Source organism: Microtus pennsylvanicus, chromosome Y (assembly GCF_037038515.1).
Source record: "Microtus pennsylvanicus isolate mMicPen1 chromosome Y, mMicPen1.hap1, whole genome shotgun sequence".
Lineage (NCBI taxonomy): Eukaryota > Metazoa > Chordata > Mammalia > Rodentia > Cricetidae > Microtus > Microtus pennsylvanicus.
Window position 1 is genome coordinate 29,244,953 of NC_134602.1, and position 72,089 is coordinate 29,317,041.

Here is a 72,089-nt window from a genome sequence, read left to right on the forward strand (position 1 = left end):
CTGTAGGCTGAGGATGGAAACACCAACAAAACAGAGGAACTTTGGGTGACTGTCCAGGCAGCGAGATGTCTCTGTCATTTCTAGAGTTTGAAAATGGCTTACTTTTTGTTTGCTTAGGTAATACTGTATTATTCTGGAGTCTCTGATGGAGTTGAAGGATAGATAGTTATAGTTTTCCATTGTTATGATAAAAGATAAAATAGATATAAATATTGTAACTGTAATTCTTGCTTGATAACTGTTTTGTTATATGTAATTTAGCTATGTTAAAGTTAAAGATTCCGTTCTTGTTTAAACAGAAATAGGAGTAATGATGGAGTATAGGTCATTGGTTAATTAGATAAAGAAACTGTTTGGACTGAAAGGTTAGAACATAGTTGGGTGGAATAAACAAAAGTTAATGCTGGGAGGAATAGGAATCGAGCTTAGAGATGCCATGCACCTCTCCCTTGGGCAGAAATGGTAGCTCTGCACTCTGAGGCATATGGCAATACAGCCAGCCACCAGGTCAGACATGCTAAATCTTTCCTTCTATGCGCACCTCGTGCTGCAACATACATTATTAGACATGGGTTAAGAGGCTGAAAATAATGGGGCAGGCAGTGTTGAAATGAATAGTTTTGTGTTGTTATTTCGGAGCATAACCTTACAAGGCGGCCCCATGGGGATGCAGCCTTGCTGCTCAAATTTCTACAAACAAGGGGGAAATGAAAGAAGGGAAGAAAGAAGAGAGAGAGACAAGGAAGAATTGATAAATTCAATTATTCATTTGAAAATTTGTGAACCAAGGAATGAGGGGACCTAGTTGGAAAAAATGTGCTGCATTCCCTCAGAGAGTCAGGTCAAATTAAGGATTGACAAGTTTTTCCACTAAGGAGGAGGCTTATTCCATTTTACCTTCTTTGTGCTCCAGGCCCACCCTCAAGAGTGATGATGAGGACAGGGAGAAGAAGAGGAGAGGGTGTACCAGAATTCCCTGGTACAATTTCTCACCCAAATTGTAGCCAAATCACCTGACCTGGGACAGCTGATCTACATGCTGGACCCTAACTCCCAGTTTGACAACTCTAACATTTTAACCAAGTTTGTGAAGATGAAGGAACCAAAAATAGCCCAGTTACAGGACGGCAGGTTCCTTACAGGATGGGAGTCACACATCAGTACCATACTGGTATTTGGCGGTTGATGGGTGTGTGGGGTCTTTGCCAGACTCCACCTAGCATCATGGATTCCCTACTTTACTGATATTATGGAGTTCGGTGCATTCATCATATGTGTGCATGTCACACACTAGTGGGCATCATATGTACATGTTTATCCTGTGTGTGGGTGAGTGTGATCATGAGTTTTATATCCCAAGTACTACAGAACATGATCAATGAAAGGGAACACTGTTTTCCAGATATGGCAGGGCAATTATTTAAATGAACTGACAAGGGTTGGATGGCATGGATAAGACCTATGAGAGTTCAAGGCATACCGTATCCAGGCATGACAAAGTAGGTGGCAGACAGAATTCTGGCAAAACTAAGTAGGTAGCTTGATGTCCAACTTACTGGAGAAGAGCAACTGAGCGGAGACACTTTTCACTAAGCAACATGCTCTAGTGGATATCAAACATCATTTGACTTACAGCCAGTACGAATTAAACCATTCATCAAATGAAACCTAATTTTCTCTGATTTTGAGTATACATTTGTGTCCCATCCTGATTAATCTACTCTTTATCCTCTTAAGTAAGTCCCAATACCTCACGCTGATATTGGTCACATCTTTCCATTTGACATGGTTTTCCCTCAAGCTTCATACCGCCCCGAGATCATACAACTTTTTGTCCCCTCTCCACTGCTTCCTTGACAGCCATCTTGTCCTTTACCACACCACGCATCCCCAGTCCTTTACTCTCCAAGGGGAAAAGACCATAAATCCTGCTTTGTTTTGAGGCATGTATTTCTGTGATGCCCCATCCACCAAACACAATCCATCATTGACCAAATAACACAACATGTTAACAAATTTTTATTCTTTGAGAAAGAATAATCCATTGGAAAAGATACCAGGATTCATAGAAGACCTGAGGTATCTCTGAAAAAACACATTCCCAAAGAGAGCATTAAGTCTGCCCCTCAAAATTTGAGAATTTCACTTTAACAGATCTTCACCAAATCATAGACATAGATATGGAAGTCATTATCAAACTTGATGAAATACACAGAAGGTTTGTTGGGAACTTGGCAAATCATTTTACCTATCTCTTGGGTTCCATCTTTTTTGTTGTACTGCACTCTTTTGCCCTGCAAGGAATCCCTGCCTAATTCCAAAGTCACCTCTACTGGAGGACATTCAGGCGTGATGTGGAGGTTGCCTTCAATGGAATCATCATGATGGTGGTAAAGGTACAGGACCGGATCATTCTCGTTGACAATGTAGAAACAGGTCATTATGGTCTGCACCTCATCTGGGACCAGGCCACTCCACTCTTCCTTAGAGCCTGGCATGATGTGGAGGTTGCCTTCCAGGTAGTCATCCAGGAGGTGGTAAATGTACAAGACCGGATCTTTCTTGTAGGTAATATAAAACCAGGTCTTCATGATTGGCACCTCTCCTAGGACCATCCCGTTCCAGTCATTCTTAGAGCCATTTGTGCCCATGAATGTATGTTTCACTGCTCTGCCAACTATGGTGTTTGAGAGATGAGTGTCTGTCACCTGAGGAAATGGCACATTATTAGGCAGGATCTTCAGGTTTAAAATCCTTTCATCACTATGAAGCTCCAAGCCATAGACACAATCAATCCCATCATATTTCAACCAATAGAGAGAGGGATATGTTGGCAGTTGATCTAGAATGATGGCTTTCCAAGGGGTGACTGGTTCATTGGCTTCCTTCCAGCCATGAGAAATTCTGTGGCCAACAATATTCTCCAGGGCCTCAAAAGGCTTACTAAGTTTTTGCTTCTGGAGCGATGGCCCATTCTTCTTCTGGACATTTGGCATGCCACTCATATTAAGAGGCATCTTCATCATGGCGGGAGACTTTCTGAGATAGGCCACAGCACTCCTGTTCCACTGTCTCTTGGCTCTGTTTCTGTGCTTGGGCTTCATAGCTGCCAATCTCTGCATAGGAAGAACTCTTCAGTTTAAATCAGACACAAAGTGGTTTCCTCCACCATAAGTGCCTGCAAGGATAAGAAGGTGAGGATGTGAGGTCAAGGCTCTTTTTAGGAATAACTTTGGAGCAGGTGAAAAAGGCAGGGCTGAATAGATTTGGATACCTAAATGGAATATGTTCTTAAGAAATTAATAGGAAAAGTATCAAACTCTTGTCTACAGCTCAGTATATGTGTATCAGAGACATATTCCTGCTGCAAAATGCCATTGACCTCTACTGAGAAACCTACTTCCTGACTTACTATATCAATGAGAGAGGAAGCTATGGCTATACCTAAAGTGAGAAAGAAATATCTGAACAGATGGCAAAGAATTCAAAGAACAGCCACTCCTCTCCTTACCACTCAAGCTACTGGTTAGTTGGCTGATCTATAACCACCTGCCCAAGGTCATGGCACTCCAGTCACTGGCTCTCTCTATTGTGTCTCCTGATCCAGATCCAGGTTGATTACATAAAGATATTCTGTATCTTCATTAGAGAAGTGAGTACTGTGAGTCAAACTGCCAAAAGAAAGAAACATTAATCTGTGTAACAGCACCTATTAGAAATAATTATCTTTTAAAACACATATGGACAAAGAGGATCTTTGCCATTTAAGTGGACTGAGGAATTGGACATTTTTAGCAAAGATAGAGTGGGGAGAATACCTGACATTAACCGTCCCCCAGCTATCAAATATAGGAGCTGTTAACGACATAAATTTTGGACCCAGAGCAGATTTGAAAGAAACCTTTCTTTGACTACAGAGGTCCTAGTTGCTTCCTAAACATATTTACCAAAAGAAAATATCTTGGCTCTCTAGATTCCAACTTCTGGAAATTCTGTTGAACAGTTATGGAGCCAAAGAGCTGAACTGACCTCCTCAGCCACCGTGAAGATAGTAAGCCCACCTTCACAGAAGATTAGTGCTTCATGTGGAACAGAGTTGCCACCCCCAAACAAAGCTTTGTTACATCATCAAGGCTCTACTTATGTCATAAAACTCCTCCTAGCCTGGTTTCTTCCCTACTAACCCCCAGAAATATCCAGCATACAGGTCCTAAAATGCTGCTCATACAGCCCCATGAAGACCCAAAATAAATACCCCAATCTTCTTCCCAATTACTTGAGTCATATTTTCCAAGTAACTCAACCCCTTTATGTGTTTTTTTTTTCTGTAAAATAATTTTTGGTCTGAGTCAACAACTCACATGAATGTTTTTTTTTCCTAGCTCCAATGTCCTCATTGGTTATTTTCTATTGATATTTGCATTACTTCATAATAATAATTATCAAACTTTCCACTTCTCTTCCTCCTCCCACATTCTTCTTGCTCCGCAAATAAACCTCTCCACTCAAACACCAGTCCAAATAGAGGGCAGGGTACTTTGAGCTGTGGGAAGTCCAAGCCCACCCTTCATCCATCCAGATTTAGCAAGGTATGCATCCACAAAAATTATGATCACAAAAAGCCAGTGTATGATATGCAGACAATTGCAAGTGCCATTATCTTTGGCTTCTCCGTCTGCCCCAATTGTCAGCCACATTCAGAGCTTCCAGTTTGATCCCATGTTCTTTCATTCCCAGGTCACTGGATTAGTTGAAATCCCCTTAGTTCAGGCACAGTGTCTCATAGTGTGGACCAAGCCCTTATATTCCTGACATCCTTGCTCTTTTTCTCCATCCATCTGCTCTTCCACTGGAGCTTTGAAGCTCCATCTAGTTTTCTGATTTTGACCCTGACTTGATCTCCATCATTTGCCAAACAAAAGTTCCATGGTGGTTTTCAAGATAGTCAGTCATCAGTCTGACTATGGGACAAGGCACACATAGTTCCTTGGGACATGTCACAGTGCGGTAAACTTCTCCCCCATGCTTAAGTACCTAGAGAGGGTCACCCTATAGCCTTCTGAGAACCACTCGAGAGATATCGATCTTGACATCCCCAGAATGGCCCCATAAATTGAGATATCATCAGTGTATGTGCATTAACTTGTGTGTGTTTGTGTGTGTGTATTTAAATCACAATAACAAATGGATTGTAATATTGAAGTTTCTTCTCATCTTGAGAAGAATATTTGCTACAGAAACACTCTCACAGTAATAGTGAGAGTGTAAACAATCTAAGAAAGGAGAAATAACTGGAGGAATCCCCCAGGAGTTAGGCTCAGTGTCCCAGGAATTACGCCCAAGGAAAGTCAATGAACTCAGTGATGGAAGATAAAACCCAGCCTAAATAAAACCCTAAATCATTTAGGTGGAACATGAGATACTCTTACAACAGTTACAAGAGGTCTAAAATGCCTGGACTGGAACATAAGGGGAACACAATGACGTGGACCTGAGAGTGCATGGCAAAACTGATTGGATCTGGCAAAAATTATGTAAGCATACCAAGGAAACCACCAGTGGGACAAAACCCTAAGAAATCTGTATGACAACATATCATGTTGAACATAATGAGATTTATAGACAAAGGAAAGATCTCAATTATGTCACTGTCACACAGGTGATGATGAACCAGTTCCATCGTAGAGTGACTCCCTGCTGTGTTTAAGATAACCTGTCAATTCTGTCTAGTCAGTTACAAGGAAATTTGCATTAATTGCACAGATTAACTATCAGCATCATTTACTGCACAATCAAAGGCAAGGCAAAGAAATCATAGACATGTTGTTGAATGCTGATGATGTTATTGGGAGTTTTGATGGGTTTTTTTCTTAAAGGGAAATCATCGGTGACTCTCATGCATGAAGCAGATCCTTTCTCTGTGATGTTTCCTGAATAGCCACTGAGATACCAGCCCATTGAGTTGTGGTCTCTCTCTCTTTTAAAAAGCAACTTCTACCTTCAGCTTGATCTCTTGCTTGAGCTTCCCTTCCGGCTACGAGGCTCCTTTTCTGATCCTGCAGAGGGCTTTTGTAAGGGATTGTGATCTCTAAGTTTTTCCCCTTTCAAGAACGAATCATTCTATTAATCACAATTCTAAACTGCTGTGGGAGTTTGTTTGTGACTTATGCCTTCACATGTGATACAAGGGACCTGTGTGTATAGGGTCTTCTCTCTGTTCATGTGGGGAAGGCATGGCAGCAGGAGTAGATGGCTGCTCATTCTCTGTAAGGAAATCAGTAAACAGTGGGCACCAAGTACAAGGATGTCCTGAAATATTAAGTCTTGTCCTTTCAAGGCCCCAAAGCCTCCAGCTAGGTTCAGGGTCACGACAATCTCCAAAACCCACCAAGCATGAAGTATTCAAACCAGAACCTGTGTGTACCATATCACATAAATTCATCGTGAGTACACCAATCTGTTTTTTTTCAATTCTAAATTATTTTGTCCCATCAGAACGATCTATATTACCAATAAACCATATTTGCTGCATCTTTGGTGTCCTAGAATTTATTTAAATTGTTGCTGGGACAGTTTTACAAACCTTCCTGTGCTGTTATGAGACCTTAAGGGGACAGCACTTATTTCAGAAATCTAAGGCAGTTGGGTTCAATCCTATGGTTAGCTGTTAGCTAGACACTGGAAGGATGGATTTGACTAAGAAAGGGAGACAGCATACATGGAGGCAGGTAACCTTTCCTTTGCAAAATGACCCATTTTGAGGCCTTACTTCAGGCTCTTCTCTTCTCCTAATCTTGGTTTTTTTTATTAGTTTAGGAGAAGAATTAAAACTCCATTTACATTATCTGTGAACCCGAATGAGTTAAGTATATGTGAACAACTTGATGTCTGCCTGTCTGTCAACAGGGCCAGAGTTCAGGGGCATCTGATGCATAGCACAGGAATGTCAGCCATCAATCTCTGGTCCACCTAACTCTACAGCATTAGAGTTGTCATGGTTGCTCATCTGATCTTCCTCATATGATCTCCATCCACAGAGATGTCATAAAAATCCTCCCCTGAGAGTGCAAGTTCTTTACAAATGAAAGATTATACAACAGAAGACACATGGAAGATTTATATGGGCAAGCTGTTGAAAAGATAAAGTGACAGAAGAAGTTTATTGATTAATTAAAGAAAGAATCCGCTTCAGCTGACAGGTTAGAACATAGGTAGGTGGAGTAAACAAAATAGAATGCCAGGAGGAAGTGGTAGTGAGCTCAGAGAAGCCATGCTCCCCTCTCCCCGGCAGATGCCATAGCTCTGCTCTCTGAGGCAGATGTCGATGCAGCCAGCCACCATGTCAGACATGCTGAATTTTTCCTGGTAAGTGCACCTCATTATACTACACTGATTTTTAGAAATGGGTTAAAATGCTGAATCTAATGGGCCAGCAGTGTTTAAAAGAATACAGTTTTTGTGTATTTATTTCAGGCATAACCTTCATGCGGCCATTGTGCTGGGGACACAGCCTCGCTGCTCAAATAACTACAGAATGGCTTGCAGCCTTGTGGACAACTGAATCCACGGAAAGCCTGAGAATGCTTGGGAAAGTGTAAAGCATGTTTTCTTGGTAGCAGCGATTTCTCGGTCTGCTCTGCTTGCTAGAAGAAAGCAAGGGCTCTCATCTAAAAGAGGCTTGCTGACTCAGCTTCAGCTGCAAAACCCTGCAGCCCTTAAGAGGTCCTGCCACAAAACAGTTAAATGTTGTTGATAAAAGCCAACTGAATGCTTGTATGTTTTCAGCAGTAGCAGGAAAAAAAACTGTGTTGCTTTAAAATGCCGGCTGTCTGGGCCTTCTTGCCTGAGAAAACTCTGACTGTTTGAGGAAGGAGGGCTAGCTAGAGAAAGAGGGCTTGAGTGTTGTCTGTTGCAGCCTCTTTGATGGCAAGGACCTTGAAACACTGTCGACTTGTGGCACTGAATGCGGCTCTGTTCGGTACCTCAGCCACAAGGTTGGAATGGCAGAAAGCTAAGGAATGGGCTACATCTGGCCAGCAAAGCCACGGCTTTAGTCCTACTGAGATTGCTTGGTAAATGAAAGACTCATGTGGTCAGAAAAACAGAGAGAGAAATAGAGTAAAGAGAGATTCAAAGACAAAGAAAATTTTTAAATGATTTACAGTGTGTTAAAAATATGTGCAGGCTAAAATTTGAAGTTCTTAAAGTTAAAAAAAGGAAGAGAGTTGTTGAGTGTGGTAGTACACACCTGTAAACCCAACACATGGGAGGCAGTGGGAGATTGACCTCTGTACCTTCAAGGTGAGGTAGCACACGCCTTTAATCCCAGTGCCTTGAAGGCAGAGACAAACAGATCTTTGTGAGTTCAATGTGTAGTAGCATACACCTTTAATCCCAATGCCTGAAAGGCAGAGAGAGGCAGATCTCTGAGACTTCAAGGACAGACATGTATACAGAGTTATTCCAGGTCAAAGATACAGAGAACCTGTCTCAAAAGGCAAAAAATAAAAAGGAAAAATAAACAAAATAGAGGTTAAATTGAAGTGCACAAAGATGGAAAATTCACAGCGAATTTTGATATTGTATGCTATTATGCTCTTTTTGAATCATTTGAATTTTGAGGCAGTAGCAATAGCTGCTAAAAGATGTTTCTTTATAAAAGCTGCTGAAATAATCCAACATAGATATTTTGAAAATGCCTTGACTTTGAAATTTGGATCTAAGGGCATGATGCTTTGGAAAGGAGTTTCTATTTTGTTTTCACAGAGGGTGATAGTCTGTGGATGCCTCTATCCTAATATGGTAGGATGGACCACGCCCTACTTAAAGGTTGCTGTGAACACCTTTAAAAAATTGCTTCCCTCAACTGCCAACTGAGATAAATCAATAATGATGCCACCATTCAGCAGGAAGCATTTTGGAGAGAAGAAACTGCACCCACGTTCCCAAATATGGCTTATAAACGTTCTTTTACATTTAAAGTGGGATGTGATATAGATATGAATATTTGCATTAGTATAGATTTTGTTTTACTGATAGAGATTTTAGGTCAATTTTGTTATATGTATATGCATTTTTGATCTTCATTAAGGTATTGTGATTGTGTAGTTCATTTAAAAATATAATGTATATAGGTTATTAATGGATAATCATTAATCATAGTCAAGTTTGTAGTCATGTTAGTTAGATTTTCTAGCTACATAGATATATATATTTCAGTTAGATAGGCATTATTCATATCTCTCTAGACTACAAAATAGGCTATTTAATGTTTTAGTACCTTAGGGTTTTTCATGACAGTGAGACACTCTTCACTGGGCAGCACATATCTACTTCAGGAAGAAGATGGGCATCACAGAGGATCCTTATGGAGTTTGATAGCCATTTGGGGAAGAAACTGCTCTTGCCTGGATTGTTGCATAAACTGTACACAGAAAACACTCAGAGAGAGGACTACTGAACTTGCCTAAAGGTGAGATGATCTTTTCGTGTTCCTGATTCAGGAAAGGGTCAGCAAAACATTCTTCCAGACAAGCAGATAGAGACTGCCTTTGAAATTTCCTGCTTCATGGAAATGTCTGCTGGAAACTATGGGCCTGTAGGCTGAGGATGGAAACACCAACGGTACAGAGGAACTTTGGGTGACTGTCCAGGCAGCGAGATGTCTCTGTCATTTCTAGAGTTTGAAAATGGCTTACTTTTTGTTTGCTTAGGTAATACTGTATTATTCTGGAGTCTCTGATGGAGTTGAAGAATAGATAGATAGTTATAGTTTTCCATTGTTATGATAAAAGATAAAATAGATATAAATATTGTAAATGTCATTCTTGCTTGAGAACTGTTTTATTATATGTAATTTTGCTATGTTAAAGTTGAAGATTCCGTTCTTGTTTAAACAGAAATAGGAGTAATGATGGAGTATAGGTCATTGGTTAATTAAATAAAGAAAATGTTTGGCCTGAAAGGTTAGAACATAGGTGGATGGAATAAACATAAGAGAATGCTGGGAGGAATAGGAATTGAGCTTAAAGATGCCATGCACCTCTTCCATGGGCAGAAATGGTAGCTCTGCACTCTGAGGCAGATGGCGATACAGCCAGCCACCAGGTCAGACATGCTAAATCTTTCCTTCTAAGCGCACCTCGTGCTGCAACATACATTATTAGACATGGGTTAAGAGGCTGAAAATAATGGGGCAGGCAGTGTTGAAATGAATAGTTTTGTGTTGTTATTTCAGAGCATAACCTTACAAGGCGGCCCCATGGGGATGCAGCCCTGCTGCTCAAATTTCTACAATCAAGGGGAAAATGGAAGAAGGGAAGAAAGAAGAGAGAGAGACAAGGAAGAATGGATGAATTCAATCATTCATTGGAAAAATGAGTGAACCAGTGAATGAGGAGACCTAGTAGGAAAAAATGTGCTGCATTCCCTCAGAGAGTCAGGTCAAATTAAGGATTGACAAGGTTTTCCACTAAGGAGGAGGCTTATTCCATTTTACCTTCTTTGTGCTCCAGGCCCACCCACAAGAGTGATGATGAGGACAGGGAGAACAAGAGGAGAGGGTGTGCCAGAATTCCCTGGTACAATTTCTCACCCAAATTGTAGCCAAATCACCTGACCTGGGACAGCTGATCTCCATGCTGGACCCTAACTCCCAGTTTGAAAACTCTAACATTTTAACCAAGTTTGTGAAGATGAAGGAACCAAAAATAGCCCAGTTACAGGATGGCAGGTTCCTTACAGGATGGGAGTCACACATCAGTACCATACTGGTATTTGGCGGTTTGATGGGTGTGTGGGGTCTTTGCCAGACTCCACCTAGCATCATGGATTCCCTACTTTACTGATATTATGGAGTTCGGTGCATTCATCATATGTGTGCATGTCACACACTAGTGGGCATCATATGTACATGTTTATCCTGTGTGTGTGTGAGTGTGTTCATGAGTTTTATAGCCCAAGTGAAGGGGTTAAATCAGCTCCCTTTAGAGGGTGGGGTTTGCCTCAGGCGAATCCCTGCCAATAAAGGGTGCGCGGAGAGGCGGCTCGCCCCTTTTTTGTTCCTCGCTACCTGTGCTACGCTAGAACTTTGGTTCAGTAAGTTTAACAATAAACTGGTAAATATTCTTTGATATCTGCATTGCCTTTATTTTGCGCGGGAACATCTGGCGCCTGCCCCGTGGGGCTTTGCCGAGAACCGGCCCCGAATCGGAGTGTCTTGCACCCCCGGTCGCTGCGGCGGTCTCTCTGGGCGTGCGCGGAAGAAGTTGAGATTCTGAGCAGTCTCTCTGGGCGCGCACTGAAACAGCTGAGATTCTGAGCGACTCGATTTTCCCTGCTGCTTGTTAGAGTATCAAGCAGTGAGTTTGATATCGACAGAGCCTTTTTACCAGCGCCTAAGCCTCTGTTCCATGCCGCCCCGGCCAGATTTCTCATGCCCGCCCGCCGGCGCACGCGCTGCCTGTGTCTGCTGCTCCCCCTCCCACCGCCGCCAGCGCTCAGGTCACGTGACAGCGGCCTGAGAGCCCCGGCAAAAAATACTTATCAGCCTGGTGTCTGTTTCAATTTTGTTTTTGAGTCGTTTTATTTCAGATTTAGGACACGTGGATTCAACTGGACTCTTTCGCCACCACTGGCAGGAACCAGTTATTACAGGTAAGAGAACTTTTTCTTTTCTAAATAATGTCTGAGAACGTGACCGCAGCCTATTTCAATAGTTCTTTTGAGTGCACCATTTGGGAGATCTTACAAGAGGTGTCTACCACACCACATATATGGATATTCCTGGGATTCTTAATTTTCCTTAGCACTATTTGGTTTGATAATAGGAAAATGATCAAATCTCTTAAGGCAGAGGTTGAACATTTGAAAACTATTGAGAGCGACAACAATCTTCTCAAGAATCAGTTTGAAGTTCTCCAGGAAGAAAACAAATCTTTGTTTAACATGACTCGGTTAACTGAGCAAAATCTAGAAAAAGTACAGGTTGATGTTAAGGAGAAATTCATTACTATGGAAGAAGGAACAGCTGAATTAGATCGTAAGTTTCAGCAGTCCCTTTCTGATGTTAAGGAGAAATTCATTACTACGGAAGAAGGAACAGCTGAATTAGATCGTAAGTTTCAGCAGTCCCTTTCTGATGTTAAGGAGAAATTCATTACTATGGAAGAAGGAACAGCTGAATTAGATCGTAAGTTTCAGCAGTCCCTTTCTGTAGGAACTGAAACGTTAACTGAGAGAATCAAAACTGCTGAATGTGACAATCGAATTTTGTCTAAAGCTTATGACAGATTGGCGGAAAGATTGTCAATACAAGAAGGCACGGTTTATGCCATAAAAATTATGTCCAAAGATGACAAGTTATCTCTACTGGACAAATTTCATACTCTAGAATCCTCAATGAAGGCTTTAGAACATAATTCTGGGCAGGAGATTCAGACATTACAAAAAGCAATGGTGAATAGAATTGAAAAGATTGAGGAATTTCTAAATTCTGATGAAGAAGAGCAAAGGGTAGAAAGGCAAATTTTAACTACATCTGTGGATAAATCCCTCCGGGAAAATTTTCACAAAGCTCTACCTACAGCTCTACATGCCTTTCCTGTAATAACAACAGAAAAGGTGGTTGGTTCCAGAAACCCTAGGGCCATCAAGGAAGATACATGGGAGCCTGTCCGTATGAATGATCTCAAAGAAATTAAACAGGCCATCATGTCTTTTGGGATGCACTCACTTTTGTTAAAGAGATGCTAAAATCTTGGGCCACAACAAGCAAAGCAACCCCCTTGGACTGGCTCCAGCTGAGCTCCGCGGTCCTTGAGAGTGGACCGCAATTAAAATGGAAATGCTTATTCAGGCAAGAGGCTAGACTTTTAGAACAGCAGGAAAAGGCGAAGGGAATTGACGTTTCCCTAGATAAAATTCTAGGTGAAGGGCTCTTTTCAGACCCTCAGGAACAAGCTAATTTGGATGAAAACATACTCTCCATGTATACAGCAGCCTTAAGGGCTTGGGACAGAGTACAAGACCCAGGACAGAGAATGGAATCATTTGTCACAGTTAAACAGGGTCAGAGAGAACCCTTTAGTGACTTTTTACAAAGATTAACTAAGGCTGTACAAATGGGGATACCTGACCCAGAAGCAAGACGTATAATAATTGAGTCTTTGGCTTACGAAAATGCTAATGTGGAATGCAAAAGGATCTTGAGGCCTTTAATGTTCAGATCAGCGTCCTTGGAAGAATGGGTCTTGCATACACTAGATGTTGACACATTTGACTATGGCACTGAAGCATGGGTAGAAGAAGCAATTTCCAATGGTAAAAGGAGACACCAGAATACCAAATGTTTTAATTGTGGCAAAATGGGTCATATGAAAAGGAATTGTAAACAACGGGTTTTCAGAAATAATAATAATGCGTCTTCTAGAAATAACAGGAATAGAAGGAATCAGCCTTCAGGTTTATGTAGAAGATGTGGGAAGGGCAGACACTGGACGAATGAATGCAGGTCTACAAGAGATAGACAAGGCAACCTGATACAGACGGTAAACGTGAGAGGGGGGGCCTCTCAGGCCCCCATGGCAAACATGGTTCGGACATTCCCAGTTTCTGCAGAGAACATGCCTCGTCAGGACAATTAGAAAGCCACATGCCTACTGTTACAAGCAATAGTAATCAGAAAGATGAGTTTATGTGTGTTTTGGCAAACTTCTATAAATGATCAAAGACCTAAGCTGAGAGTGTGTGTAAATGGCATTTTTATTACTGGCCTACTGGACACAGGTGCTGATGTAAGTATCATTACCCCAGAATCTTGGCATCCATATTGGCCTCTTCAGAATGTAAATGTTCAGCTCCTGGGAATTGGAACCCTATCTCGAGTAAGGCAGAGCACGAGATGGGTTGAATGTATAGGGCCTGAGGGACAAATAGGAAAATTAAGGCCTTATGTAGCCAATATTGCAATGAATTTATGGGGTCGTGACCTATTACAACAATGGAATACTCAAATTAACATTCCTGCTACTTCTAGAGCCCATATTTCTGAAAGGAATATTAAAAGTTATTACAAAAGGACAAAACCGGCCATTAGGGCTGTGCAGGAACAAGCAATTGATGTCCCTTCAGAAATACCAACAGCCTTGCCTCTAAAATGGTTGACTGAGAAACCAATATGGACAAAGCAATGGCCTTTAGCTGAGGAAAAGCTACAGGCTTTAGAACAGCTGGTACAAGAGCAACTAGATGCTGGACATATAGAAGAATCTACCAGCCCTTGGAATTCTCCTGTATTTGTGGTTAAGAAAAAATCAGGTAAATGGAGAATGGTGACAGATCTCAGGGCCATCAACAAGGTTATTCAACCTATGTGCCCTCTGCAATCTGGAATTCCGTTGCCCTCTTTATTACCAAAAGGATGGCCTCTCATAGTTATTGATTTAAAGGATTGTTTTTTCACTATACCTTTGCAAAAAGAAGATAGAGAAAAATTTGCCTTCACAGTGCCTACTTATAACAATTCTCAACCTTCGAGGAGGTACCACTGGACCGTCCTCCCCCAGGGTATGTTAAATAGCCCCTCCCTGTGCCAATATTTTGTGAACCAACCATTGCAAATAATACGCAAGAAATTTCCCAAATCTATTGTATACCATTACATGGACGACATATTGTTATCTGATTCAAACATAGATACCTTGAACAGACTGTTTGAAGAAATACAGATACTGTTACCTAAATGGGGATTGCAAATTGCTCCTGAAAAGATTCAGAAGGGAGATTCTGTTAATTATTTAGGTTATAGAATAGGTTTGCAAAAAATTAAGACACAGAAGGCACAAATTTGGAGAGATCGCTTACGGACTCTTAATGACTTTCAAAGACTGTTAGGAGACATTTCCAGTTTACGACCAACTATTGGGATAACACCTGATCTAATAATTCATTTGAACAAGACCTTGGATGGTGATAAAGATTTAAACAGTCCCACAGAATTAACAGCTGAAGCAGAAAAGGAACTGACAAAATAAAGGCAATGCAGATATCAAAGAATATTTACCAGTTTATTGTTAAACTTACTGAACCAAAGTTCCAGCGTAGCACAGGTAGCGAGGAACAAAAAAGGGGCGAGCCGCCTCTCTGCGCACCCTTTATTGGCAGGGATTCGCCTGAGGCAAACCCCGCCCTCTAAAGGGAGCTGATTTAACCCCTTCATCTCCCCCTTTTGTCTAAATAAGACACAACTAAACCAAATATAACTATAACAATAATAACAAATGATAAATATAACAAACAATATTGAGAGCAAAAGTTTTGCTAAAGAGTAACTACAATTAAATAATCTTCAACTCCATCAAAGATCTGAGAAGGGAGTAAATATTACTTAACAAAAAAGAGATATCCAAAATGTGCAACAAATGACAGAGACAACTGACTGCCTGGGCAATCACCCAAAATCTCGTTTGCAATGTTGAGTCAACCAACTTTGGCTAAGGCCTAACATAACTGACATACCATTCTCAAATGCAAGGAACTTTCTTAGGATTATCCTACCCTGTCTTGGCAAGATAAGACAATCCTGTTTATATCTTAGTCAGTAGTTGAGGTATGGGTTTTTCTTAACCCAAAGGCCAGTTCTGCCAGGAAGACAAGCTCCCAGTGGAGTGTCTTTGGTGCTCAACGTTCTCTCGGGAGTAGAGTGGTGTTGCCAGGAGTAAATTGTGTCTCGATGGCACAGAATTCTAGGTTAGATTAAAGGCCATTTTCTACAGCTCTTCAAAGAGGCTGAAGATTATACTATCTATACTGAAAATAATCTCTATGTATCTAAAAGACCTGATTAACCTAAAAATAATATGACAAACATGTAATTCTCAATACCTATCTAATTTGAAAACTAAGGGAATAAACAATTGTGCAATGTATGAAGACAATGATCTTCACCTGTAAACAATGTCATTACTTATCAAATGTAAACAATGTTATTACATAAATAGTACCAGAGGTAGAAATGTACATTGTGATATGATAGATGTATCCATACAATATAAGCATACTCTTATACCAAAATAGAGGTAGGAACACTCACATTCAATATTCAATATATCAATATACAAGAAACAGTACCAACATAATTTTGTAAAAACAGTAAGTCACAAATACCAATCATCCCATCAACCCAGTTAATCCCCCCCCTTTTTTTATCCCTAATTACATACAATATCTCCCCATCCCCTCACTCCTAAACCAACCACTAAAAGATGTCCCTAACCCTGTGGGCAAACTCTGTTGGGAGAGGGGACGTCGTCCTCTTAGATTGCTTCTAGCTGACATGGGGGCGACGTTCTTCTTAGGGGCCCCTGTGAAAGCAAACGATGGTAAAATTCCCAAATTAACCTTTGACTTAAGAAAATTATAACTAGTCTCTGTGTGTTTCGAGAAGGTCCGGCCAGAGCGTTTTCAAAAATGTGCATCATATGAAATTGTCTCTTGCAGTTGGTACCAAAAAACAGGTCTAAAATTAGTGCTTAAAAAAAAAATTCATGACGTCATAAAAACCAGATTGAGTTGATGTTGTGGGGCCCCATCTTCATCCTGGAAACTTCAAAAATTACTGTAGGAAAATATGTTGCTTGTTATGGGAAATTTAAACATTAACAACAAGGACTTATACTGACATATAAAGAAAGACACAGATGTGAGGGAAGGCAAAGAAAGTTTATCAAGTATAAAATTATTCTTATTCTGTCCCATTTCATGGCTCCTGACCTGAGACAGAAACTTTGAAATACCTCTTATCAACAGGCTTGGAATTGAAGAAGGACTGAGCCATAGTCCAACTCCAAAACCAGCTCTACACATTTATAAAGAAGTGTTCAATAAAACATATATATATATATATATATATATATATATATATATATATATGAAATCAATACTTACGCTATGTATAGAATTTTATTGTTGATGTTTAATGGGTCGTAACTATTTTCCATCCATCAGTAATTAAATATTCAGGGTCCCTCAAATTTTTTGGAGATGAATATTTTCCTGTGGAGATAAGAAAAGAACCCTGCCCCCATCCTATTAGTAATCCTTACCATCTGTACGTCGGTCATCCTTGTGAATGAATTGTTATTTATCTTTTCCAAGTGACTTCCCTTCCTCAAACCAAACCTTTATTAATTTTGACGGTATCCATAATTTTTCCTCACCTGTGGAGATAAGAGCAAAACCCCTTCCCCAACGCAGCACATCTCCTGGCTTCCATTGTGAGGTCAGTACATCCTTGAAATAAACTGGTTGATTTAGTTCAGCAGACTTTTCCATTATCCAATGTCTTTCTGCAGCCGTCGTTCCCTTCTCGTTAGCATTGAGAAAATTCAAGGTTAACAAAGCATTATGTAACCTATTTCTAGGGGTGCTTTCCACTCCTTTCTGTTTGTTGAACATATCCTTTATAGTTCGATTTGATCTTTCTATGACTGCTTGACCTGTAGGATTGTATGGTATACCTGTAACATGCTTGATATTGTAATGATCAAAAAACCGTTTCATCTTCCTAGAGACATGAGCAGGACCATTATCTGTCTTTATTTGTGTAGGTATACCCATGATAGCCATGACTTCTAATAAATGAGTGATTACTGAATCAGCTTTTTCTGAACTTAAAGCAGTTGCCCACTGAAAGCCTGAATAAGTGTCGATGGTGTGATGAACATACTTCAATTTGCCAAATTCTGCAAAGTGGAACACATCCATCTGCCAGATTTCATTTCTATGAGTGCCCTTTGGATTAACTCCTGCTGGCAGTGGCGTTTGGTTATAGAAAGAGCAGGTAGGGCATTTCTTCACAATCTCCTTAGCTTGTTGCCATGTAATAGAAAACTCTTTCTTCAAAACTTTGCTATTAACATGATGTTTTTTATGAAATTCAGAGGCTTGAAGCACACTACCAATCAATAATTGATCAATTTCTGCATTACCTTGTGCTAGAGGACCTGGCAGACCCGTAAGGGATCGGATGTGTGTTATGTACATAGGGCAAAGCCGGTTCCTTACAGGATGGGAGTCAGACATCAGTACCATACTGGTATTTGGCGTTTTGATGGGTGTGTAGGGTCTTTGCCAGACTCCACCTAGCATCATGGATTCCCTACTTTACTGATATTATTGAGTTCGGTGCATTCATCATATGTGTGCATGTCACACACTAGTGGGCATCATATGTACATGTTTATCCTGTGTGTGGGTGAGTGTGTTCATGAGTTTTATAGCCCAAGTACTACAGAACATGATCAATGAAAGGGAACACTGTTTTCCAGATATGGCAGGGCAATTATTTAAATGAACTGACAAGGGTTGGATGGCATGGATAAGACCTATGAGAGTTCAAGGCATACCGAATCCAGGCATGACAAAGTAGGTGGCAGACTACTTAGTTTCTGGCAAAACTAAGTAGGTAGCTTGATGTCCAACTTACTGGAGAAGAGCAACTGAGTGGAGACACTTTTCACTAAGCAACATGCTCTAGTGGAGATCAAACATCCTTTGACTTACAGCCAGTACGAATTAACCCTTTCATCAAATGAAACCTAATTTTCTCTGATTTTGAGTATACATTTGTGTCCCTTCCTGATTAATCTACTCTTTATCCTCTTAAGTCCCAATACCTCACGCTGATATCGGTCACATCTTTCCATTTGACATGGTTTTCCCTCAAGCTTCATACCGCCCCGAGATCATACAACTTTTTGTCCCCTCTCCACTGCTTCCTTGACAGCCATCTTGTCCTTTACCACACCACGCATCCCCAGTCCTTTACTCTCCAAGGGGAAAAGACCATAAATCCTGCTTTGTTTTGAGGCATGTATTTCTGTGATGCCCCATCCACCAAACACAATCCATCATTGACCAAATAACACAACATGTTAACAAATTTTTATTCTTTGAGAAAGAATAATCCATTGGAAAAGATACCAGGATTCATAGAAGACCTAGGGTATCTCTGAAAAAACACATTCCCACAGAGAGCATTAAGTCTGCCCCTCAAAATTTGAGAATTTCACTTTAACAGATCTTCACCAAATCATAGACATAGATATGGAAGTCATTATCAAACTTGATGAAATACACAGAAAGTTTGTTGGGAACTTGGCAAATCATTTTACCTATCTCTTGGGTTCCATCTTTTTTGTTGTACTGCACTCTTTTGCCCTCCAAGGAATCCCTGCCTAATTCCAAAGTCACCTCTACTGGAGGACATTCAGGCGTGATGTGGAGGTTGCCTTCAATGGAAATATCATGATGGTGGTAAAGGTACAGGACCGGATCATTCTCGTTGACAATGTAGAAACAGGTCGTTATGGTCTGCACCTCATCTGGGACCACGCCACTCCACTCTTCCTTAGAGCCTGGCATGATGTGGAGGTTGCCTTCCAGGTAGTCATCTAGGAGGTGGTAAATGTACAAGACCGGATCTTTCTTGTAGGTAATATAAAACCAGGTCTTCATGATTGGCACCTCTTCTAGGACCATCACGTTCCAGTCATTCTTAGAGCCATTTGTGCCCATGAATGTATGTTTCACTGCTCTGCCAACTATGGTGTTTGAGAGATGAGTGTCTGTCACCTGAGGAAATGGCACATTGTTAGGCAGGATCTTCAGGTTTAAAATCCTTTCATCACTATGAAGCTCCAAGCCATAGACACAATCAATCCCATCATATTTCAACAAATAGAGAGAGGGATATGTTGGCAGTTGATCTAGAATGATGGCTTTCCAATGGGTGACTGGTTCATTGGCTTCCTTCCAGCCATGAGAAATTCTGCGGCCAACAATATTCTCCAGGGCCTCAAAAGGCTTACTAAGTTTTTGCTTCTGGAGCGATGGCCCATTCTTCTTCTGGAGAGGTGGCATGCCACTCATACTGAGAGGCATCTTCATCATGGCAGGAGACTTTCTGAGATAGGCCACAGCACTCCTGTTCCACTGTCTCTTGGCTCTGTTTCTGTGCTTGGGCTTCATAGCTGCCAATCTCTGCATAGGAAGAACTCTTCAGTTTAAATCAGACACAAAGTGGTTTCCTCCACCATAAGTGCCTGCAAGGATAAGAAGGTGAGGATGTGAGGTCAAGGCTCTTTTTAGGAATAACTTTGGAGCAGGTGAAAAAGGCAGGGCTGAATAGATTTGGATACCTAAAAGGAATATGTTCTTAAGAAATTAATAGGAAAATTATCAAACTCTTGTCTACAGCTCAGTATATGTGTATCAGAGACATATTCCTGCTGCAAAATGCAATTGACCTCTACTGAGAAACCTACTTCCTGACTTACAATATCAATGAGAGAGGAAGCTATGCCTATACCTAAAGTGAGAAAGAAATATCTGAACAGATGGCAAAGAATTCAAAGAACAGCCACTTCTCTCCTTACCACTCAAGCTACTGGTTACTTGGCTGATCTATAACCACCTGCCCAAGGTCATGGCAGTCCAGTCCACTGGCTCTCTCTATTGTGTCTCCTGATCCAGATCCAGGTTGATTACATAAAGATATTCTGTATCTTCATTAGAGAAGTGAGTACTGTGAGTCAAACTGCCAAAAGAAAGAAACATTAATCTGTGCAACAGCACCTATTAGAAATAATTATCCTTAAAAACACATATGGACAAAGAGGATCTTTGCCATTTAAGTGGACTGAGGAATTGGACCTTTTTAGCAAAGATAGAGTGGGGAGAATACCTGACATTAACCGTCCCCAGCTATCAAATATAGGAGCTGTTAACGACATAAATTTTGGACCCAGAGCAGATTTGAAAGAAACCTTTCTTTGACTACAGAGTTCCTAGTTGCTTCCTAAACATATTTACCAAAAGAAAATATCTTGGCTCTCTAGATTCCAACTTCTGGAAATTCGGTTGAACAGTTGTGGAGCCCAAGAGCTGAACTGACCTCCTCAGCCACCGTGAAGATAGTAAGCCCACCTTCACAGAAGACTAGTGCTTCATGTGGAACAGAGTTGCCACCCCCAACCAAAGCTTTGTGACATCATCAAGGCTCTACTTATGTCATAAAACTCCTCCTAGCCAGGTTTCTTCCCTACTATCCTCCAGAAATATCCAGCATACAGGTCCTAAAATGCTGCTCATACAGCCCCATGAAGACCCAAAATAAAAACCCCAATCTTCTTCCCCATTACTTGAGTCATATTTTCCAAGTAACTCAACACCTTTATGTGTTTTTTTTTCTGTAAAATAATTTTTTGTCTGAGTCAAAAACTCACATGAATGTTTTTTTTTTCCCTAGCTCCAATGTCCTCATTGGTTATTTTCTATTGATTTTCCATTACTTCATAATAATAATTATCAAACTTTCCACTTCCTTTCCTCCTCCCACATTCTTCTTGCTCCGCAAATAAACCTCTCCACTCAAACACCAGTCCAAATAGAGGGCAGGGTACTTTGAGCTGTGGGAAGTCCAAGCCCACCCTTCATCCATCCAGATTTAGCAAGGTATGCATCCACAAAAAATATGATCACAAAAAGCCAGTGTATGATATGCAGACAATTGCAAGTGCCATTATCTTTGGCTTCTCCGTCTGCCCCAATTGTCAGCCACATTCAGAGCTTCCAGTTTGATCCCATGTTCTTTCATTCCCAGGTCACTTGGTTAGTTGAAATCCCCTTAGTTCAGGCACAGTGTCTCATAGTGTGGACCAAGCCCTTATATTCCTGACATCCTTGCTCTTTTTCTCCATCCATCTGCTCTTCCACTGGAGCTTGGAAGCTCCATCTAGGTTTCTGATTTAGACCCTGACTTGATCTCCATCATTTGCCAAACAAAAGTTCCATGGTGGTTTTCAAGATAGTCAGTCATCAGTCTGACTATGGGACAAGGCACACATAGTTCCTAGGGACATGTCACAGTGCGGTCAACTTCTCCTCCCTGCTTAAGTACCTAGAGAGGGTCACCCTATGGCCTTCTGAGAACCACTCGAGAGATATCGATCTTGACATCCCCAGAATGGCCCCATAAATTGAGATATCATCAGTGTATGTGCATTAACTTGTGTGTGTTTGTGTGTGTGTATTTAAATCACAATAACAAAAGGATTGTAATATTGAAGTTTCTTCTCATCTTGAGAAGAATATTTGCTACAGAAACACTCTCACAGTAATAGTGAGAGTGTAAACTATCTAAGAAAGGAGAAATAACTGGAGGAATCCCCCAGGAGTTAGGCTCAGTGTCCCAGGAATTACGCCCAAGGAAAGTCAATGAACTCAGTGATGGAAGATAAAACCCAGCCTAAATAAAACCCTAAATCATTTAGGTGGAACATGAGATACTCTTACAACAGTTACAAGAGGTCTAAAATGCCTGGACTGGAACATAATGGGAACACAAGGACGTGGAGCTGAGAGTGCACGGGAAAACTGATTGGATCTGGCAAAAATTATGTAAGCATACCAAGGAAACCACCAGTGGGACAAAACCCTAAGAAATCTGTATGACAACATATCATGTTGAACATAATGAGATTTATAGACAAAGGAAAGGTCTCAATTATGTCACTGTCACACAGGTGATGATGAACCAGTTCCATCGTAGAGTGACTCCCTGCTTTGTTTAAGAAAACCTGTCAATTCTGTCTAGTCAGTTACAAGGAAATTTGCATTAATTGCACAGATTAACTATCAGCATCATTTACTGCACAATCAAAGGCAAGGCAAAGAAATCATAGACATGTTGTTGAATTCTGATGATGTTATTGGGAGTATGGGTTTTTTTCTTAAAGGGAAATCATCGGTGACTCTCACGCATGAAGCAGATCCTTTCTCTGTGATGTTTCCTGAATAGCCAATGAGATACCAGCCCATTGAGTTGTGGTCTCTCTCTCTTTTAAAAAGCAACTTCTACCTTCAGCTTGATCTCTTGCTTGAGCTTCCCTTCCGGCTACTAGGCTCCTTTTCTGATCCTGCAGAGGGCTTTTGTCAGGGATTGTGATCCCTAAGTTTTTCCCCTTTCAAGAACTAATCATTCTATTAATCACAATTCTAAACTGCTGTGGGAGTTTGTTTGTGACTTATGCCTTCACATGTGATACAAGCGACCTGTGTGTATAGGGTCTTCTCTCTGTTCATGTGGGGAAGTCATGGCAGCAGGAGTAGATGGCTGCTCATTCTCTGTAAGGAAATCAGTAAACAGTGGGCCCCAAGTACAAGGATGTCCTGAAATATTAAGTCTTGTCCTTTCAAGGCCCCAAAGCCTCCAGCTAGGTTCAGGGTCACGACAATCTCCAAAACCCACCGAGCATGAAGTATTCAAACCAGAAGCCTGTGTGTGCCATATCACGTAAATTCATCGTGAGTACACCAATCTTTTTTTTTTTTTTAATTCTAAATTATTTTGTCCCATCAGAACGATCTATATTACCAATTAACCAAATTTGCTGCATCTTTGGTGTCCTAGAATTGCTTTAAATTGTTGCTGGGACAGTCTTACAAACCTTCCTGTGCTGTTATGAGACCTTAAGGGGACAGCACTTATTTCAGAAATCAAAGGCAGTTGGGTTCAATCCTATGGTTAGCTTTTAGCTAGACACTGGAAGGATGGATTTGACTAAGAAAGGGAGACAGCATACATGGAGGCAGGTAACCTTTCCTTTGCAAAATGACCCATTTTGAGGCCTTACTTCTGGCTCTTCTCTTCTCCTAATCTTGGTTTTTTTATTAGTTTAGGAGAAGAATTAAAACTCCATTTACATTATCTGAGAACCTGAATGAGTTAAGTATGTGTGACCAACTTGATGTCTGCCTGTCTGTCTACAGTGCCAGAGTTCAGGGGCATCTGATGCATAGCACAGGATTGTCAGCCATCAATCTCTGGTCCACCTAACTCTACAGCATTAGAGTTGTCATGGTTGCTCATCTGATCTTCCTCATATGATCTCCATCCACAGAGATGCCAGAAAAATCCTCCCCTGAGAGTGCCAGTTCTTTACAAATGAAAGATTATACAACAGAAGACACATGGGAGATTTATATGGGCAAGCTGTTGAAAGGATAAAGTGACAGAAGAAGTTTATTGATTAATTAAACAAAGAATCCACTTCAGCTGATAGGTTAGAACATAGGTAGGTGGAGTAAACAAAATAGAATGCCGGGAGGAAGAGGTAGTGAGCTCAGAGAAGCCATGCTCCCCTCTCCCCTGCAGATGCCATAGCTCTGCTCTCTGAGGCAGATGTCAATGCAGCCAGCCACCATGTCAGACATGCTGAATTTTTCCTGGTAAGTGCACCTCGTTATACTACACTGATTATTAGAAATGGGTTAAAATGCTGAATCTAATGGGCCAGCATTGTTTAAAAGAATACAGATTTGTGTATTTATTTCAGGCATAACCTTCATGTGGCCGTGGTGCTGGGGACACAGCCTCGCTGCTCAAATAACTACAGAATGGCTTGCAGCCTTGTGGACAACTGAATCCACTGAAAGCCTGAGAAAGCTTGGGAAAGAGTAAAGCATGTTTTCTTGGTAGCAGCGATTTCTCGGTCTGCTCTGCTTGCTAGAGGAAAGCAAGGGCTCTCATCTAAAAGAGGCTTGCTGACTCAGCTTCAGCTGTAAAACCCTGCAGCCCTTAAGAGGTCCTGCGACAAAACATTTAAATGGTGTTGATAAAAGCCACTGGCTTTGTGGGAGCCTAGGCAGTTTGGATGCTCAACTTAGTAGACCTGGATGGAGGTGGTGGTTCCTTGGACTTCCCACAGGACAGGGAACCCTGATTGCTTTTCGGGCTGGGGGGGAGACTTAATTGGGGGAGGGGGAGGGAAATTGGAGGCGGTGGCAGGGAAGAGACAGAAATCTTAAATAAATAAATAAATTAAAAAAAAAAAAGAAAATGTGGAAGGAATGTCCAAGGACACGGGCCAGAAATTAAAACCAACCCAGAGCCTGATAAAAAAATAAATAAAATTGCTTCATGTTTCTGTGCTCAATAAAAAACTTATTTTTATTGAAAAAAAAAGCCAACTGAATGCTTGTATGTTTTCAGCAGTAGCAGGAAAAAGAAACTGTGTTGTTTTAAAATGCCGGCTTTCTGGGCCATCCTGCCTGGGCAAACTCTGACTGTTTGAGGAAGGAGGGCCAGCTACAGAAAGAGGGCTTGAGTGTTGTCTGTTGCAGCCTCTTTGATGGCAAGGACCTTGAAACACTGTAGACTTGTGGCACTGAATGCGGCTCTGTTCGGTACCTCAGCCACAAGGTTGGAATGGCAGAAAGCTAAGGAATGGGCTACATCTGGCCAGCAAAGCCACGGCCTTAGTCCTACTGAGATTGCTTGGTAAATGAAAGTCTCATGTGGTCAGAATATCAGAGAGAGAAATAGAGTAAAGAGAGATTCAAAACAAAGAAAAATTTGAAATGATTTACAGTGTGTTAAAAATATGTGCAGGCTAAAATTTGAAGTTCTTAAAGTTAAAAAAAAGAAGAGAGTTGTTGGGTGTGGTAGTACACACCTGTAAACCCAACACATGGGAGGCAGAGGGAGATTGACCTCTGTACCTTCAAGGTGAGGTAGCACACGCCTTTAATCCCAGTGCCTTGAAGGCAGAGACAAACAGATCTTTGTGAGTTCAATGTGTAGTAGCATACAACTTTAATCCCAATGCCTGAAAGGCAGAGAGAGGCAGATCTCTGAGACTTCAAGGACAGACAGGTATACAGAGTTAGTTATTCCAGGTCAAAGATACAGAGAACCTGTCTCAAAAGGCAAAAAATAAAAAGGAAAAGTAAACAAAATAGAGGTTAAATTGAAGCGCACAAAGATGGAAAATTCACAGCGAATTTTGATATTGTATGCTATTATGCTCTTTTTGAATCATTTGAATTTTGAGGCAGTAGCAATAGCTGCTAAAAGATGTTTCTTTATAAAAGCTGCTGAAATAATCCAACATAGATATTTTGAAAATGCCTTGACTTTGAAATTTGGATCTAAGGACATGATGCTTTGGAAAGGATTTTCTATTTTGTTTTCACAGAGGGTGATAGTCTGTGGATGCCTCTATCCTAATATGGTAGGATGGACCACGCCCTACTTAAAGGTTGCTGTGAACACCTTTAAAAAATTGCTTTGCTCAACAGCCAACTGAGATAAATCAATAATGATGCCACCATTCAGCAGGAAGCATTTTGGAGAGAAGAAACTGCACCCACGTTCCCAAATATGGCTTATAAACGTTCTTTTACATTTAAAATGGGATGTGATATAGATATGAATATTTGCATTAGTATAGATTTTGCTTTACTGATAGAGATTTTAGGTCAATTTTGTTATATGTATATGCATTTTTGATCTTAATTAAGGTATTGTGATTGTGTAGTTCATTTAAAAATATAAGGTATATAGGTTATTAATGGATAATCATTAATAATAGTCAAGTTTGTAGTCATGTTAGTTAGATTTTCTAGCTACATAGATATATATATTTCAGTTAGATAGGCATTCTTCATATCTCTCTAGTCTACAAAATAGGCTATTTAATGTTTTAGTACCTTAGGGTTTTTCATGACAGTGAGACACTCTACTCTTGGCAGCACATATCTACTTCAGGAAGAAGATGGGCATCACAGAGGATCCTTATGGAGTTTGATAGCCATTTGGGGAAGAAACTGCTCTTGCCTGGATTGTTGCATAAACTGTACACAGAAAAAACTCAGAGAGAGGACTACTGAACTTGCCTAAAGGTGAGATGATCTTTTCGTGTTCCTGATTCAGGAAAGGGTCAGCAAAACATTCTTCAAGACAAGCAGATAGTGACTGCCTTTGAAAATTCCTGCTTCATGGAAATGTCTGCTGGAAACTATGGGCCTGTAGGCTGAGGATGGAAACACCAACGGTACAGAGGAACTTTGGGTGACTGTCCAGGCAGGGAGATGTCTCTGTCATTTCTAGAGTTTGAAAATGGCTTACTTTTTGTTTGCTTAGGTAATACTGTATTATTCTGGAGTCTCTGATGGAGTTGAAGAATAGATAGATAGTTATCGTTTTCCATTGTTATGATAAAAGATAAAATAGATATAAATATTGTAACTGTAATTCTTGCTTGATAACTGTTTTGTTATATGTAATTTTGCTATGTTAAAGTTAAAGATTCCGTTCTTGTTTAAAAAGAAATAGGAGTAATGATGGAGTATAGGTCATTGGTTAATTAAATAAAGAAACTGTTTGGTCTGAAAGGTTAGAACATAGGTGGGTGGAATAAACATAAGAGAATGCTGGGAGGAATAGGAATTGAGCTTAGAGATGCCATGCACCTCTCCCATGGGCAGAAATGGTAGCTCTGCACTCTGAGGCAGATGGCGATACAGCCAGCCACCAGGTCAGACATGCTAAATCTTTCCTTCTAAGCGCACCTCGTGCTGCAACATACATTATTAGACATGGGTTAAGAGGCTGCAAAGATAGGGGCAGGCAGTGTTGAAATGAATAGTTTTGTGTTATTATTTCAGAGCATAACCTTACAAGGCGGCCCCATGTGGATGCAGCCCTGCTGCTCAAATTTCTACAATCAAGGGGGACATGGAACAAGGGAAGAAAGAAGAGAGAGAGACAAGGAAGAATGGATGAATTCAATCATTCACTGGAAAAATGAGTGAACCAATGAATGAGGAGACCTAGTAGGAAAAAATGTGCTGCATTCCCTCAGAGAGTCAGGTCAAATTAAGGATTGACAAGGTTTTCCACTAAGGAGGAGGCTTATTCCATTTTACCTTCTTTGTGCTCCAGGCCCACCCACAAGAGTGATGATGAGGACAGGGAGAAGAAGAGGAGATGGTGTACCAGAATTCCCTGGTACAACTTCTCACCCAAATTGTAGCCAAATCACCTGACCTGGGACAGCTGATCTCCATGCTGGACCCTACCTCCCAGTTTGACCACTCTAACATTTTAACCAAGTTTGTGAAGATGAAGGAACCAAAAATATCCCAGTTACAGGATGGCAGGTTCCTTACAGGATGGGAGTCAGACATCAGTACCATACTGGTATTTGGCGGTTTGATGGGTGTGTGGGGTCTTTGCCAGACTCCACCTAGCATCATGGATTCCCTACTTTACTGATATTATGGAGTTCGGTGCATTCATCATATGTGTGCATGTCACACACTAGTGGGCATCATATGTACATGTTTATCCTGTGTGTGGGTGAGTGTGTTCATGAGTTTTATAGCCCAAGTACTACAGAACATGATCAATGAAAGGGAACACTGTTTTCCAGATATGGCAGGGCAATTATTTAAATGAACTGACAAGGGTTGGATGGCATGAATAAGACCTATGAGATTTCAAGGCATACCGAATCCAGGCATGACAAAGTAGGTGGCAGACAGAATTCTGGCAAAACTAAGTAGGTAGCTTGATGTCCAACTTACTGGAGAAGAGCAACTGAGCGGAGACACTTTTCACTAAGCAACATGCTCTAGTGGAGATCAAACATCCTTTGACTTACAGCCAGTACGAATTAAACCACTCATCAAATGAAACCTAACTTTCTCTGATTTTGAGTATACATTTGTGTCCCTTTCTGATTAATCTACTCTTTATCCTCTTAAGTCCCAATACCTCACGCTGATATCGGTCACATCTTTCCATTTGACATGGTTTTCCCTCAAGCTTCTTACCGCCCCGAGATCATACAACTTTTTGTCCCCTCTCCACTGCTTCCTTGACAGCCATCTTGTCCTTTACCACACCACGCATCCCCAGTCCTGTACTCTCCAAGGGGAAAAGACCATAAATCCTGCTTTGTTTGGAGGCATGTATTTCTGTGATGCCCCATCCACCAAACACAATCCATCATTGACCAAATAACACAACATGTTAACAAATTTTTATTCTTTGAGAAATAATAATCCATTGGAAAAGATACCAGGATTCATAGAAGACCTGAGGTATCTCTGAAAAAACACATTCCCAAAGAGAGAATTAAGTCTGCCCCTCAAAATTTGAGAATTTCACTTTAACAGATCTTCACCAAATCATAGACATAGATATGGAAGTCATTATCAAACTTGATGAAATACACAGAAGGTTTGTTGGGAACTTGGCAAATAATTTTACCTATCCCTTGGGTTCCATCTTTTTTGTTGTACTGCACTCTTTTGCCCTGCAAGGAATCCCTGCCTAATTCCAAAGTCACCTCTACTGGAGGACATTCAGGCGTGATGTGGAGGTTGCCTTCAATGGAATCATCATGATGGTGGTAAAGGTACAGGACCGGATCATTCTCGTTGACAATGTAGAAACAGGTCGTTATGGTCTGCACCTCATCTGGGACCACGCCAGTCCACTCTTCCTTAGAGCCTGGCATGATGTGGAGGTTGCCTTCCAGGTAGTCATCCAGGAGGTGGTAAATGTACAAGACCGGATCTTTCTTGTAGGTAATATAAAACCAGGTCTTCATGATTGGCACCTCTTCTAGGACCATCCCGTTCCAGTCATTCTTAGAGCCATTTGTGCCCATGAATGTATGTTTCACTGCTCTGCCAACTATGGTGTTTGAGAGATGAGTGTCTGTCACCTGAGGAAATGGCACATTATTAGGCAGGATCTTCAGGTTTAAAATTCTTTCATCACTATGAAGCTCCAAGCCATAGACACAATCAATCTCATCATATTTCAACAAATAGAGAGAGGGATATGTTGGCAGTTGATCTAGAATGATGGCTTTCCAATGGGTGACTGGTTCATTGGCTTCCTTCCAGCCATGAGAAATTCTGCGGCCAACAATATTCTCCAGGGCCTCAAAAGGCTTACTAAGTTTTTGCTTCTGGAGCGATGGCCCATTCTTCTTCTGGAGATGTGGCATGCAACTCATACTAAGAGGCATCTTCATCATGGTGGGAGACTTTCTGAGATAGGCCACAGCACTCCTGTTCCACTGTCTCTTGGCTCTGTTTCTGTGCTTGGGCTTCATAGCTGCCAATCTCTGCATAGGAAGAACTCTTCAGTTTAAATCAGACACAAAGTGGTTTCCTCCACCATAAGTGCCTGCAAGGATAAGAAGGTGAGGATGTGAGGTCAAGGCTCTTTTTAGGAATAACTTTGGAGCAGGTGAAAAAGGCAGGGCTGAATAGATTTGGATACCTAAATGGAATATGTTCTTAAGAAATTAATAGGAAAATTATCAAACTCTTGTCTACAGCTCAGTATATGTGTATCAGAGACATATTCCTGCTGCAAAATGCAATTGACCTCTACTGAGAAACCTACTTCCTGACTTACTATATCAATGAGAGAGGAAGCTATGCCTATACCTAAAGTGAGAAAGAAATATCTGAACAGATGGCAAAGAATTCAAAGAACAGCCACTCCTCTCCTTACCACTCAAGCTACTGGTTAGTTGGCTGATCTATAACCACCTGCCCAAGGTCATGGCACTCCAGTCCACTGGCTCTCTCTATTGTGTCTCCTGATCCAGATCCAGGTTGATTACATAAAGATATTCTGTATCTTCATTAGAGAAGTGAGAACTGTGAGTCAAACTGCCAAAAGAAAGAAACATTAATCTGTGCATCAGTACATATTAGAAATAATTATCTTTTAAAACACATATGGACAAAGAGGATCTTTGCCATTTAAGTGGACTGAGGAATTGGACATTTTTAGCAAAGATAGAGTGGGGAGAATACCTGACATTAACCGTCCCCCAGCTATCAAATATAGGAGCTGTTAACGACATAAATTTTGGACCCAGAGCAGATTTGAAAGAAACCTTTCTTTGACTACAGAGGTCCTAGTTGCTTCCTAAACATATTTACCAAAAGAAAATATCTTGGCTCTCTAGATTCCAACTTCTGGAAATTCGGTTGAACAGTTGTGGAGCCCAAGAGCTGAACTGACCTCCTCAGCCACCGTGAAGATAGTAAGCCCACCTTCACAGAAGACTAGTGCTTCATGTGGAACAGAGTTGCCACCCCCAACCAAAGCTTTGTGACATCATCAAGGCTCTACTTATGTCATAAAACTCCTCCTAGCCAGGTTTCTTCCCTACTAACCCCCAGAAATATCCAGCATACAGGTCCTAAAATGCTGCTCATACAGCCCCATGAAGACCCAAAATAAACACCCCAATCTTCTTCCCAATTACTTGAGTCATATTTTCCAAGTAACTCAACCCCTTTATGTGTTTTTTTTTTCCGTAAAATAATTTTTGGTCTGAGTCACCAACTCACATGAATGTTTTTTTTTCCTAGCTCCAATGTCCTCATTGGTTATTTTCTATTGATTTTTCCATTACTTCATAATAATAATTATCAAACTTTCCACTTCTCTTCCTCCTCCCACATTCTTCTTGCTCCGCAAATAAACCTCTCCACTCAAACACCAGTCCAAATAGAGGGCAGGGTACTTTGAGCTGTGGGAAGTCCAAGCCCACCCTTCATCCATCCAGATTTAGCAAGGTATGCATCCACAAACAATATGATCACAAAAAGCCAGTGTATGATATGCAGACAATTGCAAGTGCCATTATCTTTGGCTTCTCCGTCTGCCCCAATTGTCAGCCACATTCAGAGCTTCCAGTTTGATCCCATGTTCTTTCATTCCCAGGTCACTGGATTAGTTGAAATCCCCTTAGTTCAGGCACAGTGTCTCATAGTGTGGACCAAGCCCTTATATTCCTGACATCCTTGCTCTTTTTCTCAATCCATCTGCTCTTCCACTGGAGCTTGGAAGCTCCATCTAGTTTTCTGATTTTGACCCTGACTTGATCTACATCATTTGCCAAACAAAAGTTCCATGGTGGTTTTCAAGATAGTCAGTCATCAGTCTGACTATGGGACAAGGCACACATAGTTCCTAGGGACATGTCACAGTGCGGTCAACATCTCCTCCCTGCTTAAGTACCTAGAGAGGGTCACCCTATGGCCTTCTGAGAACCACTCGAGAGATATCGATCTTGACATCCCCAGAATGGCCCCATAAATTGAGATATCATCAGTGTATGTGCATTAACTTGTGTGTGTTTGTGTGTGTATTTAAATCACAATAACAAATGGATTGTAATATTGAAGTTTCTTCTCATCTTGAGAAGAGTATTTGCTCTAGGAACACTCTCACAGTAATAGTGAGAGTGTAAACAGTCTCAGCAAGGAGAAATAACTGGAGGAATCCCCCAGGAGTTAGGCTCAGTGTCCCAGGAATTACGCCCAAGGAAAGTCAATGAACTCTGTGATGGAAGATAAAACCCAGCCTAAATAAAACCCTAAATCATTTAGGTGGAACATGAGATACTCTTACAACAGTTACAAGAGGTCTAAAATGCCTGGACTGGAACATAAGGGGAACACAATGACGTGGAGCTGAGAGTGCATGGCAAAACTGATTGGATCTGGCAAAAATTATGTAAGCATACCAAGGAAACCACCAGTGGGACAAAACCCTAAGAAATCTGTATGACAACATATCATGTTGAACATAATGAGATTTATAGACAAAGGAAAGATCTTAATTATGTCACTGTCACACAGGTGATGATGAACCAGTTCCATCGTAGAGTGACTCCCTGCTTTGTTTAAGAAAACCTGTCAATTCTGTCTAGTCAGTTACAAGGAAATTTGCATTAATTGCACAGATTAACTATCAGCATCATTTACTGCACAATCAAAGGCAAGGCAAAGAAATCATAGACATGTTGTTGAATTCTGATGATGTTATTGGGAGTTTTGATGGGTTTTTTTCTGAAAGGGAAATCATCGGTGACTCTCATGCATGAAGCAGATACTTTCTCTGTGATGTTTCCTGAATAGCCACTGAGATACCAGCCCATTGAGTTGTGGTCTCTCTCTCTTTTGAAAAGCAACGTCTACCTTCAGCTTGATCTCTTGCTTGAGCTTCCCTTCCGGCTACTAGGCTCCTTTTCTGATCCTGCAGAGGGCTTTTGTCAGGGATTGTGATCTCTAAGTTTTTCCCCTTTCAAGATCTAATCATTCTATTAATCACAATTCTAAACTGCTGTGGGAGTTTGTTTGTGACTTATGCCTTCACATGTGATACAAGCGACCTGTGTGTATAGGGTCTTCTCTCTGTTCATGTGGGGAAGGCATGGCAGCAGGAGTAGATGGCTGCTCATTCTCTGTAAGGAAATCAGTAAACAGTGAGCACCAAGTACAAGGATGTCCTGAAATATTAAGTCTTGTCCTTTCAAGGCCCCAAAGCCTCCAGCTAGGTTCAGGGTCACGACAATCTCCAAAACCCACCGAGCATGAAGTATTCAGAACCAAAAGCCTGTGTGTGCCATATCACATAAATTCATCGTGAGTACACCAATCTGTTTTTTTTTTAATACTACATCATTTTTTCCCATCAGAACGATCTATAATACCAATTAACCAAATTTGCCGCATCTTTGGTGTCCTAGAATTGCTTTAAATTGTTGCTGGGACAGTCTTCCAAACCTTCCTGTGCTGTTATGAGACCTAAAGGGGAAAGCACTTATTTCAGAAATCAAAGGCAGTTGGGTTCAATCCTATGGTTAGCTGTTAGCTAGACACTGGAAGGATGGATTTGACTAAGAAAGGGAGACAGCATACATGGAGGCAGGTAACCTTTCCTTTGCAAAATGACCCATTTTGAGGCCTTACTTCAGGCTCTTCTCTTCTCCTAATCTTGGTTTTTTTATTAGTTTAGGAGAAGAATTAAAACTCCATTTACAGTATCTGTGAACCTGAATGAGTTAAGTATGTGTGACCAACTTGATGTCTGCCTGTCTGTCAACAGGGCCAGAGTTCAGGGGCATCTGATGCATAGCACAGGAATGTCAGCCATCAATCTCTGGTCCACCTAACTCTACAGCATTAGAGTTGTCATGGTTGCTCATCTGATCTTCCTCATATGATCTCCATCCACAGAGATATCAGAAAAATCCTCCCCTGAGAGTGCAAGTTCTTTACAAATGAAAGATTATACAACAGAAGACACATGGGAGATTTATATGGGCAAGCTGTTGAAAGGATAAAGTGACAGAAGAAGTTTATTGATTAATTAAAGAAAGAATCCGCTTCAGCTGATAGGTTAGAACATAGGTAGGTGGAGTAAACAAAATAGAATGCCGGGAGGAAGAGGTAGTGAGCTCAGAGAAGCCATGCTCCCCTCTCCCCGGCAGATGCCATAGCTCTGCTCTCTGAGGCAGATGTTGATGCAGCCAGCCACCATGTCAGACATGCTGAATTTTTCCTGGTAAGTGCACCTCGTTATACTACACTGATTATTAGAAATGGGTTAAAATGCTGAATCTAATGGGCCAGCAGTGTTTAAAAGAATACAGTTTTTGTGTATTTATTTCAGGCATAACCTTCATGCGGCCGTGGTGCTGGGGACACAGCCTCGCTGCTCAAATAACTACAGAATGATCTTGTAGCCTTGTGGACAACTGAATCCACTGAAAGCCTGAGAAAGCTTGGGATAGGGTAAAGCATGTGTTCTTGGTAGCAGCGATTTCTCGGTCTGCTCTGCTTGCTAGAAGAAAGCAAGGGCTCTCATCTAAAAGGGGCTTGCTGACTCAGCTTCAGCTGCAAAACCCTGCAGCCCTTAAGAGGTCCTGCCACAAAACATTTAAATGGTGTTGATAAAAGCCAACTGAATGCTTGTATGTTTTCAGCAGTAGCAGGAAAAAAAACTGTGTTGTTTTAAAATGCCGGCTTTCTGGGCCATCCTGCCTGGGCAAACTCTGACTGTTTGAGGAAGGAGGGCCAGCTACAGAAAGAGGGCTTGAGTGTTGTCTGTTGCAGGCTCTTTGATGGCAAGGACCTTGAAACACTGTAGACTTGTGGCACTGAATGCGGCTCTGTTCGGTACCTCAGCCACAAGGTTGGAATGGCAGAAAGCTAAGGAATGGGCTACATCTGGCCAGCAAAGCCACGGCTTTAGTCCTACTGAGATTGCTTGGTAAATGAAAGACTCATGTGGTCAGAAAAACAGAGAGAGAAATAGAGTAAAGAGAGATTCAAAGACAAAGAAAAATTTTAAATGATTTACAGTGTGTTAAAAATATGTGCTGGCTAAAATTTGAAGTTCTTAAAGTTAAAAAAAGGAAGAGAGTTGTTGGGTGTGGTAGTACACACCTGTAAACCCAAAACATGGGAGGCAGAGGGAGATTGACCTCTGTACCTTCAAGGTGAGGTAGCACATGCCTTTAATCCCAGTGCCTTGAAGGCAGAGACAAACAGATCTTTGTGAGTTCAATGTGTAGTAGCATACACCTTTAATCCCAGTTCCTGAAAGGCAGAGAGAGGCAGATCTCTGAGACTTCAAGGACAGACAGGTATACAGAGTTATTCCAGGTCAAAAATACAGAGAACCTGTCTCAAAAGGCAAAAAATAAAAAGGAAAAATAAGCAAAATAGAGGTTAAATTGAAGCGCACAAAGATGGAAAATTCACAGCGAATTTTGATATTGTATGCTATTATGCTCTTTTTGAATCATTTGAATTTTGAGGCAGTAGCAATAGCTGCTAAAAGATGTTTCTTTATAAAAGCTGCTGAAATAATCCAACATAGATATTTTGAAAATGCCTTGACTTTGAAATTTGGATCTAAGGACATGATGCTTTGGAAAGGAGTTTCTATTTTGTTTTCACAGAGGGTGATAGTCTGTGGATGCCTCTATCCTAATATGGTAGGATGGACCACACCCTACTTAACGCTTGCTGTGAACACCTTTAAAAAATTGCTTCACTCAACTGCCAACTGAGATAAATCAATAATGATGCCACCATTCAGCAGGAAGTGTTTTGGAGAGAAAAACTGCACCCACGTTCCCAAATATGGCTTATAAACGTTCTTTTCCATTTAAAGTAGGATGTGATATAGATATGAATATTTGCATTAGTATAGATTTTGCTTTACTGATAGAGATTTTAGGTCAATTTTGTTATATGTATATGCATTTTTGATCTTAATTAAGGTATTGTGATTTTGTAGTTCATTTAAAAATATAATGTATATAGGTTATTAATGGATAATCATTAATAATAGTCAAGTTTGTAGTCATGTTAGTTAGATTTTCTAGCTACATAGATATATATATTTCAGTTAGATAGGCATTATTCATATCTCTCTAGACTACAAAATAGGCTATTTAATGTTTTAGTACCTTAGGGTTTTTCATGACAGTGAGACACTCTACTCTTGGCAGCACATATCTACTTCAGGAAGAAGATGGGCATCACAGAGGATCCTTATGGAGTTTGATAGCCATTTGGGGAAGAAACTGCTCTTGCCTGGATTGTTGCATAAACTGTACACAGAAAACACTCAGAGAGAGGACTACTGAACTTGCCTAAAGGTGAGATGATCTTTTCGTGTTCCTGATTCAGGAAAGGGTCAGCAAAACATTCTTCCAGACAAGCAGATAGTGACTGCCTTTGAAAATTCCTGCTTCATGGAAATGTCTGCTGGAAACTATGGGCCTGTAGGCTGAGGATGGAAACACCAACGGTACAGAGGAACTTTGGGTGACTGTCCAGGCAGCGAGATGCCTCTGTCATTTCTAGAGTTTGAAAATGGCTTACTTTTTGTTTGCTTAGGTAATACTGTATTATTTTGGAGTCTCTGATGGAGTTGAAGAATAGATAGATAGTTATAGTTTTCCATTGTTATGATAAAAGATAAAATAGATATAAATATTGTAACTGTAATTCTTGCTTGATAACTGTTTTGTTATATGTAATTTTGCTATGTTAAAGTTAAAGATTCCGTTCTTGTTTAAACAGAAATAGGAGTAATGATGGAGTATAGGTCATTGGTTAAGTAACTAAAGAAACTCTTTGGCCTGAAAGGTTAGAACATAGGTGGGTGGAATAAACATAAGAGAATGCTGGGAGGAATAGGAATTGAGTTTAGAGATGCCATGCACCTCTCCCATGGGCAGAAATGGTAGCTCTGCACTCTGAGGCAGATGGCGATACAGCCAGCCACCAGGTCAGACATGCTAAATCTTTCCTTCTAAGCGCACCTCGTGCTGCAACATACATTATTAGACATGGGTTAAGAGGCTGAAAATAATGGGGCAGGCAGTGTTGAAATGAATAGTTTTGTGTTGTGATTTTAGAGCATAACCTTACAAGGCGGCCCAAATGGGGATGCAGCCCTGCTGCTCAAATTTCTACAATCAAGGGGGAAATGGAAGAGGGGAAGAAAGAAGAGAGAGACAAGGAAAAATGGATGAATTCAATCATTCCTTGGAAAAATGAGTGAAGCAATGAATGAGGAGACCTAGTAGGAAAAAATGTGCTGCATTCCCTCAGAGAGTCAGGTCAAATTAAGGATTGACAAGGTTTTCCAGTAAGGAGGAGGCTTATTCCATTTTACCTCCTTTGTGCTCCAGGCCCACCCACAAGAGTGATGATGAGGACAGGGAGAAGAAGAGGAGAGGGTGTACCAGAATTCCCTGGTACAATTTCTCACCCAAATTGTAGCCAAATCACCTGACCTGGGACAGCTGATCTCCATGCTGGACCCTAACTCCCAGTTTGACAACTCTAATATTTTAACCAAGTTTGTGAAGATGAAGGAACCAAAAATAGCATAGTTACAGGACGGCAGGTTCCTTACAGGATGGGAGTTAGACATCAGTACCATATTGGTGTTTGGCAGTTTGATGGGTGTGTGGGGTCTTTACCAGACTCCACCTAGCATCATGGATTCCCTACTTTACTGATATTATGGAGTTCGGTGCATTCATCATATGTGTGCATGTCACACACTAGTGGGCATCATATGTACATGTTTATCCTGTGTGTGGGTGAGTGTGTTCATGAGTTTTATAGCCCAAGTACTACAGAACATGATCAATGAAAGGGAACACTGTTTTCCAGATATGGCAGGGCAATTATTTAAATGAACTGACAAGGGTTGGATGGAATGGATAAGACCTATGAGAGTTCAAGGCATACCGAATCCAGGCATGACAAAGTAGGTGGCAGACAGAATTCTGGCAAAACTAAGTAGGTAGCTTGATGTCCAACTTACTGGAGAAGAGCAACTGAGGGGAGACTCTTTTCACTAAGCAACATGCTCTAGTGGAGATCAAACATCCTTTGACTTACAGCCAGTACGAATTAAACCACTCATCAAATGAAACCTAATTTTCTCTGATTTTGAGTATACATTTGTGTCCCTTCCTGATTAATCTACTCTTTATCCTCTTAAGTCCCAATACCTCACGCTGATATCGGTCACATCTTTCCATTTGACATGGTTTTCCCTCAAGCTTAATACCGCCCTGAGATCATACAACTTTTTGTCCCCTCTCCACTGCTTCCTTGACAGCCATCTTGTCCTTTACCACACCACGCTTCCCCAGTCCTTTACTCTCCAAGGGGAAAAGACCATAAATCCTGCTTTGTTTTGAGGCATGTATTTCTGTGATGCCCCATCCACCAAACACAATCCATCATTGACCAAATAACACAACATGTTAACAAACTTTTATTCTTTGAGAAAGAATAATCCATTGGAAAAGATACCAGGATTCATAGAAGACCTGAGGTATCTCTGAAAAAAACACATTCCCAAAGAGAGAATTAAGTCCGCCCCTCAAAATTTGAGAATTTCACTTTAACAGATCTTCACCAAATCATAGACATAGATATGGAAGTCACTATAAAACTTGATGAAATACACAGAAGGTTTGTTGGGAACTTGGCAAATAATTTTACCTATCTCTTGGGTTCCATCTTTTTTGTTGTACTGCACTCTTTTGCCCTCCAAGGAATCCCTGCCTAATTCCAAAGTCACCTCTACTGGAGGACATTCAGGCGTGATGTGGAGGTTGCCTTCAATGGAATCATCATGATGGTGGTAAAGGTACAGGACCGGATCATTCTCGTTGACAATGTAGAAACAGGTCGTTATGGTCTGCACCTCATCTGGGACCACGCCAGTCCACTCTTCCTTAGAGCCTGGCATGATGTGGAGGTTGCCTTCCAGGTAGTCATCCAGGAGGTGGTAAATGTAGAAGACGAGATCTTTCTTGTAGGTAATATAAAACCAGGTCTTCATGATTGGCACCTCTTCTAGGACCATCCCGTTCCAGTCATACTTAGAGCCATTTGTGCCCATGAATATATGTTTCACTGCTCTGCCAACTATGGTGTTTGAGAGATTAGTGTCTGTCACCTGAGGAAATGGCACATTATTAGGCAGGATCTTCAGGTTTAAAATCCTTTCATCACTGTGAAGCTCCAAGCCATAGACACAATCAATCCCATCATATTTCAACAAATAGAGAGAGGGATATGTTGGCAGTTGATCTAGAATGATGGCTTTCCAATGGGTGACTGGTTCTTTGGCTTCCTTCCAGCCATGAGAAATTCTGCGGCCAACAATATTCTCCAGGGCCTCAAAAGGCTTACTAAGTTTTTGCTTCTGGAGCGATGGCCCATTCTTCTTCTGGAGATGTGGCATGCAACTCATACTAAGAGGCATCTTCATCATGGCGGAAGACTTTCTGAGATAGGCCACAGCACTCCTGTTCCACTGTCTCTTGGCTCTGTTTCTGTGCTTGGGCTTCATAGCTGCCAATCTCTGCATAGGAAGAACTCTTCAGTTTAAATCAGACACAAAGTGGTTTCCTCCACCATAAGTGCCTGCAAGGATAAGAAGGTGAGGATGTGAGGTCAAGGCTCTTTTTAGGAATAACTTTGGAGCAGGTGAAAAAGGCAGGGCTGAATAGATTTGGATACCTAAATGGAATATGTTCTTAAGAAATTAATAGGAAAATTATCAAACTCTTGTCTACAGCTCAGTATATGTGTATCAGAGACATATTCCTGCTGCAAAATGCAATTGACCTCTACTGAGAAACCTACTTCCTGACTTACTATATCAATGAGAGAGGAAGCTATGCCTATACCTAAAGTGAGAAAGAAATATCTGAACAGATGGCAAAGAATTCAAAGAAGAGCCACTTCTCTCCTTACCACTCAAGCTACTGGTTAGTTGGCTGATCTATAACCACCTGCCCAAGGTCATGGCACTCCAGTCCACTGGCTCTCTCTATTGTGTCTCCTGATGCAGATGCAGGTTGATTACATAAAGATATTCTGTATCTTCATTAGAGAAGTGAGTACTGAGAGTCAAACTGCCAAAAGAAAGAAACATTAATCTGTGAAACAGCACCTATTAGAAATAATTATCTTTTAAAACACATATGGAAAAAGAGGATCTTTGCCATTTAAGTGGACTGAGGAATTGGACATTTTTAGCAAAGATAGAGTGGGGAGAATACCTGACATTAACCGTCCCCCAGCTATCAAATATAGGAGCTGTTAACGACATAAATTTTGGACCCAGAGCAGATTTGAAAGAAACCTTTCTTTGACTACAGAGGTCCTAGTTGCTTCCTAAACATATTTACCAAAAGAAAATATCTTGGCTCTCTAGATTCCAACTTCTGGAAATTCGGTTGAACAGTTGTGGAGCCCAAGAGCTGAACTGACCTCCTCAGCCACCGTGAACATAGTAAGCCCACCTTCACAGAAGACTAGTGCTTCATGTGGAACAGAGTTGCCACCCCCAACCAAAGCTTTGTGACATCATCAAGGCTCTACTTATGTCATAAAACTCCTCCTAGCCAGGTTTCTTCCCTACTAACCCCCAGAAATATCCAGCATACAGGTCCTAAAATGCTGCTCATACAGCCCCATGAAGACCCAAAATAAACACCCCAATCTTCTTCCCAATTACTTGAGTCATATTTTCCAAGTAACTCAACCCCTTTATGTGTTTTTTTTTCTGTAAAATAATTTTTGGTCTGAGTCAACAACTCACATGAATGTTTTTTTTTTCCTAGCTCCAATGTCCTCATTGGTTATTTTCTATTGATTTTTCCATTACTTCATAATAATAATTATCAAACTTTCCACTTCTCTTCCTCCTCCCACATTCTTCTTGCTCCGCAAATAAACCTCTCCACTCAAACACCAGTCCAAATAGAGGGCAGGGTACTTTGAGCTGTGGGAAGTCCAAGCCCACCCTTCATCCATCCAGATTTAGCAAGGTATGCATCCACAGAAAATATGATCACAAAAAGCCAGTGTATGATATGCAGACAATTGCAAGTGGCATTATCTTTGGCTTCTCCGTCTGCCCCAATTGTCAGCCACATTCAGAGCTTCCAGTTTGATCCCATGTTCTTTCATTCCCAGGTCACTGGATTAGTTGAAATCCCCTTAGTTCAGGCACAGTGTCTCATAGTGTGGACCAAGCCCTTATATTCCTGACATCCTTGCTCTTTTTCTCCATCCATCTGCTCTTCCACTGGAGCTTGGAAGCTCCATCTAGGTTTCTGATTTAGACCCTGACTTGATCTCCATCATTTGCCAAACAAAAGTTCCATGGTGGTTTTCAAGATAGTCAGTCATCAGTCTGACTATGGGACAAGGCACACATAGTTCCTATAGACAAGTCACAGTGCGGTCAACTTCTCCTCCCTGCTTAAGTACCTAGAGATGGTCACCCTATGGCCTTCTAAGAACCACTCAAGAGATATCGATCTTGACATCCCCAGAATGGCCCCATAAATTGAGATATCATCAGTGTATGTGCATTAACTTTTGTGTCTGTGTGTGTTTGTGTATTTAAATCACAATAACAAATGGATTGTAATATTGAAGATTCTTTTTTTTTCTTTTTTTTATTTTTTTTTTAATTTTTTTATTGATAAAAGGAGGATAAAGAAAAGAAAAAAAAAACAAATTTCCACCTCCTCCCACCAGCCTCCCATTTCCTTCCCCCTCCTCCCACTCTTCTCCCCCTCCTCCCACTCTTCTTCCCTCCTCCCACCCCTCTCCCCTTCCTCCCACCCTTTCCCCCTCCCTTTCCAGTCCATCGAGCTGTCAGGGTTCCCTGCCCTGTGGTACCTCCTAGGTCCTCCCCCCTCCATCCATATCTAGGAAGGTGAACATCCAGACTGGCTAGGCTCCCACCAAGCCAGCACATTGCGTAGGATCAAAACCGCATGCCATTGTCTTGGCGTCTCATCAGCCCTCATTGTTCGCCATGTTCCGAGAGTCCAGTTTTATCCCATGCTTTTTCTGGTAACAGTCCAGCTGGCCTTGGTGAGTTCCCAGTAGATCATCTCCAGTGTCTCAGTGGGTGGGTGCACTCCTCGTGGTCCCGACATCTTTGCTCATGTTCTCACTCCTTCTGCTCCTCATTGGGACCTTGGGAGCTCAGTCCAGTGCTCCAGTGTGGGTCTCTGTCTCTATCTCCATCCATCGCCAGATGCAATTTCTAGGATGATATGCAATATATTCGTCAGTATTGCTCTAGGGTAGGGTCATTTCAGGTTCCCTATCCTCAGCTGCCCAGGGAACTAACTGGGGACCTCAGCTTGGGCACCTGGGAGCCCCTCTAGGGTCAAGTCTCCTGCCCACCCTAAAGTGGGTCCCTTAACTAAGAATTGTGGTTCCGTGCTCCCCTATCCAACCTTCCTTTATCCCGATCCTCCTGTTTCCCCAAGTCCACCCTCCTTCCCTTCTACCTTTTCTCTCCCCATCTCCCCTAACCCCCATCACACCCCACCCCCAAGATCCCACTTTTCCCCCCCGGCAATTTTGTCTACTTCCCTTATCCAAGAAGATAACTATATGTTTTTCCTTGGGTTCACCTTCTTACTTAGCTTCTTTAGATTCGCCTATTGTAGACTCCGTGAACCCTATTTATGGCTAGAAACCAATTATGAGTGAGTACATCCCATGTTCGTCTTTTTGGGCCTGGGATACCTCACTCAGGATAGTGTTTTCTATTTCCATCCATTTGCATGCAAAATTCGAGAAGTCATTGTTTTTTACCGCAGCGTAGTACTCTAGTGTGTATATATTCCATACTTTCTTCATCCATTCTTCCATTGAAGGGCATCTAGGTTGTTTCCAGGTTCTGGCTATTACAAATAATACTGCTATGAACATAGTTGAACAAATGCTTTTGACATGTGATAGAGCATCTCTTGGGTAAATTCCCAAGAGTGGTATTGCTGGGTCCAGGGGTAGGTTGATCCCGAATTTCCGGAGAAACCGAAACACTGACTTCCACAGTGGTTGCACAAGATTGCATTTCCACCAGCAATGGATGAGGGTACCCCTTCCTCCACAGCCTCTCCAGCAAAGGCTATCCTTGGTGTTTTTGACTTTAGCCAATCTTACAGGTGTAAGATTATATCTCAAAGTTGTTTTGATTTGCATTTCCCTGATCGCTAAGGAGGTTGAGCATGACCTTAAGTGTCTTTTGGTCATTTGAACTTCTTCTGTTGAGAATTCTCTGTTCAGTTCAGCGCCCCATTTTTTAATTGGGTTAATTAGCATTTTAAAGTCTAGTTTCTTGAGTTCTCTATATATTTTGGAGATCAGACCTTTGTCTGTTGCGGGGTTGGTGAAGATCTTCTCCCAGTCAGTAGGTTGCCTTTGTGTCTTAGTGACAGTGTCCTTTGCTTTACAGAAGCTTCTCAGTTTTAGTAGGTCCCATTTATTCAATGTTGCCCTTAATGTCTGTGCTTCTGGGGTTATACCTAAGAAGCGATCGCCTGTGCCCATCTGTTGTAGGGTATTGCCCACTTTCTCTTCTATCAGATTCAGTGTTTTCGGGCTGATATTGAGGTCTTTAATCCATTTGGACTTGAGTTTTGTGCACGGTGATAGATAGGGGTCTATTTTCATTCTTCTACAGGTTGACATCCAGTTGTGCCAGCACCATTTGTTGAAGATGCTTTCTTTCTTCCAATGTAAACTTTTAGCTCCTTTATCGAAAATGAGGTGTTCATAGGTTTGTGGGATAAAGTCCGGGTCTTCTATACGATTCCATTGGTCGACTTCTCTGTTTTTATGCCAGTACCACCCTGTTTTCATTACTGTAGCTCGGTAATAGAGTTTGAAGTCAGGGATGGTAATGCCTCCAGAAGATCCTTTATTGTATAGGATTGTTTTGGCTATCCTGGGTTTTTTGTTTTTCCATATAAAGTTGATTATTGTCCTCTCCAGATCTGTGAAGAATTTTGATGGGATCTTGATGGGGATTGCATTGAATCTATAAATTGCCTTTGGTAGAATTGCCATTTTTACTATGTTGATCCTCCCAATCCAAGAGCAAGGGATGTCCATCCATTTTTTGGTATCCTCTTCAATTTCTTTCTTCAATGCCTTAAAGTTCTTGTCAAATAGATCTTTCACTTCCTTGGTTAGATTTACCCCAAGATATTTTATGCTGTTTGTGGCTATCGTGAATGGAGAAGCTTCTCTGATTTCCCTCTCTGCTTCCATATCCTTTGAGTATAGGAGGGCGACTGATTTTTTGGAGTTGATCTTGTATCCTGCCACATTACTAAAGCTGTTTATCAGCTGTAAAAGTTTTTTGGTGGAATTTTGGGGGTCGCTTATGTACACTATCATATCATCTGCGAATAACGAAAGTTTAACTTCTTCATTTCCAATTCGAATCCCCTTGATCCCATTATGCTGTCTTATTGCTATTGCTAGAACTTCCAGCACTATATTGAAGAGGTATGGCGAAAGTGGGCAGCCTTGTCGTGTTCCTGAGTTAAGCGGGATGGCTTTGAGTTTCTCTGCATTTAATTTGATGTTAGCTGTCAGCTTGCTGTATATAGCTTTTATTATATTTAGGTATGACCCTTGTATCCCTAATCTCTCCAAGACTTTTAACATAAATGGATGTTGAATTTTGTCAAATGCTTTTTCAGCATCTAATGAAATGATCATATGTTTTTTTTCTTTCAGTTTATTTATATGATGGATTACATTGATAGATTTTCGTATGTTGAACCAGCCCTGCATCTCAGGAATGAAGCCTACTTGATCATAATGGATAATTTTTCGGATGTGTTCTTGGATTCGGTTTGCCAGTATTTTGTTGAGGATTTTTGCGTCGATATCCATGAGTGAGATCGGCCTGTAATTCTCTTTCCTGGTTGAGTCTTTGTGTGGTTTTGGTATCAGAGTAACTGTAGCTTCATAAAAGGAATTTGGTAATGACCCTTCTGTTTCTATATTGTGGAATACATTGAGGAGTATAGGTATTAGGTCTTCTTGGAAGTTCTGGTAGAATTCCGCATTGAAACCATCTGGCCCTGGGCTTTTTTTGGTAGGGAGGTTTTTGATAACAGCTTCTAGTTCTTCGCGACTGACAGGTCTGTTTAGCTTGTTCACCTGGTCCTGATTTAATTTTGGTAAATCGTATTTATCTAAGAAAGTGTCCATTTCTTTTACATTTTCCAGTTTAGTGGCATACAAGCTTTTGTAGTAAGATCTAATGACTCTCTGAATTTCCTCTGTGTTTGTGGTTATGTCCCCCTTTTCATTTCTGATCTTATTAATTTGCAAATTTTCTCTCTGCCGTTTGATTAGTTTGGATAGGGGTTTGTCAATCTTGTTGATTTTTTCCAGGAACCAGCTTCTTGATTCATTGATTCTTTGGATTGTTTTTTGTGTTTCTATTTTGTTGATTTCAGCCCTCAGTTTGATTATTTCCAGTCTTCTACTCCTCCTAGGTGAGTCTGCTTCTTTTTTTTCTAGAGCTTTCAGGTGGGCTGTTAAGTCTCCAATATGTGCTTTCTCTGTTTTCTTTAAGTGGGCACTTAGTGCTATGAACTTTCCTCTCAGGACTGCTTTCATAGTGTCCCATAAGTTCGAGTATGTTGTTTCTTTATTTTCATTGAATTCAAGGAAGACTTTAATTTCTTTCTTTATTTCCTCCTTAATCCAGGTATGGTTCAGTAGTTGACTGTTCAGTTTCCATGAGTTTGTAGGCTTTCTGGGGGTAGCATTGTTGTTGAATTCTAACTTTAATCCATGGTGGTCTGATAAGACACAGGTGGTTAGTAATATTTTTTTGTAGCTGTGTAAGTTAGCTTTGTTACCAAGTATGTGGTCAATTTTCGAGAAGGTTCCATGAGCTGCAGAGAAAAAGGTATATTCTTTCCTATTTGGGTGGAATATTCTATAGATGTCTGTTAAGTCCATTTGCTTCAATACCTCCATTAATTCTCTAATTTCTCTGTTAGGTTTCTGTCTGATTGACCTGTCCATTGGTGAAAGAGGGGTGTTGAAGTCTCCTACTATTAGTGTGTGCGGTTTGATGGTTGCCTTGAATTTTAGCAATGTTTCTTTTACATACGTGGGTGCTTTGATATTAGGGGCATAGATATTCAGGATTGAGATTTCTTCCTGATGAATTTTTCCTGTTATGAGTATAAAATGTCCCTCTCCATCTCTTTTGATTGATTTAAGTTTGACGTCAACTTTGTTAGAAATTAGTATGGCCACACCTGCTTGTTTCTTAGGTCCATTTGCTTGATAAGCCTTTTCCCAGCCCTTTACTCTGAGTAGGTGCCTGTCTTTGTGGTTGAGGTGTGTTTCTTGTAGACAGCAGAATGTTGGATCCTGTTTTCGTATCCAGTCTCTTAGCCTGTGCCTTTTTATAGGTGAGTTGAGTCCATTGACATTAAGTGATATTAATGACCAGTGGTTGTTAACTCCGGTCACTTTTTAAGTAGTAGGGTTTGTGTGTTTCCCTTCTTTGAGTTGCGCTGGTGAAGGGTCTCTAGATGTCTGAGTTATTGAGGTCTTTGTTGGACTCCTTGGTTAGTGATTTTCCTTCTATTATTTTCTGTAAGGCTGGATTTGTGGCTACGTATTGCTTAAATTTGTTTTTATCCTGGAAAATTTTCTTTTCTCCATTTATGGTGAACGAAAGCTTGGCTGGATATAGTAGTCTGGGCTTGCATCCATGGTCTCTTAGTTTTTGCAGTACATCTATCCAGGACCTTCTGGCTTTCATGGTTTCCATAGAGAAGTCAGGTGTAAGTCTGATAGGTTTACCTTTATAAGTAAGTTGGCCTTTTTCCTTTGCGGCTCTTAATATTCTTTCTTTATTCTGTATATTTTGTGTTTTGATTATTATATGGCGAGGGGATGTTTTTTTTGATCCAGCCTATTTGGGGTTCTGTATGCCTCTTGAACCTTCATAGGTACATCCTTCTTCAGGTTGGGAAAGTTTTCTTCTATAATTTTGTTAAGTATATTTTCTGGACCGTTGAGCTGCACTTCTTCTCCTTCTTCTACTCCAATTATTCTTAGGTTTGGTCTTTTTATTGTGTCCCATATTTCCTGAATGTTTTGTGATGAGAGTTTGTTGGACTTGCTGTTTTCTTTGATCAGTGCGTTTATTTTCTCTATGTTATCCTCAGACTCTGAGATTCTTTCTTCTATCTCTTGTATTCTGCTGGTTATGCTTGTTTCTGTAGTCTCTATTCGTTTACCTAGATTTTCCATGTCCAGCCGGCCCTCTGTTTGTGTTTTCTTCTTTGCCTCCATTTCATTTTTCAAATCATGAACTGTTTCCATTATCTGCTTGATTGTTTTTCCTTGCTTTCCTAGGGTGTCATACACTGATTTACTCAATTCCTCGAACATTCTGTTATACTTCTCATCCATTTCTATAAGGGCGTTTTTTATATGCTGTTTAAGGGTGTCAATCACTGTCATGAAGTCAAGTTTTTTCTCCTTCTTCATGATTAAGGTGTTCATGTCCTCCTGTTGTGAGGTCGCTGGCTTCTGGTGGTTTCGTGTTGTTCTTCAGATTGTTGGGTGAATTCTTGCATTGGTGTCTCCCCATCTCTTCCTTCCAATATTCTCCTATGGATCTTCTTTTACAGGATCAGGTCTTCTTGCCAACTGATGTACCTTCCAAGTGATGTCACTCCCCCGTGATGTTTCTCCTGGAGTCCAGTTCCAATCTCCTTGCTGCTTGGTTAGCTTGCAAACAAAGGCCCACCCTGCTTGCTGCAGGCAGGTTATGGAGACAAAGGAGCTACCACCTTCCCCTTTGCACTCACCTTCGGGTTCAGTCCCAGCGCCCAGGCAGGCTGAACAGGGAGGCACTCTGCTCCAAGAAGGGAGGGATGGAGGGAGACAGGGGGTAGGGGGATCTGGATGTAAGCTGGATGGGATAGGAAGAGAGAGGAGGTACCGGGCAGTGTAGCCCTGTAGGTTGATCAGGAAGTGTAGGCTGGCTGTTCCCGGGTGCCGCAGCACTCACTCACCACAATGATGTCTCACTAGGTGCCCTGATGAAACTCCATGCTGCTTGGTTCGCTCGCAGACAAAGGGCCCACCCTGCTTGCTGCAGGCGGGCTTTGGGGACAAAGAAGCCCCCGAGCTCCCCTTTACCCTACGCTTGGGGTTAGGACCCAGCGCCCAAGCAGGCAGAGCAGGGAGGCTCTCTGCCACCAGGGAAGGGAGGGGGGAGAGAAACAGAGGGTGGGGGGATCTGGATGTAAGCTGGATGGGATAGGAAGAGAGAGGAGGTACCGGGCAGTGTAGCCCTGTATGTTGATCAGGAAGTGTAGGCGGGCTGTTCCCGGGTGCTGAAGCACTCACTCACAACAATGATGTCTCACTAGGTGCCCTGATGAAACTCCATGCTGCTTGGTTCGCTCGCAGACAAAGGGCCCACCCTGCTTGCTGCAGGCGGGCTATGGGGACAAACAAGCCCCCGAGCTCCCCTTTACCCTACGCTTGGGGTTAGGACCCAGCGCCCAAGCAGGCAGAGTAGGGAGGCTCTCTGCCACCAGGGAAGGGAGGGGGGAGAGCTGAAGATTCTTCTCATCTTGAGAAGAGTATTTGCTACAGGAACACTCTCACAGTAATAGTGAGAGTGTAAACTATCTAAGAAAGGAGAAATAACTGGAGGAATCCCCCAGGAGTTAGGCTCAGTGTCCCAGGAATTACGCCCAAGGAAAGTCAATGAACTCAGTGATGGAATATAAAACCCAGCCTAAATAAAACCCTAAATCATTTAGGTGGAACATGAGATACTCTTACAACAGTTACAAGAGGTCTAAAATGCCTGGACTGGAACATAAGGGGAACACAATGACGTGGAGCTGAGAGTGCATGGCAAAACTGATTGGATCTGGCAAAAATTATGTAAGCATACCAAGGAAACCACCAGTGGGACAAAACCCTAAGAAATCTGTATGACAACATATCATGTTGAACATAATGAGATTTATAGACAAAGGAAAGATCTCAATTATGTCACTGTCACACAGGTGATGATGAACCAGTTCCATCGTAGAGTGACTCCCTGCTGTGTTTAAGATAACCTGTCAATTCTGTCTAGTCGGTTACAAGGAAATTTGCATTAATTGCACAGATTAACTATCAGCATCATTTACTGCACAATCAAAGGCAAGGCAAAGAAATCATAGACATGTTGTTGAATGCTGATGATGTTATTGGGAGTTTTGATGGTTTTTTTTCTTAAAGGGAAATCATCGGTGACTCTCATGCATGTAGCAGATCCTTTCTCTGTGATGTTTCCTGAATAGCCACTGAGATACCAGCCCATTGAGTTGTGGTCTCTCTCTCTTTTAAAAAGCAACTTCTACCTTCAGCTTGATCTCTTGCTTGAGCTTCCCTTCCGGCTACTAGGCTCCTTTTCTGATCCTGCAGAGGGCTTTTGTAAGGGATTGTGATCTCTAAGTTTTTCCCCTTTCAAGAACTAATCATTCTATTAATCACAATTTTAAACTGCTGTGGGAGTTTGTTTGTGACTTATGCCTTCACATGTGATACATGTGACCTGTGTGTATAGGGTCTTCTCCCTGTTCATGTGGGGAAGGCATGGCAGCAGGAGTACATGGCTGCTCATTCTCTGTAAGGAAATCAGTAAACAGTGAGCACCAAGTACAAGGATGTCCTGAAATATTAAGTCTTGTCCTTTCAAGGCCCCAAAGCCTCCAGCTAGGTTCAGGGTCACGAAAATCTCCAAAACCCACTGAGCATGAAGTATTCAGAACCAGAAGCCTGTGTGTGCCATATCACATAAATTCATCGTGAGTACACCAATCTGTTTTTTTTTTAATGCTACATTATTTTTTCCCATCAGAACGATCTATATTACCAATTAACCAAATTTGCTGCATCTTTGGTGTCCTAGAATTGCTTTATATTGTTTCTGGGACAGTCTTACAAACCTTCCTGTGCTGTTATGAGACCTTAAGGGGACAGCACTTATTTCACAAATCAAAGGCAGTTGGGTTCAATCCTATGGCTAGCTGTTAGCTAGACACTGGAAGGATGGATTTGACTAAGAAAGGGAGACAGCATACATGGAGGCAGGTAACCTTTCCTTTGAAAAATGACCCATTTTGAGGCCTTACTTCAGGCTCTTGTCTTCTCCTAATCTTGGTTTTTTTATTAGTTTAGGAGAAGAATTAAAACTCCATTTACAGTATCTGTGAACCTGAATGAGTTAAGTATGTGTGACCAACTTGATGTCTGCCTGCCTGTCAACAGGGCCAGAGTTCAGGGGCATCTGATGCATAGCACAGGAATGTCAGCCATCAATCTCTGCTCCACCTAACTCTACAGCATTAGAGTTGTCATGGTTGCTCATCTGATCTTCCTCATATGATCTCCATCCACAGAGATGTCAGAAAAATCCTCCCCTGAGAGTGCAAGTTCTTTACAAATGAAAGATTATACAACAGAAGACACATGGGAGATTTATATGTGCAAGCTGTTGAAAGGATAAAGTGACAGAAGAAGTTTATTGATTAATTAAAGAAAGAATCCGCTTCAGCTGATAGGTTAGAACATAGGTAGGTGGAGTAAACAAAATAGAATGCCAGGAGGAAGAGGTAGTGAGCTCAGAGAAGCCATGCTCCCCTCTCCCCGGAAGATGCCATAGCTCTGCTCTCTGAGGCAGATGTTGATGCAGCCAGCCACCATGTCAGACATGCTGAATTTTTCCTGGTAAGTGCACCTCGTTATACTACACTGATTATTAGAAATGGGTTAAAATGCTGAATCTAATGGGCCAGCAGTGTTTAAAAGAATACAGTTTTTGTGTATTCATTTCAGGCATAACCTTCATGCGGCCGTGGTGCTGGGGACACAGCCTCGCTGTTCAAATAACTACAGAATGGCTTGCAGCCTTGTGGACAACTGAATCCACTGAAAGCCTGAGAAAGCTTGGGAAATAGTAAAGCATGTTTTCTTGGTAGCAGCGATTTCTCGGTCTGCTCTGCTTGCTAGAAGAAAGCAAGGGCTCTCATCTAAAAGAGGCTTGCTGACTCAGCTTCAGCTGCAAAACCCTGCAGCCCATAAGAGGTCCTGCCACAAAACATTTAAATGATGTTGATAAAAGCCAACTGAATGCTTGTATGTTTTCAACAGTAGCAGGAAAAAAAACTGTGTTGTTTTAAAATGCCGGCTTTCTGGGCCATCCTGCCTGGGCAAACTCTGACTGTTTGAGGAAGGAGGGCCAGCCACAGAAAGAGGGCTTGAGTGTTGTCTGTTGCAGCCTCTTTAATGGCAAGGACCTTGAAACACTGTAGACTTGTGGCACTGAATGCGGCTCTGTTCGGTACCTCAGCCACAAGGTTGGAATGGCAGAAAGCTAAGGAATGGGCTACATCTGGCCAGCAAAGCCACGGCTTTAGTCCTACTGAGATTGCTTGGTAAATGAAAGACTCATGTGGTCAGAAAAACAGAGAGAGAAATAGAGTAAAGAGAGATTCAAAGACAAAGAAAATTTTTAAATGATTTACAGTGTGTTAAAAATATGTGCAGGCTAAAATTTGAAGTTCTTAAAGTTAAAAAAAGGAAGAGAGTTGTTGGGTGTGGTAGTACACACCTGTAAACCCAACACATGGGAGGCAGAGGGAGATTGACCTCTGTACCTTCAAGGTGAGGTAGCACACGCCTTTAATCCCAGTGCCTTGAAGGCAGAGACAAACAGATCTTTGTGAGTTCAATGTGTAGTAGCATACACCTTTAATCCCAATGCATGAAAGGCAGAGAGAGGCAGATCTCTGAGACTTCAAGGACAGACAGGTATACAGAGTTAGTTTTTCCAGGTCAAAGATACAGAGAACCTGTCTCAAAAGGCAAAAAATAAAAAGGAAAAATAAACAAAATAGAGGTTAAATTGAAGCGCACAAAGATGGAAAATTCACAGCGAATTTTGATATTGTATGCTATTATGCTCTTTTTGAATCATTTGAATTTTGAGGCAGTAGCAATAGCTGCTAAAAGATGTTTCTTTATAAAAGCTGCTGAAATAATCCAACATAGATATTTTGAAAATGCCTTGACTTTGAAATTTGGATCTAAGGACATGATGCTTTGGAAAGGAGTTTCTATTTTGTTTTCACAGAGGGTGATAGTCTGTGGATGCCTCTTTCCTAATATGGTAGGATGGACCACGCCCTACTTAAAGGTTGCTGTGAACACCTTTAAAAAATTGCTTTGCTCAACTGCCAACTGAGACAAATCAATAATGATGCCACCATTCAGCAGGAAGCATTTTGGAGAGAAAAAACTGCACCCACGTTCCCAAATATGGCTTATAAACGTTCTTTTACATTTAAAGTGGGATGTGATATAGATATGAATATTTGCTTTAGTATAGATTTTGCTTTACTGATAGAGATTTTAGGTCAATTTTGTTATATGTATATGCATTTTTGATCTTAATTAAGGTATTGTGATTGTGTAGTTCATTTAAAAATATAATGTATATAGGTTATTAATGGATAATCATTAATAATAGTCAAGTTTGTAGTCATGTTAGTTAGATTTTCTAGCTACATAGATATATATATATTTCAGTGAGATAGGCATTATTCATATCTCTCTAGACTACAAAATAGGCTATTTAATGTTTTAGTACCTTAGGGTTTTTCATGACAGTGAGACACTCTACTCTTGGCAGCACATATCTACTTCAGGAAGAAGATGGGCATCAAAGAGGATCCTTATGGAGTTTGATAGCCATTTGGGGAAGAAACTGCTCTTGCCTGGATTGTTGCATAAACTGTACACAGAAAACACTCAGAGAGAGGACTACTGAACTTGCCTAAAGGTGAGATGATCTTTTCGTGTTCCTGATTCAGGAAAGGGTCAGCAAAACATTCTTCCAGACAAGCAGATAGTGACTGCCTTTGAAATTTCCTGCTTCATGGAAATGTCTGCTGGAAACTATGGGCCGGTAGGCTGAGGATGTAAACACCAACGGTACAGAGGAACTTTGGGTGACTGTCCAGGCAGGGAGATGTCTCTGTCATTTCTAGAGTTTGAAAATGGCTTACTTTTTGTTTGCTTAGGTAATACTGTATTATTCTGGAGTCTATGACAGAGTTGAAGAAGAGATAGATAGTTATAGTTTTCCATTGTTATGATAAAAGATAAAATAGATATAAATATTGTAACTGTAATTCTTGCTTGATAACTGTTTTGTTATATGTAATTTTGCTATGTTAAAGTTAAAGATTCCGTTCTTGTTTAAACAGAAATAGGAGTAATGATGGAGTATAGGTCATTGGTTAATTAAATAAAGAAACTGTTTGGCCTGCAAGGTTAGAACATAGGTGGGTGGAATAAACATAAGAGAATGCTGGGAGGAATAGGAATTGAGCTTAGAGATGCCATGCACCTCTCCCATGGGCAGAAATGGTAGCTCTGCACTCTGAGGCAGATGGCGATACAGCCAGCCACCAGGTCAGACATGCTAAATCTTTCCTTCTAAGCGCACCTCGTGCTGCAACATACATTATTAGACATGGGTTAAGAGGCTGAAAAGAATGGGGCAGGCAGTGTTGAAATGAATAGTTTTGAGTTGTTATTTCGGAGCATAACCTTACAAGGCGGCCCCATGGGGATGCAGCCCTGCTGCTCAAATTTCTACAATCAAGGGGGAAATGGAATAAGGAAGAAAGAAGAGAGAGAGACAAGGAAGAATGGATGAATTCAATCATTCCTTGGAAAAATGAGTGAACCAATGAATGAGGAGACCTAGTAGGAAAAAATGTGCTGCATTCCCTCAGAGAGTCAGGTCAAATTAAGAATTGACAAGGTTTTCCACTAAGGAGGAGGCTTATTCCATTTTACCTTCTTTGTGCTCCAGGCCCACCCACAAGAGTGATGATGAGGACAGGGAGAAGAAGAGGAGAGGGTGTACCAGAATTCCCTGGTACAATTTCTCACCCAAATTGTAGCCAAATCACCTGACCTGGGACAGCTGATCTACATGCTGGACCCTAACTCCCAGTTTGACAACTCTAACATTTTAACCAAGTTTGTGAAGATGAAGGAACCAAAAATAGCCCAGTTACAGGATGGCAGGTTCCTTACAGGATGGGAGTCAGACATCAGTACCATACTGGTATTTGGCCGTTTGATGGGTGTGAGGGGTCTTTGCCAGACTCCACATAGCATCATGGATTCCCTACTTTACTGATATTATGGAGTTCGGTGCATTCATCATATGTGTGCATGTCACACAGTAGTGGGCATCATATGTACATGTTTATCCTGTGTGTGGGTGAGTGTGTTCATGAGTTTTATAGCCCAAGTACTACAGAACATGATCAATGAAAGGGAACACTGTTTTCCAGATATGGCAGGGCAATTATTTAAATGAACTGACAAGGGATGGATGGCATGGATAAGACCTATGAGAGTTCAAGGCATACCGAATCCAGGCATGACAAAGTAGGTGGCAGACAGAATTCTGGCAAAACTGAGTAGGTAGCTTGATGTCCAACTTACTGGAGAAGAGCAACTGAGCGGAGACACTTTTCACTAAGCAACATGCTCTAGTGGAGATCAAACATCCTTTGACTTACAGCCAGTACGAATTAAACCATTCATCAAATGAAACCTAATTTTCTCTGATTTTGAGTATACATTTGTGTCCCTTCCTGATTAATCTACTCTTTATCCTCTTAAGTCCCAATACCTCATGCTGATATCGGTCACATCTTTCCATTTGACATGGTTTTCCCTCAAGCTTCATACCACCCCGAGATCATACAACATTTTGTCCCCTCTCCACTGCTTCCTTGACAGCCATCTTGTCCTTTACCACACCACGCATCCCCAGTCCTTTACTCTCCAAGGGGAAAAGACCATAAATCCTGCTTTGTTTTGAGGCATGTATTTCTGTGATGCCCCATCCACCAAACACAATCCATCATTGACCAAATAACACAACATGTTAACAAATTTTTATTATTTGAGAAAGAATAATCCATTGCAAAAGATACCAGGATTCATAGAAGACCTGAGGTATCTCTGAAAAAACACATTCCCAAAGAGAGCATTAAGTCTGCCCCTCAAAATTTGAGAATTTCACTTTAACAGATCTTCACCAAATCATAGACATAGATATGGAAGTCATTATCAAACTTGATGAAATACACAGAAGGTTTGTTGGGAAGTTGGCAAATAATTTTACCTATCTCTTGGGTTCCATCTTTTTTGTTGTACTGCACTCTTTTGCCCTCCAAGGAATCCCTGCCTAATTCCAAAGTCACCTCTACTGGAGGACATTCAGGCGTGATGTGGAGGTTGCCTTCAATGGAATCATCATGATGGTGGTAAAGGTACAGGACCGGATCATTCTCGTTGACAATGTAGAAACAGGTCATTATGGTGTGCACCTCACCTGGGACCAATCCACTCCACTCTTCCTTAGAGCCTGGCATGATGTGGAGGTTGCCTTCCAGGTAGTCATCCAGGAGGTGGCAAATGTACAAGACCGGATCTTTCTTGTAGGTAATATAAAACCAGGTCTTCATGATTGGCACCTCTTCTAGGACCATCCCGTTCCAGTCATTCTCAGAGCCATTTGTGCCCATGAATGTATGTTTCACTGCTCTGCCAACTATGGTGTTTGAGAGATGAGTGTCTGTCACCTGAGGAAATGGCACATTATTAGGCAGGATCTTCAGGTTTAAAATCCTTTCATCACTATGAAGCTCCAAGCCATAGACACAATCAATCCCATCATATTTCAACAAATAGAGAGAGGGATATGTTGGCAGTTGATCTAGAATGATGGCTTTCCAATGGGTGACTGGTTCATTGGCTTCCTTCCAGCCATGAGAAATTCTGCGGCCAACAATATTCTCCAGGGCCTCAAAGGGCTTACTAAGTTTTTGCTTCTGGAGCGATGTCCCATTCTTCTTCTGGAGATGTGGCATGCAACTCATACTAAGAGGCATCTTCATCATGGCGGGAGACTTTCTGAGATAGGCCACAGCACTCCTGTTCCACTGTCTCTTGGCTCTGTTTCTGTGCTTGGGCTTCATAGCTGCCAATCTCTGCATAGGAAGAACTCTTCAGTTTAAATCAGACACAAAGTGGTTTCCTCCACCATAAGTGCCTGCAAGGATAAGAAGGTGAGGATGTGAGGTCAAGGCTCTTTTTAGGAATAACTTTGGAGCAGGTGAAAAAGGCAGGGCTGAATAGATTTGGATACCTAAATGGAATATGTTCTTAAGAAATGAATAGGAAAATTATCAAACTCTTGTCTATAGCTCAGTATATGTGTATCAGAGACATATTCCTGCTGCAAAATGCAATTGACCTCTACTGAGAAACCTACTTCCTGACTAACTATATCAATGAGAGACGAAGCTATGCCTATACCTAAAGTGAGAAAGAAATATCTGAACAGATGGCAAAGAATTCAAAGAACAGCCACTCCTCTCCTTACCACTCAAGCTACTGGTTAGTTGGCTGATCTATAACCACCTGCCCAAGGTCATGGCACTCCAGTCCACTGGCTCTCTCTATTGTGTCTCCTGATGCAGATCCAGGTTGATTACATAAAGATATTCTGTATCTTCATTAGAGAAGTGAGTACTGTGAGTCAAACTGCCAAAACAAAGAAACATTAATCTGTGCAACAGCACCTATTAGAAATAATTATCTTTTAAAACACATATGGACAAAGAGGATCTTTGCCATTTAAGTGGACTGAGGAATTGGACATTTTTAGCAAAGATAGAGTGGGGAGAATACCTGACATTAACCGTCCCCCAGCTATCAAATATAGGAGCTGTTAACGACATAAATTTTGGACCCAGAGCAGATTTGAAAGAAACCTTTCTTTGACTACAAAGGTCCTAGTTTCTTCCTAAATATATTTACCAAAAGAAAATATCTTGGCTCTCTAGATTCCAACTTCTGGAAATTCGGTTGAACAGTTGTGGAGCCCAAGAGCTGAACTGACCTCCTCAGCCACCGTGAACATAGTAAGCCCACCTTCACAGAAGACTAGTGCTTCATGTGGAACAGAGTTGCCACCCCCAACCAAAGCTTTGTGACATCATCAAGGCTCTTCTTATGTCATAAAACTCCTCCTAGCCAGGTTTCTTCCCTACTAACCCCCAGAAATATCCAGCATACAGGTCCTAAAATGCTGCTCATACAGCCCCTGAAGACCCAAAATAAAAACCCCAATCTTCTTCCCAATTACTTGAGTCATATTTTCCAAGTAACTCAACCCCTTTATGTGTTTTTTTTTTTTCTGTAAAATAATTTTTGGTCTGAGTCAACAACTCACATGAATGTTTTTTTTCCTAGCTCCAATGTCCTCATTGGTTATTTTCTATTGATTTTTCCATTACTTCATAATAATAATTATCAAACGTTCCACTTCTCTTCCTCCTCCCACATTCTTCTTGCTCCGCAAATAAACCTCTCCACTCAAACACCAGTCCAAATAGAGGGCAGGGTACTTTGAGCTGTGGGAAGTCCAAGCCCACCCTTCATCCATCCAGATTTAGCAAGGTATGCATCCACAGAAAATATGATCACAAAAAGCCAGTGTATGATATGCAGACAATTGCAAGTGCCATTATCTTTGGCTTCTCCGTCTGCCCCAATTGTCAGCCACATTCAGAGCTTCCAGTTAGATCCCATGTTCTTTCATTCCCAGGTCACTGGATTAGTTGAAATCCCCTTAGTTCAGGCACAGTGTCTCATAGTGTGGACCAAGCACTTATATTCCTGACATCCTTGCTCTTTTTCTCCATCCATCTGCTCTTCCACTGGAGCTTGGAAGCTCCATCTAGTTTTCTGATTTTGACCCTGACTTGATCTCCATCATTTGCCAAACAAAAGTTCCTTGGTGGTTTTCAAGATAGTCAGTCATCAGTCTGACTATGGGACAAGGCACACATAGTTCCTAGGGACATGTCACAGTGCGGTCAACTTCTCCTCCCTGCTTAAGTACCTAGAGAGGGTCACCCTATGGCCTTCTGAGAACCACTCGAGAGATATCGATCTTGACATCCCTAGAATGGCCCCATAAATTGAGATATCATCAGTGTATGTGCATTAACTTGTGTGTGTGTGTGTGTGTGTGTGTGTGTGTGTGTGTATTTAAATCACAATAACAAATGGATTGTAATATTGAAGTTTCTTCTCATCTTGAGAAGAATATTTGCTACAGAAACACTCTCACAGTAATAGTGAGAGTGTAAACTATCTAAGAAAGGAGAAATAACTGGAGGAATCCCCCAGGAGTTAGGCTTAGTGTCCCAGGAATTACGCCCAAGGAAAGTCAATGAACTCAGTGATGGAAGATAAAACCCAGCCTAAATAAAACCCTAAATCATTTAGGTGGAACATGAGATACTCTTACAACAGTTACAAGAGGTCTAAAATGCCTGGACTGGAACATAAGGGGAACACAATGACGTGGAGCTGAGAGTGCATGGCAAAACTGATTGGATCTGGCAAAAATTATGTAAGCATACCAAGGAAACCACCAGTGGGACAAAACCCTAAGAAATCTGTATGACAACATATCATGTTGAACATAATGAGATTTATAGACAAAGGAAAGATCTCAATTATGTCACTGTCACACAGGTGATGATGAACCAGTTCCATCGTAGAGTGACTCCCTGCTGGGTTTAAGATAACCTGTCAATTCTGTCTAGTCAGTTACAAGGAAATTTGCATTAATTGCACAGATTAACTATCAGCATCATTTACTGCACAATCAAAGGCAAGGCAAAGAAATCATAGACATGTTGTTGAATGCTGATGATGTTATTGGGAGTTTTGATGGGTTTTTTTCTTCAAGGGAAATCATCGGTGACTCTCATGCATGAACCAGATCCTTTCTCTGTGATGTTTCCTGAATAGCCACTGAGATACCAGCCCATTGAGTTGTGGTCTCTCTCTCTTTTAAAAAGCAACTTCTACCTTCAGCTTGATCTCTTGCTTGAGCTTCCCTTCCGGCTACGAGGCTCCTTTTCTGATCCTGCAGAGGGCTTTTGTAAGGGATTGTGATCTCTAAGTTTTTCCCCTTTCAAGAACGAATCATTCTATTAATCACAATTCTAAACTGCTGTGGGAGTTTGTTTGTGACTTATGCCTTCACATGTGATACAAGCGACCTGTGTGTATAGGGTCTTCTCTCTGTTCATGTGGGGAAGGCATGGCAGCAGGAGTAGATGGCTGCTCATTCTCTGTAAGGAAATCAGTAAACAGTGGGCACCAAGTACAAGGATGTCCTGAAATATTAAGTCTTGTCCTTTCAAGGCCCCAAAGCCTCCAGCTAGGTTCAGGGTCACGACAATCTCCAAAACCCACCGAGCATGAAGTATTCAGAACCAGAAGCCTGTGTGTGCCATATCACATAAATTCATCGTGACTACACCAATCTGCTTTTTTTTTAATTCTAAATTATTTTGTCCCATCAGAACGATCTATATTACCAATTAACCAAATTTGCTGCATCTTTGGTGTCCTAGAATTGCTTTAAATTGTTGCTGGGACAGTCTTACAAACATTCCTGTGCTCTTATGAGACCTTAAGGGGACAGCACTTATTTCAGAAATCAAAGGCAGTTGGGTTCAATCCTATGGTTAGCTGTTAGCTAGACCCTGGAAGGATGGATTTGACTAAGAAAAGGAGACAGCATACATGGAGGCAGGTAACCTTCCCTTTGCAAAATGACCCATTTTGAGGCCTTACTTCAGGCTCTTCTCTTCTCTTAATCTTGTTTTTTTTATGAGTTTAGGAGAAGAATTAAAACTCCATTTACAGTATCTGTGAACCCGAATGAGTTAAGTATGTGTGACCAACTTGATGTCTGCCTGTCTGTCAACAGGGCCAGAGTTCAGGGGCATCTGATGCATAGCACAGGAATGTCAGCCATCAATCTCTGGTCCACCTAACTCTACAGCATTAGAGTTGTCATGGTTGCTCATCTGATCTTCCTCATATGATCTCCATCCACAGAGATGTCAGAAAAATCCTCCCCTGAGAGTGCAAGTTCTTTACAAATGAAAGATTATACAACAGAAGACACATGGGAGATTTATATGTGCAAGCTGTTGAAAGGATAAAGTGACAGAAGAAGTTTATTGATTAATTAAAGAAAGAATCCGCTTCAGCTGATAGGTTAGAACATAGGTAGGTAGAGTAAACAAAATAGAATGCCGGGAGGAAGAGGTAGTGAGCTCAGAGAAGCCATGCTCCCCTCTCCCCGGCAGAAGCCATAGCTCTGCTCTCTGAGGCAGATGTCGATGCAGCCAGCCACCATGTCAGACATGCTGAATTTTTCCTGGTAAGTGCACCTCGTTATACTACACTGATTATTAGAAATGGGTTAAAATGCTGAATCTAATGGGCCAGCAGTGTTTAAAGGAATACAGTTTTTGTGTATTTATTTCAGGCATAACCTTCATGCAGCCATGGTGCTGGGGACACAGCCTTGCTGCTCAAATAACTACAGAATGGCTTGCAGCCTTGTGGACAACTGAATCCACTGAAAGCCTGAGAAAGCTTGGGAAAGAGTAAAGCATGTTTTCTTGGTAGCAGTGATTTCTCGGTCTGCTCTGCTTGCTAGAAGAAAGCAAGGGCTCTCATCTAAAAGAGGCTTGCTGACTCAGCTTCAGCTGCAAAACCCTGCAGCCCTTAAGAGGTCCTGCCACAAAACATTTAAATGGTGTTGATAAAAGCCAACTGAATGCTTGTATGTTTTCAACAGTAGCAGGAAAAAAAACTGTGTTGTTTTAAAATGCTGGCTTTCTGGGCCATCCTGCCTGGGCAAACTCTGACTGTTTGAGGAAGGAGGGCCAGCTCCAGAAAGAGGGCTTGAGTGTTGTCTGTTGCAGCCTCTTTGATGGCAAGGACCTTGAAACACTGTAGACTTGTGGCACTGAATGCGGCTCTGTTCGGTACCTCAGCCACAAGGTTGGAATGGCAGAAAGCTAAGGAATGGGCTACATCAGGCCAGCAAAGCCACGGCTTTAGTCCTACTGAGATTGCTTGGTAAATGAAAGACTCATGTGGTCAGAAAAACAGAGGGAGAAATACAGTAAAGAGAGATTCACAGACAAAGAAAATTTTTAAATGATTTACAGTGTGTTAAAAATATGTGCAGGCTAAAATTTGAAGTTCTTAAAGTTAAAAAAAGGAAGAGAGTTGTTGGGTGTGGTAGTACACAGCTGTAAACCCAACACATGGGAGGCAGAGGGAGATTGACCTCTGTAACTTCAAGGTGAGGTAGCACACGCCTTTAATCCCAGTGCCTTGAAGGCAGAGACAAACAGATCTTTGTGAGTTCAATGTGTAGTAGCATACACCTTTAATCACAATGCCTGAAAGGCAGAGAGAGGCAGATCTCTGAGACTTCAAGGACAGACAGGTATACAGAGTTATTCCAGGTCAAAGATACAGAGAACCTGTCTCAAAAGGCAAAAAATAAAAAGGAAAAATAAACAAAATAGAGGTTAAATTGAAGCGCACAAAGATGGAAAATTCACAGCGAATTTTGATATTGTATGCTATTATGCTCTTTTTGAATCATTTGAATTTTGAGGCAGTAGCAATAGCTGCTAAAAGATGTTTCTTTATAAAAGCTGCTGAAATAATCCAACATAGATATTTTGAAAATGCCTTGACTTTGAAATTTGGATCTAAGGACATGATGCTTTGGAAAGGAGTTTCTATTTTGTTTTCACAGAGGGTGATAGTCTGTGGATGCCTCTATCCTAATATGGTAGGATGGACCACGCCCTACTTAAAGGTTGCTGTGAACACCTTTAAAAAATTGCTTCGCTCAACTGCCAACAGAAATAAATCAATAATGATGCCACCTTTCAGCAGGAAGCATTTTGGAGAGAAAAAACTGCACCCACGTTCCCAAATATGGCTTATAAACGTTCTTTTACATTTAAAATGGGATGTGATATAGATATGAATATTTGCATTAGTATAGATTTTGCTTTACTGATAGAGATTTTAGGTCAATTTTGTTATATGTATATGCATTTTTGATCTTAATTAAGGTATTATGATTTTGTAGTTCATTTAAAAATATAATGTATATAGGTTATTAATGGATAATCATTAATAATAGTCAAGTTTGTAGTCATGTTAGTTAGATTTTCTAGCTACATAGATATATATATTTCAGTTAGATAGGCATTATTCATATCTCTCTAGACTACAAAATAGGCTATTTAATGTTTTAGTACCTTAGGGTTTTTCATGACAGTGAGACACTCTACTCTTGGCAGCACATATCTACTTCAGGAAGAAGATGGGCATCAAAGAGGATCCTTATGGAGTTTGATAGCCATTTGGGGAAGAAACTGCTCTTGCCTGGATTGTTGCATAAACTGTACACAGAAAACACTCAGAGAGAGGACTACTGAACTTGCCTAAAGGTGAGATGATCTTTTCGTGTTCCTGATTCAGGAAAGGGTCAGCAAACATTCTTCAAGACAAGCCGATAGTGACTGCCTTTGAAATTTCCTGCTTCATGGAAATGTCTGCTGGAAACTATGGGCCTGTAGGCTGAGGATGGAAACACCAACGGTACAGAGGAACTTTGGGTGACTGTCCAGGCAGCGAGATGTCTCTGTCATTTCTAGAGTTTGAAAATGGCTTACTTTTTGTTTGCTTAGGTAATACTGTATTATTCTGGAGTTTCTGATGGAGTTGAAGAATAGATAGATAGTTATAGTTTTCCATTGTTATGATAAAAGATAAAATAGATATAAATATGGTAACTGTAATTCTTGCTTGATAACTGTTTTGTTATATGTAATTTTGCTATGTTAAAGTTAAAGATTCCGTTCTTGTTTAAACAGAAATAGGAGTAATGATGGAGTATAGGTCATTGGTTAATTAAATAAAGAAACTGTTTGGCCTGAAAGGTTAGAACATAGGTGGGTGGAATAAACATAAGAGAATGCTGGGAGGAATAGGAATTGAGCTTAGAGATGCCATGCACCTCTCCCATGGGCAGAAATGGTAGCTCTGCACTCTGAGGCAGATGGCGATAAAGCCAGCCACCAGGTCAGACATGCTAAATCTTTCCTTCTAAGCGCAACTCGTGCTGCAACATACATTATTAGACGTGGGTTAAGAGGCTGAAAATAATGGGGCAGGCAGTGTTTAAATGAATAGTTTTGTGTTGTTATTTCGGAGCATAACCTTACAAGGCGGCCCCATGGGGATGCAGCCCTGCTGCTCAAATTTCTACAATCAAGGGGGAAATGGAAGAAGGGAAGAAAGAAGAGAGAGAGACAAGGAAGAATGGATGAATTCAATCTTTCCTTGGAAAAATGAGTGAACCAATGAATGAGGAGACCTAGTAGGAAAAAATATGCTGCATTCCCTCAGAGAGTCAGGTCAAATTAAGGATTGACAAGGTTTTCCACTAAGGAGGAGGCTTATTCCATTTTACCTCCTTTGTGCTCCAGGCCCACCCACAAGATTGATGATGAGGACAGGGAGAAGAAGAGGAGAGGGTGTACCAGAATTCCCTGGTACAATTTCTAAAACAAATTGTAGCCAAATCACCTGACCTGGGACAGCTGATCTACATGCTGGACCCTAACTCCCAGTTTGACAACTCTAACATTTTAACCAAGTTTGTGAAGATGAAGGAACCAAAAATAGCCCAGTTACAGGATGGCAGGTTCCTTACAGGATGGGAGTCAGACATCAGTACCATACTGGTATTTGGCGGTTTGATGGGTGTGTGGGGTCTTTGCCAGACTCCACCTAGCATCATGGATTCCCTACTTTACTGATATTATGGAGTTCGGTGCATTCATCATATGTGTGCATGTCACACACTAGTGGGCATCATATGTACATGTTTATCCTTTGTGTGGGTGAGTGTGTTCATGAGTTTTATAGCCCAAGTACTACAGAACATGATCAATGAAAGGGAACACTGTTTTCCAGATATGGCAGGGCAATTATTTAAATGAACTGACAAGGGTTGGATGGCATGGATAAGACCTATGAGAGTTCAAGGCATAACGAATCCAGGCATGACAAAGTAGGTGGCAGACAGAATTCTGGCAAAACTAAGTAGGTAGCTTGATGTCCAACTTACTGGAGAAGAGCAACTGAGCAGAGACACTTTTCACTAAGCAACATGCTCTAGTGGAGATCAAACATCCTTTGACTTACAGCTAGTACGAATTAAACCATTCATCAAATGAAACCTAATTTTCTCTGATTTTGAGTAGACATTTGTGTCCCTTCCTGATTAATCTACTCTTTATCCCCTTAAGTAAGTCCCAATACCTCACGCTGATATCGGTCACATCTTTCCTTTTGACATGGTTTTCCCTCAAGCTTCATACCGCCCTGAGATCATACAACTTTTTGTCCCGTCTCCACTGCTTCCTTGACAGCCATCTTGCCCTTTACCACACCACGCATCCCCAGTCCTTTACTCTCCAAGGGGAAAAGACCATAAATCCTGCTTTGTTTTGAGGCATGTATTTCTGTGATGCCCCATCCACCAAACACAATCCATCATTGACCAAATAACACAACATGTTAACAAATTTTTATTCTTTGAGAAAGAATAATCCATTGGAAAAGATACCAGGATTCATAGAAGACCTGAGTTATCTCTGAAAAAACACATTCCCAAAGAGAGAATTAAGTCTGCCCCTCAAAATTTGAGAATTTCACTTTAACAGATCTTCACCAAATCATAGACATAGATATGGAAGTCATTATCAAACTTGATGAAATACACAGAAGGTTTGTTGGGAACTTGGCAAATAATTTTACCTATCTCTTGGGTTCCATCTTTTTTGTTGTACTGCACTCTTTTGCCCTCCAAGGAATCCCTGCCTAATTCCAAAGTCACCTCTACTGAAGGACATTCTGGTGTGATGTGGAGGTTGCCTTCAATGGAATCATCATGATGGTGGTAAAGGTACAGGACCGGATCATTCTCGTTGACAATGTAGAAACAGGTCGTTATGGTCTGCACCTCATCTGGGACCACGCCACTCCACTCTTCCTTAGAGCCTGGCATGATGTGGAGGTTGCCTTCCAGGTAGTCATCCAGGAGGTGGTAAATGTACAAGACCGGATCTTTCTTGTAGGTAATATAAAACCAGGTCTTCATGATTGGCACCTCTTCTAGGACCATCCCGTTCCAGTCATTCTTAGAGCCATTTGTGCCCATGAATGTATGTTTCACTGCTCTGCCAACTATGGTGTTTGCGAGATGAGTGTCTGTCACCTGAGGAAATGGCACATTATTAGGCAGGATCTTCAGGTTTAAAATCCTTTCATCACTATGAAGCTCCAAGCCATAGACACAATCAATCCCATCATATTTCAACAAATAGAGAGAGGGATATGTTGGCAGTTGATCTAGAATGATGGCTTTCCAATGGGTGACTGGTTCATTGGCTTCCTTATGGCCATGAGAAATTCTGCGGCCAACAATATTCTCCACGGCCTGAAAAGGCTTACTAAGTTTTTGCTTCTGGAGCCATGGCCCTTTCTTCTTCTGGAGATGTGGCATGCAACTCATACTAAGAGGCATCTTCATCATGGCAGGAGACTTTCTGAGATAGGCCACAGCACTCCTGTTCCACTGTCTCTTGGCTCTGTTTCTGTGCTTGGGCTTCATAGCTGCCAATCTCTGCATAGGAAGAACTCTTCAGTTTAAATCAGACACAAAGTGGTTTCCTCCACCATAAGCGCCTGCAAGGATAAGAAGGTGAGGATGTGAGGTCAAGGCTCTTTTTAGGAATAACTTTGGAGCAGGTGAAAAAGGCAGGGCTGAATAGATTTGGATACCTAAATGGAATATGTTCTTAAGAAATTAATAGGAAAATTATCAAACTCTTGTCTACAGCTCAGTATATGTGTATCAGAGACATATTCCTGCTGCAAAATGCAATTGACCTCTACTGAGAAACCTACTTCTTGACTTACTATATCAATGAGAGAGGAAGCTATGCCTATACCTAAAGTGAGAAAGAAATATCTGAACAGATGGCAAAGAATTCAAAGAACAGCCACTCCTCTCCTTACCACTCAAGCTACTGGTTAGTTGGCTGATCTATAACCACCTGTCCGAGGTCATGGCACTCCAGTCCACTGGCTCTCTCTATTGTGTCTCCTGATCCAGATCCAGGTTGATTACATAAAGATATTCTGTATCTTCATTATAGAAGTGAGTACCATGAGTCAAACTGCCAAAAGAAAGAAACATTAATCTGTGCAACAGCACCTCTTAGAAATAATTATCTTTTAAAACACATATGGACAAAGAGGATCTTTGCCATTTAAGTGGACTGAGGAATTGGACATTTTTAGCAAAGATAGAGTGGGGAGAATACCTGACATTAACCGTCCCCCAGCTCTCAAATATAGGAGCTGTTAACGACATAAATTTTGGACCCAGAGCAGATTTGAAAGAAACCTTTCTTTGACTACAGAGGTCCTAGTTGCTTCCTAAACATATTTACCAAAAGAAAATATCTTGGCTCTCTAGATTCCAACTTCTGGAAATTCGGTTGAACAGTTGTGGAGCCCAAGAGCTGAACTGACCTCCTCAGCCACCGTGAAGATAGTAAACCCACCTTCACAGAAGACTAGTGCTTCATGTGGAAAAGAGTTGTCACCCCCAATCAAAGCTTTGTGACATCATCAAGGCTCTACTTATGTCATAAAACTCCTCCTAGCCAGGTTTCTTCCCTACTAACCCCCAGAAATATCCAGCATACAGGTCCTAAAATGCTGCTCATACAGCCCCATGAAGACTCAAAATAAAAACCCCAAACTTATTCCCAATTACTTGAGGCATATTTTCCAAGTAACTCAACCCCTTTATGTGTTTTTTTTTTTTCTGTAAAATAATTTTTGGTCTGAGTCAACAACTCAAATGAATGTTTTTTTTTCCTAGCTCCAATGTCCTCATTGGTTATTTTCTATTGATTTTTCCATTACTTCATAATAATAATTATCAAACTTTCCACTTCTTTTCCTCCTCCCACATTCTTCTTGCTCCGCAAATAAACCTCTCCACTCAAACACCAGTCCAAATAGAGGGCAGGGTACTTTGAGCTGTGGGAAGTCCAAGCCCACGCTTCATCAATCCAGATTTAGCAAGGTATGCATCCACAAAAAATATGATCACAAAAAGCCAGTGTATGATATGCAGACAATTGCAAGTGCCATTATCTTTGGCTTCTCCGTCTGCCCCAATTTTCAGCCACATTCATAGCTTCCGGTTCGATCCCATGTTCTTTCATTCCCAGGTCACTGGATTAGTTGAAATCCCCTTAGTTCAGGCACAGTGTCTCATAGTGTGGACCAAGCCCTTATATTCCTGACATCCTTGCTCTTTATCTCCATCCATCTGCTCTTCCACTGGAGCTTGGAAGCTCCATCTAGTTTTCTGATTTTGACCTTGACTTGATCTCCATCATTTGACAAATAAAAGTTCCATGGTGGTTTTCAAGATAGTCAGTCATCAGTCTGACTATGGGACAAGGCACACATAGTTCCTAGGGACATGTCACAGTGCGGTCAACTTCTCCTCCCTGCTTAAGTACCTAGAGAGGGTCACCCTATGGCCTTCTGAGAACCACTCGAGAGATATCGATCTTGACATCCCCAGAATGGCCCCATAAATTGAGATATCATCAGTGTATGTGCATTAACTTGTGTGTGTGTGTGTGTGTGTGTGTATGTATTTAAATCACAATAACAAATGAATTGTAATATTGAAGATTCTTCTCATCTTGAGAAGAGTATTTGCTACAGGAACACTCTCACAGTAATAGTGAGAGTGTAAACTATCTAAGAAAGGAGAAATAATTGGAGGAATCCCCCAGGAGCTAGGCTCAGTGTCCCAGGAATTACGCCCAAGGAAAGTCAATGAACTCAGTGATGGAAGATAAAACCCAGCCTAAATAAAACCCTAAATCATTTAGGTGGAACATGAGATACTCTTACAACAGTTACAAGAGGTCTAAAATGCCTGGACTGGAACATAAGGGGAACACAATGACATGGAGCTGAGAGTGCATGGCAAAACTGATTGGATCTTGCAAAAATTATGTATGCATACCAAGGAAACCACCAGTGGGACAAAACCCTAAGAAATCTGTATGACAACATATCATGTTGAACATAATGAGATTTATAAACAAAGGAAAGATCTTAAATATGTCACTGTCACACAGGTGATGATGAACCAGTTCCATCGTAGAGTGACTCCCTGCTGTGTTTAAGATAACCTGTCAATTCTGTCTAGTCAGTTACAAGGAAATTTGCATTAATTGCACAGATTAACTATCAGCATCATTTACTGCACAATCAAAGGCAAGGCAAAGAAATCATAGACATGTTGTTGAATGCTGATGATGTTATTGGGAGTTTTGATGGGTTTTTTTCTTCAAGGGAAATCATCGGTGACTCTCATGCATGAAGCAGATCCTTTCTCTGTGATGTTTCCTGAATAGCCACTGAGATACCAACCCATTGAGTTGTGGTCTCTCTCTCTTTAAAAAGCAACTTCTACCTTCAGCTTGATCTCTTGCTTGAGCTTCCCTTCTGGCTTCTAGGCTCCTTTTCTGATCCTGCAGAGGGCTTTTGTAAGGGATTGTGATCTCTAAGTTTTTCCCCTTTCAAGAACTAATCATTCTATTAATCACAATTCTAAACTGCTGTGGGAGTTTGTTTGTGACTTATGCCTTCACATGTGATACAAGCGAACTGTGTGTTTAGGGTCTTCTCTCTGTTCATGTGGGGAAGGCATGGCAGCAGGAGTAGATGGCTGCTCATTCTCTGTGAGGAAATCAGTAAACAGTGGGCACCAAGTACAAGGATGTCCTGAAATATTAAGTCTTGTCCTTTCAAGGCCCCAAAGCCTCCAACTAGGTTCAGGGTCTCAACAATCTCCAAAACCCACCGAGCATGAAGTATTCAAAACCAGAAGCCTGTGTGTGCCATATCACATATTCATCGTGAGTACACCAATCTGTTTTTTTTAATGCTACATTATTTTTTCCCATCGGAACGATCTATATTACCAATTAACCAAATTTGCTGCATCTTTGGTGTCCTAGAATTGCTTTAAATTGTTGCTGGGACAGTCTTACAAACCTTCCTGTGCTGTTATGAGACCTTAAGGGGACAGCACTTATTTCAGAAATCAAAGCAGTTGGGTTCAATCCTATGGCTAGCTGTTAGCTAGACACTGGGAGGATGGATTTGACTAAGAAAGGGAGACAGCATACATGGAGGCAGGTAACCTTTCCTTTGCAAAATGACCCATTTTGAGGCCTTACTTCAAGCTCTTCTCTTCTCCTAATCTTGGTTTTTTTATTAGTTTAGGAGAAGAATTAAAACTCCATTTACAGTATCTGTGAACCCGAATGAGTTAAGTATGTGTGACCAACGTGATATCTGCCTGTCTGTCAACAGGGCCAGAGTTCAGTGGCATCTGATGCATAGCACAGGAATGTCAGCCATCAATCTCTGGTCCACCTAACTCTACAGCATTAGAGTTGTCATGGTTGCTCATCTGATCTTCCTCATATGATCTCCATCCACAGAGATGTCAGAAAAATCCTCCCCTGAGAGTGCAAGTTCTTTACACATGAAAGATTATACAACAGAAGACACATGGGAGATTTATATGGGCAAGCTGTTGAAAGGATAAAGTGACAGAAGAAGTTTATTGATTAATTAAAGAAAGAATCCGCTTCAGCTGATAGGTTAGAACATAGGTAGGTGGAGTAAAGAAAATAGAATGCCGGGAGGAAGAGGTAGTGAGCTCAGAGAAGCCATGCTCCCCTCTCCCCGGCAGATGCCATAGCTCTGCTCTCTGAGGCAGATGTCGATGCAGCCAGCCACCATGTCAGACATGCTGAATTTTTCCTGGTATGTGCACCTCGTTATACTACACTGATTATTAGAAATGGGTTAGAATGCTGAATCTAATGGGCCAGCACTGTTTAAAAGAATACAGTTTTTGTGTATTTATTTCAGGCATAACCTTCATGCGGCCGTGGTGCAGGGGACACAGCCTCGCTGCTCAAATAACTACAGAATGTCTTGCAGCCTTGTGGACAACTGAATCCCCTGAAAGCCTGAGAAAGCTTGGGAAAGAGTAAAGCATGTTTTCTTGGTAGCAGCGATTTCTCGGTCTGCTCTGCTTGCTAGAAGAAAGCAAGGGCTCTCATCTAAAAGAGGCTTGCTGACTCAGCTTCAGCTGCAAAACCCTGCAGCCCTTAAGAGGTCCTGCCACAAAACATTTAAATGATGTTGATAAAAGCCAACTGAATGCTTGTATGTTTTCAGCAGTAGCAGGAAAAAAAAACTGTGTTGTTTTAAAATGCCGGCTTTCTGGGCCATCCTGCCTGGGCAAACTCTGACTGTTTGAGGAAGGAGGGCCAGCTACAGAAAGAGGGCTTGAGGGTTGTCTGTTGCAGGCTCTTTGACGGCAAGGACCTTGAAACACTGTAGACTTGTGGCACTGAATGTGGCTCTGTTCGGTACCTCAGCCACAAGGTTGGAATGGCAGAAAGCTAAGGAATGGGCTACATCTGGCCAGCAAAGCCACGGCTTTAGTCCTACTGAGATTGCTTGGTAAATGAAAGACTCATGTGGTCAGAAAAACAGAGAGAGAAATAGAGTAAAGAGAGATTCAAAGACAAAGAAAAATTTTAAATGATTTACAGTGTGTTAAAAATATGTGCAGGCTAAAATTTGAAGTTCTTAAAGTTAAAAAAAGGAAGAGAGTTGTTGGGGGTGGCTAGTAGACACCTGTAAACCCAACACATGGGAGGCAGAGGGAGATTGACCTCTGTACCTTCAAGGTGAGGTACCACACGCCTTTAATCCCAGTGCCTTGAAGGCAGAGACAAACAGATCTTTGTGAGTTCAATGTGTAGTAGCATACACCTTTAATCCCAATGCCTGAAAGGCAGAGAGAGGCAGATCTCTGAGACTTCAAGGACAGACAGGTATACAGAGTTATTCCAGGTCAAAGATACAGAGAACCTGTCTCAAAAGGCAAAAAATAAAAAGGAAAAATAAACAAAATAGAGGTTAAATTGAAGCGCACAAAGATGGAAAATTCACAGCGAATTTTGATATTGTATGCTATTATGCTCTTTTTGAATCATTTGAATTTTGAGGCAGTAGCAATAGCTGCTAAAAGATGTTTCTTTATAAAAGCTGCTGAAATAATCCAACATAGATATTTTGAAAATGCCTTGACTTTGAAATTTGGATCTAAGGACATGATGCTTTGGAAAGGAGTTTCTATTTTGTTTTCACAGAGGGTGATAGTCTGTGGATGCCTCTATCCTAATATGGTAGGATGGACCACGCCCTACTTAAAGGTTGCTGTGAACACCTTTAAAAAATTGCTTCGCTCAACTGCCAACTGAGATAAATCAATAATGATGCCACCATTCAGCAGGAAGCATTTTGGAGAGAAAAACTGCAGCCACGTTCCCAAATATGGCTTAAAAAAGTTCTTTTACATTTAAAGTGGGATGTGATATAGATATGAATATTTGCATTAGTATAGATTTTGCTTTACTGATAGAGATTTTAGGTCAATTTTGTCATATGTATATGCATTTTTGATCTTCATTAAGGTATTGTGATTGTGTAGTTCATTTAAAAATATAATGTATATAGGTTATTAATGGATAATCATTAATAATAGTCAAGTTTGTAGTCATGTTAGTTAGATGTTCTAGCTACATAGATATATATATTTCAGTCAGATAGGCATTATTCATATCTCTCTAGACTACAAAATAGGCTATTTAATGTTTTAGTACCTTAGGGTTTTTCATGACAGTGAGACACTCTACCCTTGGCAGCACATATCTACTTCAGGAAGAAGATGGGCATCAAAGAGGATCCTCATGGAGTTTGATAGCCATTTGGGGAAG